Genomic DNA, 70,468 nt, shown 5'->3' with positions numbered 1-70,468 from the left:
TGCAAAAATTGAATTTCAAATTCAAATTTTGCATAATTGTCATTCATCTAATATTGATAGTGTGTACACTGTCAGTGTAAGAAAGATTAATCCAAACTTTAAACTTGTTTTACTCCTTAATTAAAGAAAATACATATGTCAAGCCAAACTCTAAGGGATAATTGATTAATCCCATTTTAAAATTATTCACCCTATTACATCTTTATGAAGATTGATTTGTCTAGCCAAATTCTCATGGATATTGTGAAGATTGATTTGTCTAGCCAAATTATTCACCCTATTACTTTTTCTAAGTTTTATATGTTTTATGTTGGACTTTTTTTATTAGGTTTGTTTTTTTAAAGTTCTAAATTTTTAATGTTGAAATTTATACTCTAACATTAAATTTGGAATATGTAAATAATAATTATGAAATTTTATTTGCACTTAGAATAAACTTAATATCAATATCATGCAAGCATCTAGATGATTCTTCATATAGCACATATACATCAAAAGTACATATAAAAAAAATATGTATGAATTCTAAATCAATAAATGTGTATTTAGATAGTTGTTTTTGGCATATTTTAGCTTAAAGTTTTGATAAATAGGTAGTGTTTTACCAAACTTACACACAAAAGCTTACTTTTCTTCAATGATTGCAATTATGGCTTTTTATTTAGCTAAAAACACTTTTAAAAAATGAGGTAACGAATCCCTAGATAGTGAGAGGAATGAAAAGATAATTCTAACTTTTCACATCCCTAGAACACTTAAAAAGTGAGGTAACAAATCCTATATAGTGAAAAGAATAGAAAGATAGGACTGTAGAGTTGGGAAGGGTAGAGTTTGGGGGAGAGCTATCAAACTGGATATTCATGTGAATTTGGACAAGTTATAATTAGGTTAACCTATATATACCTATTTAGTTAATGGTTCAAAATGCATGAATCATAAATAGATATAGTTTAAGATTGATTTCGGTTATCCAATTACCCATTTCCAGCCCACAACTAAATTTTATGTACTTTTTCTTCCACATTTTGTTTAACAACAAGATGGTATATCATTGTAAAAAAAAAAATAACAAGTTAGTAAATCAATTTTTACCCGTAGAAAGAGAAAAAAACATTAAAAATTTCACAAAGGAACCTAAAATGATGATCATAGTGACTACCAAATTTTGTCACTCACAAGATTCTAAAAATAATTGAGGTGTTAATATAAACAATCAATTAGCACGTTGGAAATTTATTAGACTTTTATGAAAGGAATGGAGAAAGTAGGATAAAATTTTAAAAAATAAAGAATAGAAATTGAAGAAAAGGAAAAAATTATTTATTTGTCTTTACAAAAATTAGAATATAATTATTACAGTGATTTAGATTTACCCACTAATGATTGAGTTTGAATCCACATCTAATTTAATTAGGTCAAAATAAGTGATCCAAATCTATCAATTTAATATCCACTAATTAATGAATTTAATTGGGTCATCCATTTGAATTCAATTGAATTACATACGCAAACCTATTTGTTAATGAGTGAGTCAAATAAATAGGTTACCATTTAGGGGTATAAATAGATCGATGGAAATAATAATAAGATAGGAGACAAGTGGGCTGCAAAATTAGGTAAAAGATAGGATAATTGGGTGAAATTCGGGTAGAGCAAAGAAAAAATAGGATTGAGAGTATTGAGGAGATGGGATTGTGAGGTGGGGAAAATGGCACGAAGAGGGAGAACATGTAAGAGAGAAATAATAATGTTGTCTTTAGTGTGCTTTTTCTTGGTGATATTTTTCTATGTTTTTTAGTATACTTTAAGGTTTTAGATAAGATATATAAATACAGGATAAATTATATACTCAAATAGTACTCTTTTGAATTTTTAATCTTTTTTTCATGTAACTATTATAATAATTCATTTATTATTATTATTATTATTATCTTAGCTATAAACCCGTGCATAGCACGGGACACACTCAAATGTGTCATACTGTTTTTTTTTTTTTTTTTTGAGGGATTTTGGTTGCATTAACTGTAACTTTTGAAATCACATACATATATAAAATTCTGCTAATCATTACTTTCTATAGCTTAGGATCTTAAATATTCGTGAAACTATCTTGGCGATATTTTTCTATGTTTTTTAGTATACTTTAAGGTTTTAGATAAGATATATAAATACAGGATAAATTAGATACTCAAATAGTACTCTTTTGAATTTTTAATCTTTTTTTCATGTAACTATTATAATAATTCATTTATTATTATTATTATTATTATTATCTTAGATATAAACCCGTGCATAGCACGGGACACACTCAAATGTGTCATACTGTTTTTTTTTTAGGGATTTTGGCTGCATTAACTGTAATGATAAAACATAAAGACAAGGAGATAGAATAATGATAAATTTAGGAATCTTGGATCAGTGGCCTCTTAAGTTGAACTTTTGTATAGTTCTATCTTACATAAGTTCTATTTCATTTGATGTGAAATAGTATAATTTTGGAGTAAGCATGAATTTTAGCAACTTATACAAATAAATTGGCGTAAAAATCACAACAAAAAACAAAGTTTATGGGAGTTTATACCAAAAGTAATAAGAATTATATCAACTGAAATAGTTTATCTAAAGCTATGCTGGCAGTCAAGTGTGTCGACTGGTATGACCGGTACACCCAATGATTCTCTCTTTTTTTCTTTTTTTTTTTGGTAGGAAAAAGTTTGAGTGATTTCATCTCTGATTACCATCATGGTTAGAACATGTTTCCAAAATCGTAAGTCACTTATAATCAGGGCATTGCCTACAAAGCCATAGATCACTTATAGGAATCATTATGATTCGTCAATCAATGCAATCTTTCTATCAGCAACAAAATTTAAATACATGATTTTTTATAAGTATTTCGTCCTTATCAACTGAACTAATTTGTGTTGGCACCAAATGATTCTCTTGAAGTTCATTAGTTCACTATTCGATGAATGAACTAATAAATTCCAAGGTACATGAATCTAGAAGTAAATGAAAGTAGAATGAATAGATATGAATCTTTAAGTTCATGTATATGCAAATACATGACTGAACCTCTAGGTAATATGAAAAGGCATCTCTCTAAATTTGAGGCAAAAATCTAAAAAATATTACTTGGCATGAGATAACTCCTCTGGTAAAACCATTTCAGAGAGTTAAGATACAAGTTTGTGCCTCACCCATTCCCTGAAAAAGGAAAAAAACAATAAAGAAAAAGGAAAGCTTGTACCATTTACGCTTGTTTCTTCCCAAACTGGTTTTTTTTTTTTTTTTGCTACTATTGCCAGTTACTACTGTTAGTATGGGATCTACGGAACTGGCAGCTATATAGCAAAGGTGGTTGCCAGATTCATATTTGAAAAGCTCGAACTTAAAGCTGTGTTTGAATCTTTAATTCTTGAATATTTGCCAATCTCCTACTTAAAGGGGTGTGTGTTTGAATTTTTAATTCTTCAAAAGCTGTGTGTTTAATCCTTAGCACTATTATAATGGGCTTTACTATTCTTTTCTACAATTTAGGGCAGGTCAAATAGATTCTGATAAACACATGCAAAACATCTTCAATACAAAATATGAGGAGTCTCTATCCATTTTCATTATTCGATTCCTCAATAAACATTTCAAGCACTAGCACTAGAGAACATTGGTTGAATCTTCCCATGCTGAGTTGCTAGTAAAGATGATGAGGTAGGCGCGGAGCAACAAGGAGTTGGAGCGGAGTGGCTTTCATGTTTGACAATCCGGCGCTCTCAGTCATGTCAACCGGTTCATTCGAAGGAGTTGACAGTTCAAAAGCATGCAGCAAATTAGGCAAGACAAGGTGTAATATCTGTAGCCCAAAATTAATGCCGGGGCAAATTCTTCTACCACCACCAAACGGGATCAACTCAAAGTGATATCCTTTTGCATCAATATGCTTATGAGTGGTGAGGAATCTCTCCGGCCTAAATTCCAATGGATCATCATGCCACACGTTGGGATCTCGCTGGATTTTCCTTATGTTCAGGATTACCCGTGTGCCTTTGGGGATATGATAACCACCTACAATACAGTCTTTCCTCAATTCTCTAGCGCCCCCCAATGGCTCAGGTGGATATAGTCGTAGTGCTTCTTTGATGATAGCTTGGAGGTAGACCAAATTACTAATGTCTGACTCTGAAACTCGCCTCCCCTTGCCAACCTGCAGATCTAGTTCTTCTTGAGCCTTCTTCAAGACTTGAGGGTTGTTCATTATCAAAGACAGTGTCCATATTAGCGCAACTAAAGTGGTGTCACTCCCACCAGAAATCAAAATCTGTCAAGCCCAAAAAGCAGCAAATTTTTTGAATTCTTTTGCAGTTTTCTTTTAAAAAAATTACTAATATTCTAGATATTGATAAGCTGTGAAAAAACAAAATAAGAATAAGAAAAATTAAAAAGTATAAATAATTCACTTACTGTGCAAGTGGCTTTGGTGATAGTATCAGCATCGTAACCACCAACCGCGGCAATAGCTGCAGCTTCCTTGAGTGACAGCATGACGTCCATGAAGTCCCGGTGATCACTAGTGGCCTCCCCTGACTGTTTCTTTTGACGATGTTCTTTCAACCATCGGTTGGCTAGCTGATCCATCTCTTGAGCATTTACTCTCATTTTCTTTTCATACCCTCCCCAATCCAACCATCTCAGATAAGGAACAGAGTCTGCCAGTACAAACAACCCAGTTAAATGAAAGAATTCCCTCATCACATTTTGGCACAACCTTGCTTCTTCCTCCTTGCTAACATCTACTGCCCCAAAGAACCTTTTCCCCACAACCATCCTAAGGATCACGTTTAGAGTTAAGTCCGCAAACCACTGCTTCATTTCCACCAGAACAGGGCCTGAGCCTGATGAAGAATTCCAGAGATTGTAAAGATTTCTTGTGGAAATCTCAGTTTCAGAAACTCTGAGGTGCTTGAGGAGCTCAAGGCGTTTAGTGGAGAGTAGTTCGGTGGCAGTTAGCTTACGTATTTCTCGCCAATAAGCACCGTAAGGAGCGAATCCCAAAGCGGCGTTGTCATAATTTAGGAGTTTACCTGCTAAATAATTCGGACGCCCTGCTGCAGCTAAGTCATGGGTGGTGAATATTTCCTTTGCTAGTTCCCAGCTGCTTATAATAAGGGTTTTATGCACTCCTAGCCTGATAGTGAATGCCGGTCCATATTTATCGGCCAGGGCTGCCAAGGTTATGTGGGGAAACTTTTCTGGACCTCTTCCTAAGAGGTGAAGGTGGCCAATAATAGGCCATGCACCGCCTGCTTCTGGTGGTACCAAACCATGTTTTTTGGCATCTTTCTTGAAGAAAAAGTGGACAACGAAGAAGGAGAAAGCAAGCAGTCCAACAATAGCAGCATTTAGGTACGGGAAAGTCCAGTCCGTCATGGTTCCTAGCATAAAAAGATTCAGATACAGCTTTCTGGGGACGTTGGATTAATTTGTTGGGGCGACTAGGCGCTTAATTTGTAATAATATATATACGCCATATCATAACAACACAAAAACGCGGACTGGACCAGTGGATCCAACCGGTCGAATCGAGAACCGATGAGATGTCTGGTCTGAGCAATATTTTAAATACACTTATTTAATATTCGGTCAAACCAATTAATAACCGGGTTCAACCAAAAAAAAACAGTAATTGGCTTTTTTTCATTTTTGATTCTTTGACATTTTTTTTCGTTTCCTCCCTTTTCTTTGACTACAACGAACCCTTTACTCGTCTAGACACAACCCTTTACTCGTCTAGACACAACTTCACTCATTTTGTTTTGTTAATCACAAGAAGCAAACTTAGGGTGCTCTTTCCTCCTATTTTTGTGCTGATTTTTTTTCTTTTTAACTTGATTTCATCCTCTATCATAAAACCAAACACCAGCCATGCTGTGAATTTGTCACCATGGCCTCCATCTTACAACGCCAGCATGACAAGTAAATCCTTAAAATCAATTAGTTAAAAAGCAAGCAAGCAAGAGAGAGAAGAGAGAGAGAGAGAGAGAGGAAGATATTAAGCAAGAGAGATAAGAATTCATACCTTTGAAAGGGATGTGTGTGCGAGTGTGTTTGATTTCAATCAAAGATGCTTCCTAGCGGCTTGGAGTTGCAAAGAAATAAGAAAACCATAAGATTAAGGTTTCCTTATTTAATAGATTTGAATGCCCAAATAATTTTTAATATTTTATTTTGGCCCTATTGAAGTTGTATTTCCTTCTACCAATCTAAACTGGAGAAGTAAAGAAAGAGTTCGACCACATGAAGGCAGAACTCTGTAAGAAACTTGCAAGGAAAGGACCAATCTATGAGGAGCCTAGGGGTCAAGTCCTCAAAGTCTAACTGAGCAGAAAAAATGAGTTTCTGAGTGGGTGTTATATATCTAAAAGAAATTCCTCACCTTTAGGGTTGTAGCTCTACATAAAAGATAATGAGATAGAAGATTTCTATATGGTTGGATAGACATTGGTTCAGATAATGGATTTCCATCCTTTTAAGATAAATTAGAATAGCCATTATTATTTACCAAGTAAGATCACCCTTATCTTTAAAAAGTTAGAAGCATATCCTATCTTTAAGGTTCAAGTTTGAGGTCAATTTAGTTTATATCAAGTTGGGACAGTTTCGATGACCACGTGGCATACATGCAATGTATACCTCTTTAGACCTCTTATGTTAGAAAACTATTACACCTAGAAATAATTGTAATTTATAACTATAGTCTTAAATTCTAGGATTACTTTTCAAATAAACCCACCAATTTAATTCTAAATTTGTTGAGTATGCAATAAATTGTATAGATTGCTACTTGATAAAATTATTTTATTTGTGTTTTTTTGTGAAATATTTTAGAAATATCAAACACATTAATGGCTCTATATGGATATCAATTTTTTTTTCCAAAAGTTATTTTTGTTTTTAAAATCTACAGTAACATTCCAAAAATAATTCCAAAATACACACAAACTCAAATACAACTATAAAAATAAATGAATGAATAAATAAAAAAATGTGTTCATTCTTTTTTCTTTCACCGACTACCACCTAACACTACCACCACCTACCATTGCCACCCATTACCAAACCACCCGTCCCTTCTTCTCTCTCATTGCTCTCCCTCTTTTTCCTCTTTCTTCCTCTTCTCTTCCTCCCTCCTTGCTCCTTGCTCCTTCCTTCCTTCTCTTCTCCTTTTTTCCCCCATCACCCTCTCCCCTCCCTTCCCTCCTCATCTAGGCCAATTCTTTTTGCTGTGTGGTTTATAGTTTCTTCCAATTCAAAGCAACAACTTTAATATTTCAAATGCAATCTTGGCGCTACCAAAAGAAACAAAATTGGAAAACTTAAAGCTTTAACCATTTCTTCCTGATTTTTCACACACAACACGCACTATCCCTTCAAATGGCACCGAAGAACAATTAGAACAAACATACATTATCCACTTTTGCTGCTTCTTCTACTTCAAGCTCCCTTAATAGTGTGTTAATTTTGTTATGAGATACTCTGGTTGAGTTTTCAAAACAAGTATATCATCGATGATGTGTCTGTAGAGAAGAAAAGAAAGATCACAAATACAAAAATGCTGCCAGCCACCATTAGTATGAGAGCAAACTGACAGGCATTGATGCAGCAAAATGCGGGTGGCGGCAATGGAAGAGGTAGGAGGGGAAGGATGATGGGTGGTGAAATTTTTTTCTTTAATTTTAAAAGATACCCCACTAAAATTTTAAATTCAAAAAATATCTCAAAATATATCTCCAAAAATATCTAATTCATACGGAGCCAATATGTTTTTAAAAATTTTACACAGTATATTAATTTTTAAAATCAAATATATTCATGCATCATGATGATTTCATCCGATTTTTAGATGGAGCCGATCACAATCAAACCCATTAACCCCTGAGTTTGGCCAAATCACCATCCAGTCTGAATTTCAAAACACATACCAAATGCAAGAATGAGGCTGTGAATGGTAAAAATGAGATGGTTATCACATAAATAAGATGAACTTTGGGGGGCACTTATATGGCCAATTGTATCTTAGCGGCGTTCTGTCTTTGCTGCATGCTTTTTTACAGCCCTATGACACATGAACACATATTCATTTTAAGTGTAACTATTGCTAGATTAGTTTCAGGAGAGACTAGGTATTGCATAAAACGGTTCGTGCTAATTTCGAGATAGTAAATATATGTGTCTTTATTCCAACTTATCTAGACATGCCAGCAAGCCTAGCACCATTTGATCATAATGTGTCAACAATTTTTTTTCAACAAAATCATGACTCTCTCTCACTTTCCTTAATCCTCATCCCCCTAATTGCATCACCTCTAGCGTTTTCTGGCAGCTGATGCCAGAAGTGTTGTTGCATTACTACGCTCGGCTACCTTTCTCCACACTCTCGGCTAATTGTCGACTCCTTCATCCTCAGATGGACTCCCTCAAGCCTAGGTCTAAAGTCACATATTGTTTGGTTCTCCCAAACTGGATCTGTGTCTTTCCTTCATTCTCACGCTTGCTGAAAATGAGGAAAAATGATAGGTGAAAAGAATGAATTGTGTTGCAAAGAACAATTTCTTCTAACCTTCATCCTCCTCCCCAGCACCACCACCTATTAAGAAAGTTAAGAAATTGCATTGGAAATATTCAGTAGATGAAGAGGTGATTTCTGGTTAGGTAGTCAAGCCGACCTAATTCAACTCCCTCTTTCGGTGTTGTGATGCGGAGATAAGGTTGATATTCCGGAGTGAGAGGTGGGGCTTCATCCCCTGGGATCACTCCGACGATCAAGTCAGTAAATTGAGAGAAAATGAAGAGTAATGAATAGTATGAGTGCAACAGTGTGCTTACTTGTGAGGAGCGAATAGGGGGTATTTATAGAGTGGGAATGGATAGTACAAGACGATGGGTTCATGCTAGCGGGTCCCATGTCCCAAATACTACGGTTCTGTTCTACACTTGGAGGTCTGTCTCTGACACAACAACAGTCTAGGCCTCCTGACAGGCGGCACTGTGCGGCCGCCATTAAGAGTATCAGTAGCTTTTCAAATAAAGCAACGGCTTTGAGTGTGGTGTCAGGTAGCCAGACATCACCCGCGTGGAACCTAGATGGGATGCCAGACACGTTCTCGGTTACGGTGACGGAGGAGGTGACATAACCTCGGATAAGACAAACCCCGAGGTGACATCCTCAATAAGTCCCCCAAGTCTCGGAAGCGCAGAGGCTTGTGAGATTCCGAGGCTTCCATGTGCCGGGATCGTTCAGATCCGGGGATTTGAACTTTTTCCGGATAATGATGGGGTATGACCCGTGGGCGAGTCGATTGAAGGGACGTGATAGATAAGACGGTTACGGGTAACTGGTGCGACGTGGTGTAGTGGGAGGTTACATGCGGGGGAATGCGTCAATGGAAAGGACGGATCATTAATGAGGAGAGAGGGGCACGTCTTTTTGAAATTTAATGTTGCCGTCCCTTTGGATTCTTGCCGCTTTTTCGCATTCCCACCAACCCCTATAAATAGGGGGGTCCTTTTCACATCACTATTCTTCACCATTTTCCTTCTTTGCAGCCAGACTCTTGCATACTTGAGAGCATTGCCGAGAGATAGCCGAGATCTCCTTTTCATTCGATCACATCTTCTTAACCAACAGTAAGTACTCTCCCTCTATCTCATCTTCGCCATGGCTAAAGTGGCTAAGACGCATAAGAAGACTGTGAAACCGAGCTTCCAAGCCGACGAGAGGCCCGACCTACCGGAGGATAGCACTTCATCCAGTTTCGAGGGAGAAACATCCAGCTCAGGGGGAGAATCCGCCGAGAACTCCCAAGTGAGCGAGTCTCCCGAGGCGAGCGAGGGGAGCTCGGAGGTTCTCTACAATGACGAACTCGGAACCGAAGTCCCTTGTGATGAGGAAATGGCGGAGCCAGTTGGTCTCAAGGATCTCTCTGCCATTGACTTCGGCCATCTTTCATCGTATCAAAGCCGGATCGGCATGGCGGAGGCTAATAGGATATTGCGGAAGTACCCCTTCAGAAAGGGGTACAATATTGAGACACTTGGACCGAACCACACAGCCGAGAGGCCCCTAGTGGGCTCCGTAGCCATCTACATGGAGCAGCAAGAGGCGAGGCTCAGGATGCCCACCACGAGGTTTTTTCGAGACGTACTTTGGTATTTCACAGTTCGGATAACTTAGTTCGTTGCAAACGCGATTCGAATATTGTTGGGGTTTGAAATGCTCTGCCGAGAACAAGAGGTGGCCCCTATGATCAACCTCTTCCGCCAATGCTACACCATCAAGAGGCACGGAAGCGAAAAGGGCAGTTCTATTTCTACCATTGGAACAACACCATCTCGAAACTTGTTGTCGGCGCCCCCATCTCGATAAAGAACTAGAAACGTGACTTCATGTTCGTCTCGGCCGGGGACTTCTCATGGGGCTTCTGATAGAGGCCCGTGAAGGCAAAAAATAATCCTTCCTCGGAGGACCTGGACGAGGAGAGCTTTCAGAGGATAATGGGGTCGGGCCTCAGAATCTATAGTTGGAACTATCCCGAGGCGGTGTTAGTTGACGGGGGAATCAGCCGAGCTATCATTGACCCTGAGAAGACACCATTCTTTTCTACTAGACTTCAGAAGTCTTGTAAATTTTCTTTCATAGTCTAGGTCTTTTCTTGGGCTATTCTAAATAATAATGTTTGTTTCTAGTGCAGTGGTGAAAGTTTCTGACATTATCACTTCCGGCTCAGCGGCCGTGGTCAAGAGGCCAAAAAGAAAGACTTCGAGGGAAACCTTGGCACCACCACCGAAAAAGAAGGCAATCCAAGCATCAACTGTCAAGACCTCAGTGGCAAAGAACGCTTCGGCTGCGGCGGCCACCAAATCCACCTCGTCTGTTCCACAGAAGGGGTGGCCACTCAAGGGGTCACAATCGCACTTCCTCCTCATGGCGGAGGCAAGCAACTGAGGTCCTCGGTCATGCCAATCATGGGGTCTTCGTTGTGGAACCATTTTTATAGCGCACCTCGGTTTCCCGGGAGGGACAAGATGCACTCCGGTGAGCACTGGTGTCCGAACTAGCAGCTCTCAATCAATAATCGGTGTACCCACCCTCGTGCGGCACAGGAGCTAGTTATGTTCTCCCACTTTCCGAGGGATGTAGAGTTTACGGAGAAGCTGACTTCTCACGAAGTGATCCAGAGCCTCATGGTGGCAACAGTTTCTTCTACGGCCTTTGTGGCCGAGATGGCACCTCGGTACAGCGACGCACTTGAGGGGCAGAACTCCAGCAAGCTGCAAGATAAAATCTCCAAGCTGGAGAAGCAGCTTGCTATTGCCACATAAATCCAACAAGTGGTTTCTAAAAATAGAGCTGGTAGCTCCTCTCATGTTCCATGAGATAATTTTCATCTGGCTAAATTTCATCCAGTAATTTAACCTGGGTAGGTACACTGCCTGTCTCCTCATTATCCTTCCTATTTTCCTGTGGTTCAAGGAATTTGTCAAATTCTACTTGTGTCTAGATGCATCTAATATTGGCTACATTCTCATTATGTATCCCATATGTAGGCTCCCTTTCTCCCGTTCTGTGAGTATCTTGAATTCTACTCCTATGACCCCTAGCATTGGAAAGATACACGTTCCTACTTCCTCTCGCCAATATATGCTAATGGTTAAATGTAGTTGGGATAGACTTTCTCCTGACCATCTTGAGAAGCTCAGTGTTGATTCCCACTTCTGTGTCTTTCTTCTAGTTATGCTATATGAGCCAAATGGGTCCTAAGTCGATGGAGATGTCTATGCATGTCCCTCTGGTCTACAAGTTGAGAGATCCCAGGTTGTTGATTGGGCCTTCCAATGTTTGGTAAGCATGACCAAGAGGTCATCCTCTTTGATGGGAGGTATGGGTTAGACATTGCTTGTTGATGCTGAAGGAGCTCACCAAATTCCAGTTCTTCTTGCTCGATTCTCTAGCCACTCTTCTCATCCTTCCTTCTCGGGATTTGTAGGGGTTTTTGGTTCAGCTCTTGGTTTCTCAGTAACCCTCTTAATCGACTGCGGAGGTTTGTTTGTTCTTCTCTGTAGAGGGCTGCTTCCATGTATGATTGGTATCGGTGTAGATAAGACATTGTGATTAAACTTTGGAGAATTGGAAGGATATGGCTCAGTAAGTTTCTCCTTTCATTTATCCTTGCAATTCTGAGTAAAGGAGTTTTTATTCCTCGATAAAAAGTTGAAATCCATTCTTCCTTGGTTTTTTTGCACTGTATTTCCCTGTTGATGTATCCTTCTGAATCCCCTTATGAACCTCTATTTTCGATCCTTCTTTAATTTGTGAATCCTCTATTTGTAGGATTTGGAAAGAGTTCATGTTCTCTACATCAAGAAGGCAACCTTGTTTCTCTTGAGGTTGAGGTCATATGTCTACTACATCTGTCTTTACACATGAAAGCACAGCAATATTTGACTTTAGACCCCATGGTCCCTCAGTCTCCCAAATCTTCTTTTTTGGGCTTAATTTTTTATTTCCCATTTGCTTTTCAAAGTTTTTTTGAGCCTATTTTGGTTGAAAATCCTTCTTACCATTGAGACCGTTTCCACGTGGTTTTTGAGCTACTTGCCAAGCTTGTTTCTTGATGAAAGAACAGAAATGTTTCTCTTGAGACTGATTCCACATGGCAACCTTATTTCTCTTAAGGTTGGAGTCGTGTGTCTACTACATCTATCTTTGCATGTGAAAACATAGTAACGTTTGACTTTAGACCCCATGGTCCCTCGGTCTCCCAAGTCTTCCTTTTTGGGCTTGATTTTTGAATTCCCATCTGCTTTTCAAAGTTTTTTTGAGCTCATTTTGGTTGAAAATCCTTCTTACCATTGAGACCAATTCCACATGGCTTTTGAGCTACTTGCCCCAAGCTCCAGGGTCCTAGACACCTCTGACTTGGGTGAGGTGACTTAGTTGGTTATTCCTTCTGAGTTCATGACCATGTTCTCTTGGTCTTTTTCATTGATTATAGACAGAACAATCCTTCTCCATGTGGCCTGCTCTTCCACATATGTTGAGGATATTCATTCCCTCGTACTGTAAAACGTAGATTAAATCATCTATTTCATTGGCTTGGATCACTGGTTTGTTGAGGTCTATTTGAATGCATATTCAAGCAAAACGTCTTTTGGCGAAGGCAACTGTTACTACATCTATCTTCAGTAAGGTGCGTATGGAATCTTCTACCCTTCTGAGGAAGTTGAAGACAAAGTATTCAATAGGTAATCTCGGGAGTCGTATCCATACTGCCGTGAGAGATATGTTATCTTTCTTCGGGAGAAAATTTGGTTGCCTCAATCTTACCGTAAGTAATGACTATTGATAAACCATGGACCCCGATTTACTACTTTCTAGAAGTCCTGATGATTTGCAAATCGATCAATGAAGTAGTCTAGTCCAAGATCCAATATATCTATTTTTCCGTAGGGTTTCCATAGGTTTCTTACTTTTTGATATACAAATTTGAACCCAAAGCTTCTCCCGATGGTCTTGATGATAATAGCCTATTTCCATGGCAATCTCATACTTTCTTCCTCTGTAAGCGCAATCTTTGACATCCTGTTGAAGGAAAGGGCTTGCTGACCAGTCCTAACTTTATCTAGATTCTTTTCAACAAGTTTAGTTTGTAGTGCTAAATTTGCTTCTGAGATGGGTAGGGCTTGGAGATATTGAGTTTGAGTGAATTCTACATTGATCAGTTGGTTTTTTAGGAGGGTTTGTTTGTAAGAAGGCTTATTTTCTTACTGGCTCTTCATGGGAGAATTTGGTTACGAGATAATGGAGGGTTTTGGTAGTGTAGGAATGTTGGTTGGAGGGAAAGCGATTCCCGGTGATGGGAGGTTTCGGAGTTCCGGTTGATCACTCTTTTCACGAGTCATGACTTCTCCCCCAATTCGTCATAGATTTATGGAGGGAAACTTGAGGAAGGGAGTTTAGCAACAGCAGCAGCAACCGCCCTTAATAACATCTTTTTTCCAAACACATCCTTATACAAGATGATGATGGTATGTTGCCAAGCTAGTGTGTGGGGAAGACATGGGCTCAGATTCAAATTAGTTTAGTATTGCTAACGGGTCATTTTTCTACTTCTTTTTTGCCTTTGAGTTTTTAACAATTTTGCTATCAATTCCTATTTACGAAATTAGCAATAGTTGAACTTTTCTTTTGAATAATCAATCTTTGGGTTCCATCATCCAAAATTTTCCAAAAACTTTCTCACAAAAGTGGGAAGAAATGGAAGGAAAACTCCACTAAACCTTTGTAAACTTAGTCAAAATGTCAGATTTACTGATGACATGTGAAATAATAAAATCATAATGCTCAATGTCTAAAATAGTTTCTCTTTTTTTTCTTAAACTATCAGTCAACTTGAGAAGAAAATCATATATTTTCTCTCACTTTCTCCTCTTTCATAACTTATCCTTTCATTATTTTTCCCTCTTATCTCTTAAATCCCAAACTAAGCCTTAATATTTCCTTCATTCCCTCGAAAGCAAATCTCCAAAAGGGCAAAGGCCAATCATACACCCACAACAACACAAAGTCACGAACTACTTGATTCTTAATTGGTAAGATTTTGAAACCCATCTTACTCATTAAGTCGAAAAAGTTATTGGATGAAAGGTTAATGGTTTGATCTTTGTACTAATCATTATTGACCCATAATGTCATAATTATTCAAAAAAAATTAAATCATGAAAAAAATAAGAAAAAAAGAAAATAAAAAAGAATACACTAACAATTCAAGAAGAGTATGAACAATATGTGGATATATTTTTTGACAAAAAAAGTTAGAGAAATTGACAAATAAACTATTAGATGGTAAAAAAAGTAGAAAAAAAAAGAAAGTATGTGTGAGTAATAAATGTACAAATTTTTATTGTGAAATAATTAAAAACAATGTTGCATTGGTAATTCGTTGTCACTTAATCCAAATTGTCATTTGCTATGAAAAATTAACCAAATTTGAAAGCTGTGATATTAATAACATCAAAAAGTAATGAACCACCTGACTCACCTAAAACCATTCTGATTCAATAGTCAGTCATTGAAGGGATGGAGAACAATTTAGGGTAGTCTACCGCATCCTAACAATTCGAAGGGGGAAGAGATCTGGCTGGACCGAATAGCAAACCGTCGATGGTTCAATAATTGAACCGAAGAATACAATTAAGTCTGAATGGCATATCGTCTCTTATCAATTCAAGGGGGATCCGACTGGACCGAACAGCAAACCGTCAACGATCATCCGTCCGGTCCGAGTTCTAAAACGCGGGTTGGTCCTGCGAAGCTCCACCACCTCTAAACCCCCACACCCCACTTTCGATCTCAGTACTCTCTCTCCCTTAAACCCTAAAACCCTAAAGCCCTGTCCCGATTTTCGTTTTCTCATTTTCTCTTTAATTTTCCAGTGAGAACATGACTAGCATCCTTGTACTTAGGAAATCCTCCGTTTCTTCCTCAGCCAGACTCGCCCTTTCTGCCGTATCCCATCTCTTCTCCTCCTCCTCCCCCTCTCCAATAATCAATGGTGATCGGACTCGAATTTCCAGAGATGCCCTCCTTCACGTTCACCACTTTACCACTACCGCAGTGGGTGGTGGTAGTAGCGGAATACGGCCGCCGTTTTCGACAGCAATAAGGGGGTTTCATGCGGGTCGGCCTTTGCGGGCTGCCGGGTTCGCGGCCACGGCGGATTTCTCTGATGATGAGAAGAAATCGGCCGGTCGTCTTGGGGGTAGTAGTGCTGATGCTGATGGGCTTGAGATTTCGAAGCTTGGGATTGCCAATGACATCGTCTCTGCTCTGGCCGGAAAGGGCATCACTAAACTCTTTCCTATTCAGGTAGACCACAGTTTCTTGCAGGAGGGTCTTACTTTTGCAGCTCAACAATCATTTGGTTGATGATTAGACAATTTTTTTCTTATAATGATATTAATCATTTGCTTGATTTCCTAATAATCATTTGGAAAGACAAACAAGATTAACCAATATAAAAAGGAGCCCTTTTAGTTAATTTGCTGACAAAAATGTAACTTTTGATGTTCGTTACAGAGAGCTGTTCTGGAACCAGCAATGCAAGGCCGTGATATGATAGGCCGTGCTAGGACAGGGACCGGGAAGACCCTTGCTTTTGGCATCCCTATTTTGGATAAGATAATCCGTTTCAATGAAAAGCATGGGTGAGTTGTAAAAATGCTCCTTTTTTCCTTTATACCGTGATTTACCAACAAGCAACATTCACAATTGTATTCCTCACTTCTTGTAAATGTACAGACGTGGGAGGAATCCTTTGGCAATAGCCCTTGCCCCTACTCGAGAACTTGCTCGCCAGGTGGATAAGGAGTTTTATGAGTCTGCACCTAGCCTGGATACGCTTTGTGTTTATGGTGGTACGCCCATTTCCCGCCAAATGAGCACCCTTGATCGCGGTGTTGATGTTGTGGTGGGCACCCCTGGGAGGGTGATTGATTTGATTAAAAGGGGTGCTTTGAATTTATCCGAAATTCAGTTTGTTGTTCTTGATGAGGCTGATCAGATGCTTAACGTGGGATTTGCTGAAGATGTTGAGACAATCTTGGAAAATATTCGGCAAGAGCATCAAACCATGATGTTCTCAGCTACAATGCCGGGTTGGATTATGAAAATAACTCGGAAATTTCTGAAAAATCCAGTGGAAATTGATCTTGTTAGTATGCTGATTAAATTTGTGTTTTCGTTTGTTTTGGTTTGTTCTGTGAATGCCACTTGTAATTCCTGCTCAAGATTGTGATGAAAAAAATACATGTTGCAGGTTGGAGACTCTGACCAGAAATTAGCTGAAGGAATTTCTTTGTTTGCAATTGCATCAGAGATGCATCAGAAACCTTCTATTCTTGGACCTCTAATAACCGTATTAACCGATACTCTCATACTTCTGTCATTATGATTTTGGTCTTCTTTCTTGTTATTCCGTTTGTTTTCCGTTCTTCTGATCTTTAGCTGTTCCAGCATGGAAGAATCTGGGCAAAGTCCTGAATTTGATAGCTTTGACCTTTGCTGATGATGGTGTTATTTTTTGTTTTCAGGAGCATGCTAAAGGCGGTAAATGCATCGTTTTTACTCAAACTAAACGTGATGCAGACCGTTTGGCATATTCTATGCAAAGAAACTTAAGATGTGAAGCTTTGCATGGAGATATTTCTCAGAATCAGAGGGAAAGAACTTTGTCCGGGTTCCGAGATGGCCGCTTCAATGTTCTTGTGGCCACTGATGTTGCAGCACGGGGCCTTGATGTGCCTAACGTAGATTTGGTCAGTCCTCTTTCCTTTTGTTTTCCTTCCCCATAAAAAATATTTTCCAAAAATGGTGTGTTTTATGCATCGGGATTTTAACTTCCAGAAATATGACAAGGAGCAGAAAGTATTGTTCGCAGAAAATTGGAGACCATCACCAACTAAATTATATTCTTTGTAAAAGATTGTAACTACTTTTTTTTGTCATGCTTCTGCATTTCAATTTAGGTTATGATGGGAGGGCTTTAGTAAGCAAGTGCTAACAAGGAAATACAAATTGCTCCTGTTTTGTTTTTACTTTGGAAAGTAGCATAAGGAAGAACTTTGAATTAAGAGTCAAAAACTTTCGAAAGACCGCCTAAGAAGGGGAACAAGGACTTTGTAAAGGTCAGAGCCTTGGAAGAAAGGGAGCAAGAGCTTAGGAAAAGGGGCAAAAACTGAAGAGATTGTGTGGGTAATTTGAGTACTTAGAAAGAGTTACAAACATACCAGTTACACAAAAGACAGAACACAATGTATGGTACCTCTGTTAGAGACAAGATAAGACTTGAGGAGTAAGATCACCTTCTACTTCCCGAAGTCATTTACAAGTTTGCTGTTCCCAGTCTATATATTTTTCAATGAGTTAAACATGAGTACCCAAAGTGAGTCTTACAGGCTGATTAAAGTCTGTCAATGTTATCCTTGGTTATAGCCATGATAAACTACCAAGGTTGTTTGGCTATCCTGTAGCAGTCTGGAGGGAATACGCCACAAATAGCACAAGGCAAATATCCTGGCATGGCCCTTCCCAGAGGTTTGACATGTCTGTGTGCCTTATTACATTCCATACATTCCAACAGCTCAGGAGGGCAGCAGGGAAGGGTTGGTGTGCGTGTTAGCTGCTATCATGATAGCAAAGGGTATAAATATCGATGAAGTTTCTTGATTTTGCCCTTCTCTTGTCCATCCTTGAGTCATTCTAGTGGCATGTTATTCATGCGATATACTTCTGGTTGTTCAGTGGGCTGCCAATGAACATTAAAAATGGGTGTTGTTTTTAAATGTTTGGCTAGATAGCATATTGTTCTCAAACTCATTCTTGAGGTAATAGAATTTGTTTAGTTATGAAAGAAATGTGGGCATGATGGCATGATGCTTTTTCTATGCCTTTTTCGCCCTCTTTTTTTCATTTTTCTCTGTGGGCATTGTCTTCTAGATGGATGATTACAATGCTATTTGTTCTGTCTCTGCAGCTCTAATGATATTTCAAATTTACCTATTTCTGGAATTGTATTTGTAAGGAAGCATTACGATCTGTTTAACATTCCTTGGACTATCATAGTAATTGAAGGCTTCTACTTGGATTCAAGCATTCGTTTGCCTTCCAAGCTCCTAACATCAAGTTTTGGTGGGTCTATTTCATTAGAACTTACTAGGAAAGCTGTTAATGCAGTGCTTGGTAGAACTTTCTGTTTTGGTATGTATACAAAACTGATTTTGGATGATCAGGTATTTTACTTTGTCCGTCTTGGTTTGTGTTTAGTGTGCTGTACATGACATTAACTTTGGTATGTCGTTGCTGCTACTGTGAGCAGTTTGAAGTCCCTTCTATACAATCTTGGGATGTTTCCCCCAATTGCTGCTTAATCATATCTCAAGTGTGTCATCCTAGTTTTCTTGTGTACCAATCTACCTAAGGTCACAAATAGTTTTTGCTCTGCAGGTGATTCATTATGAGCTCCCAAATTCTTCAGAGATCTTCGTGCATAGGTCTGGTCGAACAGGACGTGCAGGGAAGAAAGGAACTGCTATTCTCATTTACTCTTCAAACCAGTATAGAGATGTTAAGACTATTGAGCGGGACATAGGGTGCAGATTCACAGAGGTACTTGTTGTGTTTTTTGGTTATGTTGCAATTAAGTTTCCAGTTTGTTGAAGTTTACTGCCTGGATATTGCAGTTGTACGCAAAAGCAACATTGGATGTGAATTGGCGAGTCTCCTAACTAGTTTCATTCAGTTTATAGTTCATATCTTAAGAGAGAATTTGTATTTGGCTAATAAATATGAACCCTGTTTTCTTATTTGTAGTCAAAGTTACTTCCAGAATTCAAATTACAAATTGGCTGCAAGTTTTTTAAGTTTGTTGATAGAGTGACTTCCTACAATTAGATGTAGTTCTGTATAAAAGTATTGTTAATAGTACCGTGATTATTGCTAATGGCACTCCATCTGCTATTAATTTTTTGCAATTACACATTAAGAAAATGGAGTGCCATTAGCATTAACACTCTTTAAAATTGCCGCAAACTTATTTGAATTCGTTGGATGAGAACTTTATTATTATTTTTTTTAATTTGGAATTGGAATGAGAACTTCTTAGTGGACTCAAATAAAAATGGGTTAAGACTAATACTGTGTAGGATTGCTTGTGTTGGTATACCTGGATAGTGTTAAACATGTGTGTGATGTTGAAGAGCTCAAACCTCATTGAACTGGCTAATGACATTCAACTTCTTGTCATACCAGTAAACTTATATGTGATTGCTCTGACAATTAACTGCTCAAACAAGATTACAATGCTATTGATTCATGTGTTTTGTGAAACTCTTTTTTTCATTTTGTAACTAAGACGGGGAATCATTAAATATGTTGGCAGTAGGAAGAAGGTATATAGGATGTTGTATATGGTGTTTTCAATATGTGGATTTCCTTTCTTCCTACCATCATCCCAATGGCATAAAATGTTTACATCTAAGTGCAAATATAATTAGCACTAACAAGGTTTGGTTGTTTATGTTGCTATTGCAAAGCTTCCAAGAATTGTTACTGAGGGTGGGTCATCGGACATGTTTGATGGCTCCTTCGGAAGCATGGGCGGTGGTCGTGGTTCAAGTTTTGGTCGATCTGGGAGCTTTGGTAATTCTGGGAGTGGCCGTTTTGGTGGATATGGTGGGTCCTCCTCTGGTAGACCAGGTGGTTTTAGCGGATATGGTTCACGTGGTGGATTTGGTGGTCGTAATTCCGGTCAGTCAGGCAATTTTGGCGGGCTTGGATCTAGCCGTCCAGGTGGTTTCGGCAATCAGAGAGGTTCAGATCGCACAGGTAGCTTTGGAGGTCTGGGTGGCCCAAGTCGTTCAACTGGCTTTGGGGATTTTGGTTCTGGTCTTAATAGCAGCAGATTTGGTGATACAAGTTCTGGTCAGGGTCGTTCAGCAGGCTCTGATCCTTCTGGTGATGACATGAATTTTGATAATCAGAAGTCTGGGAGAAAATTTTTCTAACTTCAGTATGAGGTAATTTTGGTTCTCCCTTCCTGCCAGCCTTTATCCTCTGTGTTCAGTTGTATCTGACCCAGAAGATGTATTTACCTCTAAGAAACCGAATATTAGCTGTTCAGTTAGTTAGTTGTCACACCTACTATCTGGACATCCAAATGAAATGACAATGTACAAGACAAGTAATATTTTGATCGTGCATTGTTATGGTTGACAAACTGCTGATTTCTTTTCTAGTGCTGTCTGGCTCTAGCATCATGAAACTAAGTTTTAACCAATATACACATTACAGGCATGTAGTTAAAGCAAAGAGTGCAGGCAAAAGGGCATCCCTTCTTAGCCTGTTTAGTGCATTAAAGCAGTGATAGACAATATTACAGCTGAAGTGCTGAAATTGTTGGTTGCAGTCTAGTGCCACCTTGTGTGGATTTCTGACAAGTTGTTCAGTTTTCATTGCTTGTATTTGATGCACCCTCCTTTTATTTTATTGCTATAGGGTTTTATTTGTTGCTCTCTCATGGATGAGAAGATTAGAGAAGATAGCTACGGTGGATTGACTGTCAGGTGGGCCGAAGGTTTAAAGTCCATTTTGTGGCACATTGGCATTACCTCTCAGCCCAGGTTTACAGTACCAATTTTACTATACTAGTATTTATTGTGCTTGAATATCATTAGATAATTAACCCACCACCTTTTATTATTATTGCATAGAAAAGTTCCCATGTGTAATATATTTTAGCCAATCGAAGGTCGTTCTTTTTCCTTTTTCAAAGATCGCATTGTTAGCCTTGTTTATATTTTTTTTTATTAGTCACGATTCCTGTCAAAAGTAAGTCAAAGTGCTTGAAATATTTGCTTTCCATTTCCTTGCAAAAATTATTGCCTACTGCAGCTGCTAACGCATACATAATGCCATTGCGCTGACTTCTATTTGAAGTTGATTTTTTTTCTTTTTTTGGTTTTCTAATAAAAGCTTGAAGTTGCTATTTTGATACATGTTTCACTCAGTTCATATTTTTGCAACTGCTACCCCCCCCCCCCTCTCCCAGAAAAAGAAAAAAGAAAGTGTCTTTGTCACTGCTGCTCCTTAATAGGAAATTGCACACTCCGGAACCCCACTTCAAAGTAATCTGGGTGGATTTGAAGGAATATATTTCAATTCCGGTGGGTCAAGGTGTTTGACCTCTTGAATCATGGTTGCCAATTGTTAGCAAAAATGATTTTCAAGTGCACTTTGTCTTTAAGCATGAGTTTGTATCAGGATGGAGATACTGGTGTTCTACTTTCACTAAGCATAGCAGGAAGAAATTCGCTTGCAAACAATAGTGCGTTAACCTAGGGGTCAAGCAAACAATATATATGTATTTGTCACCATCACATGTATATTTGTTAGGCCAAAGCTTACGCCTGAACCCCCTAACAATGTTAAATTTTTCCTGCAAAATTCTATTCGAAATAGTATACCAATCCCACAGCCCACAGGCGTTGTAGATAATAATAATAAAAAAAAAGGATAATTGCAAGGGCAAACTGCAAAGAAACACAAGGAATCAGTTGGGACCTTGTGTGATTTTCTATTAGAGGATCGTTTGGCCTACCGTCGTGTCTAGCTGTTAAATTTATTTGGTTTTTAGTGGTAGGAGCCAACTGCATGGTTTTATTGTCCAAATGTTATTGTTTGTGGATTTCAACATAATTTACTCCATGTTTGTTTCTTCTTCTTCTTCTTCTTCTTCTTTTAAAAAGCTTAATTTAGTTAAAATGGTTGTCTTGCGTATCATTTATTTAAGGAAATTTTGTCTTGCTATGGATACCTAAACGCAAAGAATGAAAGAAATAGATACAAAAGAATAAGAAGTAAATGGTAGAGAGACATATGTTGACACCTTGCGAAATGGATTAAGAGTGTATTTGGTGAGAGGATCAACGCAAAGATCCTCTTAGCATTCTAAATCTTGTGTGTTCGGACAATTATTTCATTGGGTTTGAAGTCCCTCTCTCATTCTTCTCTTAGCCGGTTGAGAATATCCTATTTTTTTTGGTAAAAGATGAATTTAAACTATTCAATATTCGAATCGAACTCGATTTGATAAAAGTTGGCTCGAGTTTGGTTCATCAACTAATCAAATCAAACTTGAGCAGCATTTTGTGTTTAATAAAATTCAATTTCAATAAAATGTTCGTTCAAAGTCGGTTTAACAAACTTGAATAAAATTTCAAATTCTTTAAAATAATTAAACAAGTTTGAACATTAGAATATTTGACTTGATTAGTCTCATTTTAAATTCCTATTATCTTCTTTTTTTTTTTTAATTAAAACGATATATTTTATTCTACATTTAATTCTACTCCATACAAGAGGGATCTAAAGAGTTTAAAAGGGAATTTGGAGAAAATTGAACCATCATCATTCCAAACGGGTGTCTATGCACCTACTGGTAAAATTTTCAAGAAAGTTTAGATATTTAAAATGCATACGTCCAAGTAGAACTTTAAAACTCTTTTGATAATCAAACAGTTGGTTTTATGCCCTTTCGTCTAATTACTTTAGAAGTAGTTAATTTTAAAAAACAAATTGTTAAAATCAGCACTTAGCCCGATAACAATACTAATAAAGTTGACCAAACCAGTCCGACCATAATACTTGAACCAAAACAAACATAAAGTTCGTAGAAGAATTACCTAAAAATAAAAATTACTCGTGACCAAGAAGGAAAAAAAAATGCTAAACTCAACAAGATCATCATTTTTGCGTCTGCAGCAAGAACCCCAATTCCGTCTTTCTTGCACAAGAGTTGATTTACACTTTCTACAAATAGAGCATCCTTTTGACGGCGAGAAATATGGTGGGTGTTGTGGTGGTAAGCCAAAAGGCGGCAGTTCATCCTGGTCTTGGTTGTCGTCTGAGAAATTTTTTCCCAATACTATAATCAACGTGCATTTGTTTTCTTGTTCTAAACCAAATGATGATGATGAACAGTAATTTAATCAGCTCAGTAGATACATTAATAGTATGACAAAAATCCATCCAATTATGGTTTTTTTCTAATCAAATTTTAACACAGTCGTCAATTTCACACCTATCCAAATCAACCTGTAGCCTTCGTCCCCTTGTTGCCGTCCCAATATTCTATCATCCAATTCCCTCCCGAATATTCAATCCTCATAAATTCATCACCAAAAACCCTTCTCTATAAATTCACGTTCACACCAGAAAACCCAAGAAACTGCTGCCAATGCAACTCATTTTGACAGTAGTTTTATCGGTTTGAAGTGTTTTTCTTTGTTTGGACTGGAAAAGGAGGAAAACCCAGCTGGGGAAAAATGAGGAAGAGGCCGTATAGGAATGGGGAGATATGGGATTTTGAAGCTGAAATGGAGCTGAGTAATAATGATAGTCGTTATAGGCAACAGGCTGTTATACTGGGTTTGGATGGTGGAACCACCTCCACTGTGTGTGTTTGCATACCCTTCAATTACACTTGCACTGATAATAATGTTAATAGTGAGGATGGCCCTTTGCCGGAGCCTCCTTCAGTCCTCGCCCGGGCTGTAGCCGGCTGCTCGAACCACAATAGTGTTGGCGGTAATAAACCAACTTCCCCTTCTTTCAAAAAATACTGAGTAGCTTGCTCATTTTTTTTGTCTGGGTGGTCTAATGCATTGGTACAGAACTCCTATGATAGTCTGAAGCGTAGTTTACTAAGGCACAGGTTAAACAGGTAGAGATTTTAGCATTTCTTTTTCGATTTTTGGGTTGTATTGTTCGTCACTATTGGGGTTTCAATGTTGTAATTTGGCTGATCATTAGTCTGTGTTGTTCTCGATTTACGTTAATTTGTTTCAGAAGGAGGAGCTTTTTGTCTATTTGACATATTTAAGTGGTGGAAATACGGAAAGATTTGGAACATGTGTTGAAGTGACGGAACAGGGGAAGTTTGAATTTTTGCTGTGGATTTAGGTAGTGGAGTGTTTTGAAGCCAAAAGTTGTAGAATTTCCATTGAATGTTGATTCTATTTGTGCCATTCAAAGTTGAATTGCTAGGTAGCTGATCATCGGGGTGCATTCTAGTTAAGTACTGCTCTCAAGCCTCACATGAATCATGACTGCGTAATGGAATGTAGCCTAAGTAAGAGGTTCATTGAGCGCCTTTCAAATGTTTACGGTTTGGTGTCATACCAGTCTGATCAAGCCATTTTGTGTGTCCTAACTTTGTCAAATTGATGAAAGATGTGTATATCCCATTTTGTTTAAAATTTCCCTTTTGAATACAAATTCTGTGACTCCTATACAAGATAATTAAGGTTGTAGACTTGCCCATTTGGTTCTCAATCTGGTTGCAAAAAGTTCAACGCTATTGGTGTATGAGCCTATCTGAGGCAGTGACAACTTGGCTGCTATGAAGTATCATGAGAGGCCTTTCCTTAGGTTTTTCTTTCTGACTCTCATCTTATCAGTCCACTTTTCCTTATAGGAGTGATCTTTATGAATATGAAAAAGTGTCCATGCCACAATTCTTGACCTTTTGAGGTGGAAAGAGTAGATGTGAAGGTTTCATTCGAAGCTTGAATTGTTGACAGATTACTAGTAGCATGAACTTCAATGGGAAAGCAAATAACAGAAGCTCAAGAAGTTTGCTTGTGTGCTTTGTAGAAGTTAAATAAATCTTGCGCAAACAGTTGTATTACCAACTTTCCTCGAGTGCAGCATGAGGTTTCTGGTGAGATAAATATCTCTAGTTGGACTGGCAGTATATGTCCATGCGCAGTTCAGTATATGTCCATGTGCAGTTACAGTGTATGCTATAATCTGACGGTGATTTATATATGATGATCAATGGACTATGGCCTAGTTAGGCTCCCAGCAAAGAAAGAGGGGTGGCAGAGTCAACTCGATGACTTCTACTTTTGGTTTTGTTGAATATGATTGAAATGATTGCTCTCAGATCTGAAATTACAATCCATTACCCTTCTAATATAGTTATATTTTTCATTATCATTTCTTGCTGTTGGCTTCTTCATTATTATTATATTTCTCAAACCGTTGTTTTTTAATAGAAACTGCTGCAAGGGAGACATTAGAGAGAGTTATGGCAGAAGCTCTTCTAAGATCAGGTTCAACTCGTTCTGCTGTCTTAGCTGTTTGTCTTGCAGTATCTGGTGTTAACCATCCAACGGATGAGTACCGAATATTAAGTTGGCTCAGGTCCTTCTTTTTCTTGCATCTATTTACTGGTTTATAGTGTTGCAAAATGTTTTGAGACTTCTACGTTACTTTTAATTTGTTTAACCAACTTAGTTTTTCCTCAAGGGGCTAATCTACCTTTATGCCAACTTCTGTGGTACCTAAGACATAATTGTGGAATAAGAAACTTCAGTTGCAAACAACTCAAAAGGACATAATAAATAGTTTACTTAGGGTAGCAGCAAGTGCGAACAGTGGATACATCAGATATGGGTATTCAGGAATGGCCAACTCAATAGGATACCTGTTTATAGAAATTTATTTTGAATAAAAGCTTAACATGTTGATGACACATCTTTTGCATCTCCCGATAATGATATTATCTTTTTCCATTTGTCTGTGCAGACAAATATTCCCCAGCCATGTAAGGTTGTTTGTCCAGAATGATTCGGTGGCAGCTCTGGCAAGTGGCACAATGGGAAAGCTTCATGGATGTGTCCTAATTGCTGGTACTGGAACCATTGCTTATGGCTATACAGAAGATGGGAGGAAGGCTCGGGCAGCTGGTGCAGGACCTGTCCTTGGTGATTGGGGAAGGTATATCATTTCGAGTTTTATACTTGATTTGAAACCTATAGGAGAGTTAGTGATACCCAGTCAAGAGGAAGTATTAGGGAGTGTGACTATTTAGTGGCAAGCAGCTCAATTACATATCCTCAAAAATACCATTTGATTACCCGATGAGTATCTTTACTAAATCAGCTTGATTCTTCTTTTCTATCTTAATGAATAAGTCACAGCGTGTAGAAACCCCTGTAGGAGGAAATACTTTCCCACCTTCATCCATTTCTATGTTATTATTCCTAGCCTAAGAGAACATCGACAGGTCTTGTTGCATTGTGCACTATTTCTGGTCATAGTCTTGTAGTGTTATAAAATTTGGCAGATATGTTTTATGAACAGACAAAAGACGATGCACTGTGCATAATATATAAGAATCAGATTAATCTGATTATCTTGAGGAAGAGAAGACTAAAATTTAGATTAATTGAGATTGTAATTATATGGATTTCATGTGGTAGATTGAGACACAATGTGGCCCTAAATACATTTCATATAAGAATCAGGTTAATCTGATTATCTTCTTTGTAAAACGAGATTATAAAGATTTTCAAGCCAAGTCCTTGATGTATAAATTGGTTCAATTCTCTCTTTCTTGTAATTACCAGATTGCAAGGACTAAAATATCAAATCGAATTTCAAACGGATACCATTTTAAAGCTTTGAATTGATCTTTTCCCATCTTTGGCTGCCTAAGTTCTATCTCCTCTACACTTTCAGCGGCTATGGTATTGCTGCACAAGCATTGACAGCAATTGTAAGGGCTCATGATGGCCGTGGTCCACATACAGCACTGACAAATTGTATTCTACATGCCCTTGATCTATCTTCACCAGATGAACTTATTGGGTAAGTATCTCAAACACAACTCATCTGCAGAATATCTATACCTGTAGTGACTGTTTTGCTTTTTGGAACTGATTAAGTTTTGTACCTAATCATGATAGTAAGCACAATCATTTCCATTCCTAATTAATACTTGCATATCTGGACAATTTGCTTTGCCCTCAGATAAGGGGACCTCAGTCTGAATCAAATAGACAGCAAAAATGTGGTTCCCACAATTAATTCAGCATGTTCATCCAGGAAGGGTATTCAAGTTACTTAAATTGATGATTTACAAGCAGCATATGGTTAATTGTGGTAGTATATAATCAACTTACTGTTTGCATGTAGTCAGACTACTGTTGAGTTCCAGTTTGATCTCATCAATGTGCCCCCTGGATTTGCAGTTTCCCTCACTTTACTCAATGTGACAGCCAGCTGTCTAAGCTTTTGGTTGTTAAAGTTGTATGTTTCTCACAGCCAAATATAATGACTTGTTTAACCCACATAAAAATGATTTGCTTTCATCTGGATAGACTTCCGACATGTGAATAAATTGTGTATTTGTCGTTGTATGTATCCCAATCCTCACTATCATGGACACTTTCCTTTCCCTGCCGGAGTGCAGCATTCTTCATCTTCCAAATAAGAAGAAAATAGTGAGAGATATAAGGAAAAGCTTGAATAAACAATTCCAACTGCTTGCTATATTATATTGACCTTACCATGCTTAGGGAGCAAACCTAAACTACCATACATGCATTTCATGTAGCCCAAACTGCTTTGAATCACTACCCTTCCTCAGAGTGTTGAATTTACGTTACTCCTTTGCATGATTGGTTAGTTCAGCCAACTACTATTTGACAACAATTAAAATTGCTGATGAGGTATTATTGCATTATGCTTTTAGGTGGACATATGAAGATCCATCTTGGGCTCGAATTGCTGCTCTTGTTCCATATGTGGTCTCTTGTGCAGAGGCAGGTGATCAAGTGGCAAATAGAATCCTACTGGATGCAGTTCAAGAGTTGGCCTCAAGTGTCAAAGCAGTTGTTCGGAGACTGGGGCTCTGTGGTGAAGGTATGCTCTCACTCTCAAGAGTTGGAAGTACGTTCTCTCCCTCTTGTGTGACTAGTAGTTTTTTGCTAGAGAGAGAGGGTTTCTATATGGGAGTTATGTCCAACTTTGCTTGAAAGTCCATCAAGAGATGGATGTTCTAACAAGTTAAATTGACTTTCCAGTCGTATTTCTCTTTATTTAAAAGACTTTTATTTCTCACAACATGGTTTACCCAAGATTTGTTACTTCTCTTAAAATTTTAATCAAGCATTTATTTTAAAAATTTAATCTTGTCTCTGCAATTTGCAATTTCTTTTAATTTTTCTGAATAAGTATAAATTTTATGACTACAGATGGAACAGATCATTTTCCTCTTGTTATGGTTGGTGGTGTTCTTGAAGCAAATAAAAGATGGGATATTGGAAAAGAAGTAATAAATTGTATATCTAAAGACTTTCCTGGTGCTGTTCCCATCCATCCAAAGGTACAGATAAGTGTATCCGAATGTTTTTTTTTCAACTTTCAAATTCACTGCTTTTATTACAACTCCAGTGACAAGGATTTTGCTTATTCTTATACTTCAGATGTTAATTAGAAAGAAATAGTACCAGAGTTTATGAAATATTGTCATGAGGGGAAACGTCAATTAAAAGTAATGACTTGTTCCATATATTATAAGTGTATATATCGTGCACTGTTAAGCAACACAAGATATTAAATATGCTACTGATCTTAGTTTGTGTTTACTTGTGGTTCTGATATTGATACCTAGAATATATTCCAATAATATGCTTGGTTGATATGGTAAATATGTCAAAAATGAAGCTATTGATGCAATAACCAAGGTTTCTGATTTAGTCGGACTTGTTAGTTTACTAAACCTTTCTATTACTTCCAGTTAGCTATTTCTGAAGGGGGATGTTTTATTCTTGTTCTTTAAATGTGTTCTTGTAAAAACAAACTTCTAAGTTTGATACATAAGCCCATAAATCTTTTTGGAAATATATCACTTTCTGCTGTGTGTGGGATAATAGAAGTTGAAAGCAAATTTTCATCTGGGAAACATAGGTTTCTGCTGCGAAATTCTTCAATTTAAACTGGTTCAATCACCTTTTTGTCTCCCCTAATAAGTCAAATAATATCCTCATTAGAAGACCTTGCCATCAAGAAAGAAGGGTTAATTAAGCAAGGCTAATGACCTGGTTTAAATTTTGCAATTTATTTGAGCATTAGTTGTACTAAACGTGATCATCTAATGATTTTATTGACAGTGAATAATGAACTCTGATGCCTTACATCTGTTTGAAGGAAGAGGATAAGAAATGCTTCTCTTTAGCTTTTATAATTTATCTTTTGTATAGACAAAACTGAAGTAGTTTTTTCTTCAGATCATTTATTTGTAGTTCTAGCTTCAGGCTTGTTCTTGAATCTAGTTGTCCTTTGGTTTGGTTTTGAAATTTGATGCACAGTCCATTTGGAATTGATTTCTAATTTAGGTGGAACCAGCAGTTGGTGCTGCATTGCTTGCTTGGAATTTTTTGATAAGACAAAGTCGAAAGGATGCTATCAGAAGTTGATTACTGAAGATTTCAAGTTGTACAGTAGCAAGGATAAATGGGGGAAAAAAAAAAGAGGAAAAGCACCCCCCCCAAACAAAAAATGCACAGTAGTGACTTATTGCTTTCATTTTTCACACTGTCATATTGTGAAATTGTGTTATCATAGTTGTCATACTAATTTGGTTTTCGAATTTTTTTTTGGGATCTTTAGTCTCGTTTTTGTGTGTTATCCACTATAGGGTTCTATTGTTATTAGCCGGGTTCTCATGTCAGAAGTTGTGAAGATTGAGATTCTTGGAATAAGCATATTTCCTTTCTGGCTGGTGTTTCCTACTCTTATCCTCTTGATTTTTTTTTTTCTCGTTACAGAACATTTATTGAACTGAGTTTTATATTGTTGTATTGCAATTAAACACCAATTTGTCAAACCACATAATGCAGCGCTGCCCCTAAGTTTAGATAATCTGCCTAAAACATGATAGTGTAACATAATAAGTTAGCATATATGTCTTGAAAGAAAAAGGAGAAACTTGTGGAGATTGAATGCAGGAAGGGGTTCCAGAGACATGAAACTATCACTTGTCAGAAATGAAAATATGACAGACAGCATAAGTTTGTACTTCTTGGGGCTCAACACTTCCACCAGAATCCCAGGTTTGCAGGAGGCAGGGTTTGGGGATTCTGATTCCTTTTTACTCATGTTTTTATGACAATATAAAAGTAGTGTGGATTTTCCACTTCACCAATGTATTTTATGCTTTTGCACACAAAAAATTGGCAAAAGTCACCCATTTTATGTTTGTGCTATGATTTTACATTGTTTGTAGTAATTAATCCACTGAAAATCCTGCATATGTAACTAATGTTTCATCTAATTGATCTTTTATTATCTCCCTCAGGTTAATAGTTAAATGTGCAAACTAATTGTTGGAAGCCAAAACCATGTTGGATCTTCTAACATAAGCAGCTGGAAAAAGTTCTAATAGCACAACTTTTAGTCGTTAATGGGGATAAACACACATCCATCAAACCTGTGATTGGTTAAACACTTGCTTAATTCCTCATTGCAAGATTGATCCTGGCAGAATGTTAAGAAAAACAGGAACATGGAAAATGGTTGATATGCTGAAATGATCTTTAAAATATTCACATACTTCCCTTTCTGTTTCCACAGCGTGTTTGAATTTGCTCATCCCTGCAAACTAACCAAATTATATTGAGTTCTTTTGACCATATTGCAACAAAGGATTGATCTATTATGGCATGTTTTTTTGATTGGTTAAATTTTCCTGAAGCTGACTAAAAAGGGCAGGAATGGATATTCAAGTCCTTTAAGCCAAACGAAAAAAAAAAAGGAACTGCTTGGAAGTAGCAAGTGCCAACATCAGCTCATTTCTTGTTACTAGTCCGTGAATTCAACTCGCGGGAGTTTCACAACAAATTAACTGTGGGAATCTATCTCATGTTGGGTTGCATACTTTGGCACGTCGGATGGTCTGAAATGGAGAAATTCGGGCTCAACACTATCGCAAGTGAAGTAATGATAATAAGAGCAGGCCACTCTAAGCCGAATTATGTGCATCTTGCACACACGGTGTAAGTTACTTTCAATAACACGTAACTCTAGAACAAAATTTTGTGAGTTCCATACATATTAAAATCTAAATCTTACGATTTTTTTTGGCCAAATCTTGGCCATAAACTACCATGGACGTTAACCGTCCCTGCCCCTCCTCCACCACGGAATCATATCACCTGCCACATCTGAAGGATGGTACAGCTCATGGAACCCAAAAAAAAAAAAAAAAAACGGATAAATCCCAGGAGCACATTGAGTGTAACTCCCATTTAGGTCGAGGGTACAAATTCCGCCAACTCCTACTACATATTTCCTCGTTGGAGCACATTGTGTTTCCCTATGTTCAAAAAATTCAAAGAGTGCAGTAGTACACTTGTCTGATCTAAAGTTTCACCTTTCAATTCATATACAAGTCCAGTTGAGTTCTCCTTTCTCGTAGTGTAGGAGTATTGTAGATTGTTGCGATTATTGAAAAAACAATTATGTGTAAAATGACAGTCTTTTTACTGGACGGGTGAATGAAATAAAAGAGGTATGTGCACCTGATACAGGGTCCTCAAATGTTCTGGAGAAATGGTCAAAAGCCCCAAGTTTGTAGCTACTTCGTCCGTGAAGGAAAAAAGAAGTCCACTCTGAACCAATTCGATATTTAACTCTTCTCCCAATCACTGGAAAGTTACTAACAGGAGAATAAGAGATTGCATTGCTCAAGATCATGATATCAGGGTGCTAGAAATTTTGACAAATGTAATTTACTTAGACAACAGCAGTTTGCCAGAAAACAAAATCATCAGGTTTTTATCCCCTAGCAGAAACGGAAATTTCCAGTATCACCTTTCACCTTGAAGATAAGCCATATCAGCCATCCTCATATTTTAGTCGAACTAGTAATAGTTTGCGTACTTTGCACGTAATTATATTAACCCAAATATAACATCAACTTTGATTTTTTTTTTGGTGAAATTTAATTATTTACCTCATAATAGAATATTTTATATTCTCAATTTCGTTAACCAATTGTTGTTACAGAGACTATCTTAATTCAAACTCTTTGATTTTTGGTTTTGAATTTATTTTGAGCGTTTTGGTAAATTATGGATTCAACTTTGATAAACAATTCTTGATACGGTCATGTTTTCACCAAAGTTGTTGTACACTCATAATACTTTTACCATTAAATCATAATATTGTATTTTTAATGTAGCACAAAAGATGTTGTTAAACAAAACATATATGTACACTTGTCAAGTGTGAACCTAATAAATAGAATTCATAATTATTAGTAAAGACTTAAACCATAAGATCAATTTTTGGAGGGTATTTGAGTAATTGAATTGGCTTGTTAGATTTTGTTATCCTAACTGTTTACATTAGACTCACCCCTTCCTTTACTTCTTCACAAGCTTGGTTACTAGCTAGAGTCTAGCTTCACCTTTGAAAAGAAAACCCATGCTTAAATTTTTGATGAAATCATCAAAAATTAACGAATAAAAAATCTTCTATCAACATTTCGAATGTTATTGCGATAACATTTTGAATATTATTTTTTTTCTTATTAAGACAAACAACATGCAATTGTACAATTAGAATGAATTAATTATTTAAGAATAAAATATGTGAACCCTGCTCATATCCAACTTTGCATGAATATTTAATTATTCTACTTTATATCTTTTTAATTAAACTTTTAAATTTTTTATGGATTTGAATTGAATAATGTTAGGTGCATTTGTTGAATTTGGATTATTTATTTTTTTATAAGTGTTATTGAGATTAATAAAGAATGCAAATGATTTATATTGCTCAATTTTCTTAGATTGGATATTTAGTTGTCAATTGAAATTCAATTGATAGAAATGGTTGGATTCTTTTGTTTTTGTATTTATTCATATTGATTAAAAAGCATGTAATTACACATCTATCTCGTGATATTCATACAAAGATTCTCTAAATGAATATCGACTCTTTTCTTTCTATATATTTCTCTTTTGTTCTAAAGCACCTATTCTTTTATACTGATATATTTTACAATTTTAAAATTATGGCTAATGCAGTTGGCCACACAATTTCTAGTAAGAAATTGCTTTGGGTAAGAAACTTTGACACACATAAGAATTGGAAATGGAGTGTAATGGTCGCTAAATCGTTTTAATTGGAGATTTTCATTTTAATTACCAATATTATTGAGATTTAATCATTTGGAATGTTTTATATTTGTAATTACTGCCACAAATTGAAATAAAATCACTCTAATTGAAAGACACAAGAGGGTAATATAGGTAAAACAAAAATGAAGACAAACAAGTTTCATTTCTCTTTTTGGGAAACCAGAAAGTGACTTCATACCACTCTTTTTGCTTAAGACCAGTTTGCATTAATGTATAAACATCAAACTGAAATATCTGTACCAAAACAAGGAAAAAAAAAAAAAACAGATAAAAGATAAGATAGGCAACCTCAAGTGATCACCCAAATAAATGTAATAGGTATCTAATAGTTCGAAGGACTTGACTTGTGGTATCATTATTATATACCAATCCTTTCTTCAAAAGTACAAGAATGTCATCTCTGAGTTCCAGCAGCAAGTTTTAGTCCATTGTAGAACTTGACCCTTGGAAATGTACCAGATCCTTCACAACTTTGACAGAAGCTAAGAACTTCTTCCTTCTTCAGCCGTTTTTCGCGCACCGTTATTTATTGACACAAACACTAAAATAACAAATAAACAATCAAAAATACTAATAAAATGATAAAAACTACCCCAACTAAGAACCCTAAACAAGTTCTCGGGCAACGTTATCGATACAGATGAGGGATTCTGAACCCTGAGTTCCTGGTTCTGTATCAACCTAGAGCACATTGAGTATAACTTCCATTCATTAAGGAATATAGAAAGTGTAAAATGAGAAAAGTTTCCAATCACAGCACTCATTCTTTCTTTGCAATCTTAATGTAGACACCATCTCCAAAGCTGAGAAGTGGGTTTCTTCCAATATTTCCAGTCTTCACTACACTCCACCTTTATGTTTGAACAGCAAAACACCAACTAGTTAGTCACCTCGGCATTGATACAAAAGTATGCATCAGAAAATATTGAATGGTCACAAGTCCTTAGTTAGCTAGTCATGTCACAATATTGAAGTTACCTGTACTTGGTGACCAACACATGGAGAAAAGTTGATAGTAGCACCTTGCTGTAATCAGCACCAGCACACTGTCTCATTCCTGCTCCAAAGGGCATAAAATTTTGTTCTATGGCAGCTTTATCGATGTCCTGTACTCATAACAAGTACAAAGAATTGATAAAATAAATCCATCACTAAGTGGTAATGCATCTACTACTAGAAAGCAGCAGATATGTACAGAATCCTAGCTACAATTCAATTTCCACGTAACTATCCTGGAACTTGTAAAATGATAGAACTCAATGGATCACATTACATTGCTTAAAAATAGCTGGTATGACAAATTTGCAACATGTTGAAAGCATCAAGCAAAAGCAAGCAGTTAATGATGTAAAAGAAGCTAAACATATCAAATCATACACCTCAGAAACAAATGTATATTAAAAAAGCACCTTCCAACGTGAGGGGTTGAATTCAAGTGCATCATCAAAGACGCTAGGATTTAACTGCTGAGCAGAGGCAGCAACCAAAATTGTCCACCCTGCTGGAATTGTGTAACCTATAAAGAGATTCTAGGATGTTAAAGAAGAAAGTTCTTCAACTTGGTTATTTAATCCAAAGATTGGTAGCATAATTACCATTAACTTGAATATCTTTAAGCGCTTTACGTAGTAATCCTGGAGAAACATTTGCCAACCTCAGAGTTTCATGGATTACCTATCATTCACACTCATCATTAAGACATTTTGATAGTTGCTATTTATGCATATTTAAACAATAATTTTTGAACATAGTAGAGACTGACTTGAAGAGTGAAGGTCATTGACTTGTACTCATCCCATGTGGGTGAAGATTTCACTCTTTTCCTGTTCCTTAGTATAGTCTCATGCTCAGACTGGTAACCACAAGAAGTCAGGGTTAGGATGCCATTAAATACAAATATGCATGTATTATCAGTCTGAAACACAAAAAGTATGGAAATTAGAGTACTGTAAGCATCTCTAATGCAGAAGGGTGTTGAGAGAGCTTGAGCAAAGCAAGCGTAAGCGTTGATGAATTTGACTCAAAGCTGGCAAATAAAAGGCCAAACATCACTTGCACTATAAGGTCTTCTCCCAGGAACTTCTCTGTAGCCATGTCATCAATGGCCTGATCGAGGAAGTCTTCTTTAGATGTTCTAAGGCCAGCACGCTTCTCATTTAATTTGCTTTTGATGAATCCCGTTATTTTCTTCTTTGACTAACAAAAAATAAGAGAATCAGATTTACAACTACATCATTAGTGTAAGGTTTAAGGAAATGAAACATATGTTGGAAGATATATGTATACTTCTTTATCTACCATAAGAGAATCAGATTTACATCGGTATCATTCGTGTAAGGTTTAACGAAATGAAACATATGTTGGAAGATATTTGTATACTTCTTTATCTACCATTACCTTCATGCAGTCGTGGAATGCAGTTCTGGGAATGTTTAAAGGAAGAGACATAAGGCCTTCAAGTATCTTGTTGAACTTCTCACTCAAGTCATCTGATGACTTGTCAGAGTCATAACCAAGAAAAACTTTTGCAGTGAAATTGAATACCATCTGCAGTAAGATTTTTGGTAATTTAGAAGATAAAATTCCATAAGCTATTGAGTAAGTACTTGTAATTTGTAAGAGAAAAGGTGAGCTTGTTTAATTAGCTAATATACAGCTCCAAATGCACGTTTCACTTCAACAGACTCCTGATTTGACCAACTGTCTAGAGTTCTGCATGCCATTTCTTCCAGCTGGGGAAGCAACTTCTCCTTCAGTGCCTCCACACCCAAGTAATTCAACGTTCTACTTCTTATGTATTTGTGAATATCACCAACTGCAGTTGTCCTAGAGTCCCCTTCTTGATTAAAAAGCTTAGAAAACGTATCCAAATACCATAACTCTACTAACTTCCCTTCTTGTGAAAGTATGAAATGGTTGACTTTGGGATCAGCTGATACTACAATAGGCCTGCCTGCTAAACTAGTTCGGAAAATTGGACCAAATCTGAAAGACAAGAAAACAGAATAACATTATAATCTGGTGGTATTAGTACAGCACTTTAATTTATTGGATCCAAGATGTAAGTAGGTTGGAAGCATGGTATGGAACAATGGGATGCAACCAAATAGGCGACTTTTTAGAGACAATTTTGGTTAGTTACCTCTTTGCTAAACCACTTATGCACCATATCCTTAGGAATTTTAAAATTTTAAAAATTATTATCCCTTACTGGAATATTAAGGAATCAGATAACTCATAGAAATATTAGTGCGTTAATTATGCTTTCATAAAGTTAAATCAGCTTATATCAACTTTCAAGAATATTTCATATTCTGTTATTTTTAGCTTCCCCTTTACTTTCCCTGAGCAAGAAACCTCCAAAGATTTGCAGAGGGAAGAAATGTTGTGTATCAAAGTTGTTCCATATTACCTATCACTTGTTGCAGAAAATTGAAAAAGAGGAAGAAAAGAATGTAGTAAAGTTGAGAACTGCTGAACATACAATTGTAATAGTAGCATTCAAGTGCTGACTTTTGAACAGTTAATTTTTCCCGGTTCACTAAATGAAGATCTAGCAGAAGGCTTTTATCTTGACATTGCAAGTTTCAATGGTTGAGATCCGTAGTGCATATATAGCTTGATTATCAGAGGAATGAAAAGGATCAATTACACAATACAAGACCCCATCTTTTTCTGTAGCAGGCAAACCAACAAGCCAAGTGATCTATAGCTATCATTGTAATAATTTCTAGTCTTTAAAGCATTCTCTGTTCCACATGGTGCAGTTTTATCATTACAGTTTTCCATAACACCACGTAATTAAGTCATATTTGAAAAGGCCATGGAATGGAAAAATAAGACCATACTTTGAAAGTCTCTTCTTGATGAAGGGATGGAGGTCCAATGAGCGGCTAGGAATGAGTAACTGTAGAGTCTCTCCAATGAGAGGCAATCCCATGGAACCTGGGGGCAGAACTCCATTCTCGCATCTTGGATGCATCCGTCTCCATAACCACTGAGTTGTTAAGATCGTCAAGACTGCTATTACAAACACAACAACTGACAACATCTTCTTTTTCAAGTTGTGTGATCAAGAAACAGTCTATTGTTATACTGCCCAGCTTCCACGCCCTCTCAGGTAGTAAATGTTCAGAAGAAAGTCAGATTATCATATGTTCGACCTATCTTTAAAGTCCAAGCTAAGTAAAGCTGTTTGTCCAGAAACTTGGTTCAAATATTACTTGATAATTGTTCTTGACTAAACATTGGTCAATTAAGAGATGGTAATGATCTAATTGACTAATTCTTGAAGAGACAGAGGAGTCCATGTCCACGTATATTTTCCTTTTTCCTGTTTTCTTTCTTTCGGAAACCAGAAAATGACTTCATCTCACTCATTCTTTCAACCAGTTTTAGTTAATTGGTTTTTTAACCTTACAGTCAAAATATGTGTACCAAGAAGAGCGGATAAAGTCAAGATAGGGAACCTGGAGTTATCATCCAAATTAATGTGGCAGGTATCTGGGACTGGGAGTTCAAAGGACTTCAGTTATGGTATTACAGTATCGAATGTACAGTGGTTTAGTCCTGAGAAATTGAAAATGACAAATCCATTGTTTAAAGTAACAAAATAAATGCTGCATCTGGGCACAACATATCGTCTTGAAATCAAGCATTAATTCGCACTCCATAGTCCATACTAAAACGCTGAAAGGAACCCGCCAGTTCAAATTGAACCAATTCCAATCTATAAGACTATAAGTACATCCCAGAAGATTCATTGGAGGCCACGGCAGTGCAAAACTGGCCTTGGAGACGTACCAGATTCTGAACACAAATGTACATACAATGTATCAGTAACTGTGATCTTTTGGTGCTAAAAAATAAAACTAATAGGACAGAACCCTACTTAAGCACTTTATCTCAAGCAAACTAATTATGCCAATACCAAGCCAAAAAGCCCAATGCATGCCATGGAGTTACACCAGACAATATTAGACCTCAGAATGAGCCTAGGATTGGTGCAGCTCATAGAACTAAATGCAGCTCATTACCTGAAGCAGATTAGGGATAACTCCCATTCAGGTGAATATTAAGTGCAACATGGAGGACTTTCCCAGGACAAACCAATGCAATAATATAGGTACGTCTAGCTTGAACAGAGTCCCTGAAAGTATCAGAGAAGTCTTCAAGAGCCTTGAGTTTGTAGATATTTCATCCTTCAAGAAAATAAGAAGCCCACTTGGAAACATATCAAAATTTAACTTCTCTCCAAAATTTAATTGCTCAAGATCATGACATCAGGACATCAGAAAACTTACCTTAATGTAAGTAACTTAGACAACAGCAATTTGCAGGCAAACATAATCATCAGGTTTTCACCCCCGCCCAGAAACAGAAATTTCCAACATCACATTCCAGCTTGAAGGTACGCCATATCATCAATTGTCATAAATTAGTTGAATAGCTTTCTTTTCAGAAGCATCTGATGCACACCTGACTTTCGGTAGAACCTTGGTCATTCATCCACTGTGAAAAGAAACTCAGTATAGTATAACCCTTTGGCATTGGCCGAAAAATGAGGGCAGAAAGCTGTGGTTGTAGTTTCATACAAAATCAGTAGCCAATATCTAAATTTATATGAGTGAGCAACGATGTGGTGAGATAAGCAATAAGTTGGTAAGAGAGCATTCATTTTGGAACTTGCCTATACAACACGCAAAACAAAGTGATCAACCATCAATCCGATCACATTCTTTAGCAAACTTCCGAAGTTGATATCAATCATTAAAGGTTAACAAATCCAACATTCTTTTTCATTGGATATCTCATCATCAATTAAACTGCCATTTTCTGCATGTATACTGCCAACTTTCTTCATTTCTGAATTCTCAATGAAGAATTCCAATCAGGAGAATGATTGAGTTTACTTGTAATACCATAATTTGTTCCCAGTGACAAATCGTCTATCCTTCTATAACTATGTTGTTTTTTCAGCACATGGCCCTGCAGTGTCATCCTTGGCTGTGCAGCTTCATCCATTTTGACAACAAGAATACAAGTTATATAGCAGCATTAAATCCCTATACCTCTTATCCCATCATCCAACATTTCAAAGCTTTCATCAACTCCACACATTTAAAAGTACACAGTTGTAATTGCATTTATACAAAATATCTCTTCTGGAAACTGCCATACTAACTATTGGTGACCTTATCTTCCTCACCAAGACAAGCTAAGCCAGTACAAGTAACAAAAAAAGTTCTTAGAGTAGGCCTTGCATGATTTTAACACCTGCAAAGAAATTCCTCAAATCCTTATCACTTTGACCACCTTGCACAAGCCCATTGTTCATTGTGGTCCAAAATCCAGCATTCTTCTCTGGTATTTCTTTGAACAACAACATTTCTCTCCTTAAATCTCCATTCAAGCCTTCAATCACTCCTGTCCATGATGAAACATCCTTCTATGGCATCTTCTCAACAAACTGAAAGCTTCATCAACCTTCAATCCTTTGATAGTTAAACCTAACATAACACAACATACACAGGAAAATTGAAAATCATTACATCAACCATTCTTTCTTCAACTCCATGCAGTATATACCTACATGAACCATTAATACTCCAAAATTTCCATTAATAGATACACTGTCTTCTATTATACTAAGATTTCTGAAATTGTACCATCTTTCTTCATTTTTGAATGAAGATTTCCAATTAAAGTATATACTTGCTCAGTTTCACTATGAGATTTATCGCCTACAACAAAAAGATGTATTCCGTTGCCAACTTGAATCCAGCTGCAACCAGGCTGTTTTTTGAGCCCCCGATCCTTCATAATTATCCTGAGCTCTGCAGCTTCTCTCCATCTCCCGCTGCCAGCATATATGTTAGATAGCAGTGCAAAAGAACCAGCATTTTCTGGTTCTGCCTCTAAAAGTTTTTGTGCAGCCAGTTTTCCTATAACTGCATCCCCATGAACATTACATGCAGCAAGAAAAGATCCCCAAGCATATTGGGATGCCTTGCTAGGAAGCTGCTTGATGAAGTTAGAGGCCTCCTTGAACCTCCCATCTCGAACACACAGATCAATGAAGCATGTATAATGATCTTCTCTCAATTTTATGGACCTGTCATTCACAAGCATATCAAGATATCTGAAACCCTCCTCCACTAGACCAGCATGGCTGCAAGCAGTAAGCAATCCCACATACGTCACATCATTTGGATTCAGTCCCATATTTTGCATTTCGTGAAACAATTTTATTACCTCTTTACCGTGTCCATGGTGAGCATAGGCTGCGATGATACCATTCCAAGAGACCAAATCCCTCTGCCCTCTTATCCCATCATTAAAGACCTTCCTAGCTGTTAATAAATCTCCACATTTGGAGTACATACTTATAAGTGCTGAAATGATAAAATCGCACTTCTGATAAACAGTCTTGCTAATTAGCTGGTGAATTTGCCTTCCCTCAGCAAGAGAAGCCAAGTCACCACAAGCAACCAAGACACTTACAAAAGTTCCTTCATTAGGCCTAACCCCACTATGTGCAAGCATATCAGTGAAAATCCTCAATGCCTCCTCACTTTGACCACCTTGCACATGTGCATTGATCATCACAGTCCATGATACAACATTCTTTTCGGGTATTTCATTAAACAGCCTATTTGCCATTGCCAAATCTCCATTTTGGATAAAGCCTGTTGTCATTGTATTCCATGATGTGACATCCTTCACTGGCATCCTCTCAAACAAATCAAAAGCTTCATTCAACCTTGAATTCTGTGCATAACCAGTAATCATTGCATTCCATGAAACAACATTCCTCTCAGGCATCCTCTCAAACAACAACTTAGCTTCATCCACTCTCCCATTCCTTGACAAACCTGCAACCATAGAAGTCCAAGAAATCAAATTCCTTTCTGGCATCCTATTAAAAATCTCCCTGGCCTCCTCAATTCTACCATACTGAATTAACCCCGCAATGACTATATTCCAAGAAACCACATTCCGCTCGTCCATCCTCTCAAACAACCCCAAAGCTCTATCAAGTCTACCACATTTCACATAGCCATCGATCATAGTATTCCAAGAAACAACATTTTTTTCAGGCATTTCATTAAATAGCCTCTCTGCCTCCATAATCCTCCTCGTTTTCACAAAGCCATTAATCATCGCTGTCCAAGTTACCACATTTTTCTTAACATCAACTCTGTCAAACAAATCTCTTGCTTCATCAATCATGCCACATTTCACATACCCAGTAATCAAAGCCGTCCACGAAATAACATCTGGGTCAGGCATTTTATCAAACAGTTCCTGTGCTTCAAGAATTCGACCCTTTTTGCTCAGCCTACTGATCATGGAGTTGGCCCTCGCTACATCTTGATCAACTGTGTAATCTATCTTAGGTATTGAAAATAATTCTGAACTGCATTTGCGTCCTCTAATTGAGTGAAATGGTTTACATGGCCTGAAAAATATGACATTTTCAAGTAAAACCAACAGGTTTGGGTCTGAAAGGCTAAGAAAACATTGTCTTAAAGTGATTATTTTTTTTACTGCAAAAAAGGGTATCATCATTTGAGCTGAACTTTGAAACTGCTAACTAGTAGAAGCAAGCAATAAGAAAAGTTTTTATTTTGCAATGAATAATTAGAAAAGTTAGTTTGCAATTGGAAAGAAAACTTTGCAAGAATTCAAATAAGTATTCATCCGAACTCATCTAATTTTTAGCACAATTCACAGTACAATTTATAAGATTGTTCTCTTTGGATATGTCTAATGAGTGATATAAACTCTAGAGACCATAGCGGGGATGAAAATATACATTTTTTAAAAAGTAAAGCTAAATTTGGAAGAATGGATAAATATAAGGGACAGGACAAGAAATATATTATATGTTTGGATAGAGTTTTATTTAAAACATATTATTTGGAATAATTACTGTAGCACTTTTTGTGATATGATATATGTGAGATAAAAAGGTGGTTGAGAATATAAAAAAGTAGATCAGAAAATGTGTTTATGATGCAAGCGAAATATTATTTGAAAAAATCTGCTATCCAAACATGCTAATAATTTGGACAATGCTTGTTAAAATTTTCTTTTTAAAAAATATATCTTTCATTTAAGATTAGCTACAAATTTACAATATGTTCCTTGATGCGTCACGTGTTATAAAGCCATTCTTTAAAAAACTTCAGTGTAGTGTCACTCTTTAAAAAATCCATATTTCATTTAAGATTAGCTACAAATTATGTGGTTTTACGAGTACTTTTAAAAAAATTTACTGTAATTTTGTAAATCAAAAAAACTTTTACCATAGATGTATTTTGGAAGTGTTTTCAAAATTAAAAGTTTATTGGGGTGATTTTAAATATTTTTACCATAACAACCAACCACCACTAGCCACATTCGCTGCCACCCTCCTCCTCCTCTCTCTTACCTCTTTTACTTTCGTATCATTTCTCTTTCGTATCATTTCTTTTTCCTGCTTCTCCCTCTTCTCTTTCCTCCTCCTCCTTCCTTTTCTTCCTTCCTTTTCCCGACAATCCTCTTCCTCTCCCTTTTTACCGTGATCAAATTTCGTCGTGACCAAATGAGAAGGAAGGAAAGGAAGAGGGCTTGCGAGAGAAGGAGGGAAAGAGAGGATGGGGAGGGGGAAGGAGAGGGAAAGGAAGAGGGAGGGAAGAGAAGCGGCGGCGGTGGTGCAGGAGGGGAAGGATGGTGGCAATGGCGGTATGTGTAGATGGTGGTGATAGGTGGGAGAAGAAATAAGTGGTAAGGTTTATTTTATTTTTATATATTGTTTTATATTTTTGTTATGTGTACTTGAAATTATGTGTATTTAGAATATTTTTGAAGATGTTTTTGGAATATATAAAAAAATTGTGTGTCCATATGAATTAGGTTGCATTTCAAAAACTTTCCACTACACTTTAGGCATTTTGGCCCTGAACCATAATTTGCTTATTTTTCCAAAAAAAGATATATTTGACTTTGCATTATACATGTGAATCTCACTTTTAACTTTTCTCATCATATTATTAATGCTACTAAGAGTATATATCTCATCTTTATGTAATATGTTTATTTAACATGATGAGTCAAATTCGATATGGGGTTGGCTAAGTTTATTGTATCATATTAGGAAAAATAAATGAAAAATTAGGGGATAGATTTATTCACATAGACAATGAAGAGTGAAAAGTGAAAACTTTGCATATTTTCGAGAATACACTTTTTCTACATACAATTTATGCTTATCCACCTACAATTAAAAGTGCATAGGTGAGACCAAAAATTTAGAAAACCATTACATAAACTTGAAGAGGCAGGCTTACAAAAATTGTACATATCATATGGTGTACTTATTTTAGCTGCGATTGGCTGATTGCACAACTTCAATACTTAAAAAAAAAAAGTTCAATATCAAATTGATTGAAATTTCTAAAGTCAAGGACAAAGTTAAGTTTTTTTTTTGGTAAGAAAACATTGCAATTTTATTTTGATATGGAGACCAAAATGATGATCTTCGTGATAATCATTATTGCGAGAGCATTATTATACATCCTCACGAGCATTACCATATTTTGAGCACTCTGTGCACTTGCAATTGTGATATTCAAATTGGACTAAGGTGATGTAGTACAATTTAAATTGAACACTCAGTGTCCTTGCAATTGCAAAGACATTGGATTCGATTTTAATGTCACCCAATAATAAATTCGTCATAGTTATCAAACAAAATTTGATATGGGCAAATGAGAAGAGAAAATTCGTGTATGAAAACCATTGTGAATTTCTTTTTCCAAAAAAAAAAAAAACTTGAAAAAAATTTAGGATTAATCTTAACCTAGCATTGAGAAGTTAAATACAGTCAACTGTAATTCAACAAAAGATGTTGGATGTAAAATCCTTAAAAAAAAAACTAGTTTGATGGACTTAATTCAGATATAACAAATTTTTATTTACTTTCAAATATTTATAATAATTAAATAGGTCTATAAACACAAAAAGTAGTAGCTTTTTAAAGTATTGTCATTGATCACTCATTAATACACTTTAACATATGAAACTTAACATGTGAATATATGGATTTACAATTACTATTCTCTCTTATATTTACACACTTTCCAAACTCGGTGTTATTTTTTTTTTCTAAAAATTAATACTACTTGAATTTCATGACTGACCACTCGTTAGATGAACTCATTAATAATTAGTAAACTAAATTAAAGAAAAAAAATACATCAACTAGATGCACTACTTGGAAGCTCACAAGTGTTAAATGCTCTTCACCTGGATAATCATACAATTAAAGCAATCTTACTTTCTTTTTTTTTTATTAAAGAAATCTTACTTGAATATGCTTCCCTTATTAATCACTTGAATAACTCACTAGATTACTAGTCCCAACTGTATTAAAAAATATAAAGGAGTACTACTACTCTTCTACTACTACTACAAAAATACACTACTAAGTACTAACAACCCAACATATAATACAACAAAAAATTTTATTAGTACTAAAATAAAGGCAAAACCAGCTAGCAGGGGGAGCTAGGGATCTACTGCTACTGCTACTGCTACTGCTACTGCTACTGCTACAGCTACAATCCGGTAGTATTCCACTATTACTCCCAAGAAAGCTCAGAAAAAGCTACTACTCATTACTCATTAGTTAGTGGTAGGAAAGTAGTAGTAGTATTTAGTACTGCTACCGCAAAAGTACTGCTGGACTACTATTTTTTTTCATCTGCTTGCGCTTCTTCTACCCTGTCTTGGTTTCTGTTTCTCTCTTTGTGAAATCTATTTAGGGTTTCAAACTGTAGCAGGGAAGCTTTGAGATCTGCTGGATTTGTGAACCAGAAAGTTCCCATTTTTGGGTTTGTGCTAAAAGGGTTGGAGAGTAGATTTGGGGGTTTTCTTTTACTTTTTGGGGTAAAATAATTTCTGGGTTTTCATTGTTTTGGCATTTTGGAAGATCTGGAAGCTTGTGGGATGAGCTTAAGGGAGCTGGAAATGGGAGTGATTGGTTGCTGGAGTGGGTTTGGATGAGTGATTAGTACTGGTTGTTGTAATACTATGTATATCTTGTGTTTGGTTGGGTGTTTCTCTGGAGGGTGGGGGGGGGTGGGAGGTAAAAGGAGTATTTTTTAGCTTCTGTTGCTAGTACCTCGGTTTTCTTATTATTATTATTTTTGGAACTTTTTTTGGGGGGTTTTTTTTTCTGGAAAAGGGTAGTGTTTTTATTAGGTGGGTTTTGGTTATTCTGCAATGAGGTTATCTACTCCAGGGTTGAGTACTCCTCCTCAGCCAGAGGAAGGTAATGGTTCCATATCATTTCCTTTGTTTGGTTTGCAATTTTGCATACATATTCTCTGAGTTAAAATAGTTAATTCTGTTTAAGAAAATTCTGGTTTGAGTTGTTGTTTGGCAAATTTTTGACTCTTTGGTGAACCATGATTTCATGGGCTACAGGGGAGAAGAAGTGCTTGAATTCAGAGCTATGGCATGCTTGTGCTGGCCCGTTGGTGTCCCTTCCAGCTGTGGGAAGCCGAGTAGTGTATTTTCCTCAAGGTCATAGTGAGCAGGTAAATCTGCCGTACCCTGGCTTTTGTGAATGCATTTTAGGTGTTAGCGCATTATGAATTGGTAACCTCTTTTTGTGGAATTGTATGAAGAAATCGATTTTCTGTTGTAAATTGCGATATACATGAATTTCGTATACTTGCACTTCCATTCTAGTAGGCCTCTTCAATGGTGCTAAGTTAACATATTACTTTCCTCAAAGACTGGATGCAGATGACTTTGTTTGACTGCGTCTTGTTTTGGTCCGATGAAGTCAGCCGGATGTCTTGCTCTTCTACTCCTTTTAAGATGCCATTATTGAATGTTAGTTCTTTTGAAATTTATGACTTGTTGCAGTTTCCTCCTTCACCAAGAGAACAAACATGTTTTCAGCTAAGAGATAAAAGTAAATTAGTTAATTGCATAAGGAAAAGTACAATTGCTGGTCACCAGTGTTTGAGATGAATTTTATCAACTGACTCTGTTCAATATTGTCTGCTTGGTCAAGAACTTCAGTGGCATTTCTTGAACAAAATGTTTTTCATAATTGATAAAGTAGTAGGGTGAGAAGTTGTCCCTCTAGCAAATTTGTAGTGAAGCATTTAGAATTTTTTTGTCCAGATTAATTTTGTGGTAAATCTTGTCTTGTTTTATTTTATTTTAATTTTGGTCCTCATTCTTTTATTTTAACAGGTTGCTGCCTCAACCAACAAGGAGGTAGATGCTCACATCCCTAACTATCCTGGCTTGCCAGCACAGCTCATATGTCAGCTTCACAATCTGACCATGCATGTATGTATGCTTACTTAATCTCTGTCTTTTTGAATTTGATTGTTTTTCCTGACCTTATATTTAGGCCAAAGTTATTATAATTGGAATATTTGTACTTTCAGGCTGATGTGGAAACTGATGAAGTATATGCTCAGATGACCCTGCAGCCGCTAAGTGCAGTATGTCCATTTGCCATATTTTTGTTTGCCTCCTTTTGCCTGTTGAACCATGTATTTCATTTTAAGGTTCCTTGCAATTGTATTTGTAGCAAGAGCAAAAAGATGTTTGTCTACTACCTGCTGAACTTGGCACTGCAAGCAAGCAGCCAACTAACTACTTCTGTAAAACACTGACTGCAAGTGACACGAGTACTCATGGTGGATTTTCTGTTCCTCGTCGAGCTGCAGAAAAAGTTTTTCCTACTCTTGTAGGTCACATTAGTATAACTCCACTGCCTGTTCTTGGTTTATTAGTTATGACACGTGGCTAGTTGTGGCTTTGGTTCACTTCATCCTTTTATGAATATATACTTCAGGATTATACTCTGCAGCCTCCAGCTCAAGAGTTGATTGCAAAAGATCTTCATGGCAATGAATGGAAATTTCGGCATATCTTTCGTGGTGAGTTTTTTTTTCCAACAAACCCTGATAAAGAGTAAATTTCATGGCATACTTATACGTGCTTGCAATGACTGAGAATTGTGAGACACTTTCACTTAGTGATGTAGGACATAGTCAAACTAGGTCAAAGCCTACTTTTTGTCAGGGCTTTGAATTTCTTGTATTGACTTGTGCATGAATGTTTTTGAACATGATGATTTCCATTTTTGTTTCCTGCAACATAAATTGTTTGATTATCTTACATACATGCAGTAATGCTTAGTCTTGTGAATAATTGAGTTATATTTTGGCAAAGCTGAAGTTAGATCTAAAGTTCATAGACATTGACATAGATAATTCATAATTGCTGCAACCGTTGCCTTGCCTTTCAGTTTACATTATAATTCCGAACTATTGTCTTCTTTCTTTCACAAAACAAAAGAGAAACTTGGTTAAAAGAAGGAAACTGAACAGTTAGCACTCATCTATAGCAAACTTTCCTTGTCTAGTTTAAGGCCATCTGCATCTTAAATTTTTCTTTGACATTCCTTTGCTTGTCTCCTTCCAGATTTCTGAGGCTATCTGGTCTCATACTTAATTTGTTTGCTTTTTTATCCGCTTCTCTTCCCTGCTCTGGATTTGCTGCATCGTACACATATGCCATTTAGCTCGACTTTTTGCTTTTTGTTACAAGCTAAGATGTTCTCATAATACCGCATCTTCATTGCCGTTCCCTAATGTGTCATTCTGGTTATGATTTGATCCTTAGTGGCTGCTTGACCAATATGCTGCTAGTTGCTTGTGAGTTATATTACTGCACGTGTTAGTGCTTGATTAACATTTGGAACCTTGAAAGCTTTCTTATCCTGATAATTTTGCTATAATACCTATATCCATCTCCAGTCCCTTAGCCATACCAATATTCAGTCATCAGTAAATTTTGAAGTCTGGATTGATTATTCATCCAGTTGAGTTAATATAGAATTCTAAGTTGGAACCTGAAAGTTTGGTGAAGCTTCCAACTCTCAGTGACTATCTGTATAGCTGATGAATCAAAATACTTCTCTTTCTTTGACTGCGTGGAAATGTATCTAAAAGTTGAGTCTGAATATGATGAGGTCCACCATTAGCCTTTTCAATGTTGTGAATTGTGCACCACCATTGGGCCTTTAATCATGGTTAAAATTCCTCCATGGATTAAAAAGCTGAAAGTTGTTCTTCTCTTCCATTGCTTTCATCTTTTATGATGAGAAGTTTCCAAGATAAACTCCTTGCTTTCAAGGTCTTTGTATCCAGAAGCATTGTACTTCCTTTTGGTTTACATATTTCATGTGTACTATTCATTAGGTGAAAATATCTCAATGCCATGTATGCCTTGTAGAGACTTGAAGTCTGATCAATTTACAGCTGTGAACTGTGATAAACAAATTGTGACTACTGGAAGTGGCAGGACCTTGGAGTCTTCATCTTACATATGTATTTAATAACTCCTCTCAATAGAAGTGCTCTCATGTATATATTATGAAATACAAAGAATAAGTTAGGATGCAGCGACCTTATTCATTTAATTTTAGTTTAATTCCCAGGTTGATAAACTTTCAAACATTATCTCACTGTCTATGAGTGACAGTTATGTGGGTTGACTATGGATGTCTCTCCAAGCTAAGTTCTATAGATTTGTTTCCCACTATTGGTGATGAGCTGGATCATGTAGTCTGATCTAAAATAAAACAGTGCATGTTACAGTCATTACATGGATATGCAGGAATCATAGTTACACTTCAATGTTACTAGTCATGAACACTTGTGGAATTGCTTTGGATAGGGCGATTTAAATGCTGAATATTTTTCAGTTGCTCACTCCCGTTTTCTGATTTGCAGGCCAGCCAAAGAGGCATCTGCTTACAACAGGTTGGAGTGTGTTTGTAAGTGCAAAGAGGCTTATTGCTGGTGACTCTGTAATTTTTATCTGGTAAGTCAATCTACAATCTGCTGGTTAACGTCAAAGTTGTGTTTTTCATCTGACTCTCTTAATCTATGAAATGTGTATCTTGTACCCCTGTATAATTCATTCAGCTGGTGAATACTTGGTGTTGGGGAGGGAAGTGGTGTTTTTCCTCTTTCATTTCCTAGCATGTAGCCAACTTTGTATTTGAACTTTTGTGCATTGACTATGCTTATCAAGGATCTTTGGGTCATTGACAAAGGCCTTACGTCTTTTTTGGGACCTGGGTTTTGCATTAATGTTTAGATAAGCAACTAGGGCTGCTATGAAATATGCTTAAGCTGTACAAATTATGCTCTGGATTAAATCCAGCTGAAGTTCTGCAGGAAGTTAAGTTTAATAGCGATTTTGATTTGACAGTATACTTGCTTGGGAACAAATCTCATTTTTTACAAGATATACTTTCGTAAAGTTACAGTTAAATTCTTAAGATATGGTCCATACAGGAACATAATCCTTATTTGCAGTATTATCCTTATTAGTTGCTATTTTTACATAGAACAATCTGATTCGTTTAAGCTACAGAAACAGAACCTAAACTTTGATCCTAGGTCTCCGCTTGAGATGGTTCATAAGTAAATCCATCTCAAGGCTTGTTGAATTCAAGCCTAAAGCATGCATTTTCTTTGCCTTTTTGAGGAAACTGTTTGTCTTAACAGGTGCTTAACTGGGAAAAATAATGCAGCAATTTCTGCCATTCCTTTTCTGGATTTGTGATGCATTATCAACTTGATGATCAAGTTTTAATCTTTTTCCCAGGAATGAAAATAATCAGTTGCTTCTGGGGATTAGGCGTGCTAGCCGCCCACAAACTGTCATGCCTTCGTCAGTATTATCAAGTGATAGCATGCACATAGGTCTTCTTGCTGCTGCAGCTCATGCTGCTGCAACCAATACCCGCTTTACTATATTCTACAATCCTAGGTAAGATTCTGTGCATACTTGCCCCCTTCTGTGCTCCCCGCATATACATTTTATGTTAATGGAGAGGGAAAGTATCTGACAATCTTGTTGTATATTCAGGGCTAGTCCATCAGAATTCGTTATACCTTTAGCCAAATATGCTAAGGCTGTATATCATACAAGGGTTTCAGTTGGCATGCGCTTTCGGATGCTATTTGAAACAGAAGAATCAAGTGTTCGTAGGTAGGCCTTCATTCTATGTGGGAAATAGTGCTTTTACCTTTCACATGCTAAGGAAGCGCAGGAACATGATAGGTGCTACAATTATTACAATCATGTAGAGAGAAGGATAAATTGGGAATTGGAGTTTGGCAAGTGATTTGTTTTAACTCAAATTTCAATGACCATCTTCCATTAATTTGCTTGTTCAAGTTGCTTTTGTGCTTACTTTTTGAATGTATAAAACAAGCTACTGGGGAATCAAAAGTTAGTATTGATATTTGCTACATGATTAGGGGAAATGGATGTCATGCAACCTGTTTTGGTTAATGGAATCGCAAAATTTAGGGCAGCTCAAACTGTACCATGCTTTGGAAACATCCAGTGCCTGTGATTTCAAATTTTCTTCTGGGGTTGAATCCATGACAACATATTAGTGTTCTCTCTCTTGGTTCCACCTTCCTATTGAAATGGCAAAGTGTGGAAAATTTTCTTTGCTTAAGCCCTGACCATCTTAGCTGCTTTTTAACTTTCAAAGGAAGGGAATTTGGCAGCATTGACTTTTTTTTTTCCCTCTCTGCAATTGAGTAGGGTTGATGGAGATTGTATGAGCAGTATGGTTGTTGTCGAAATGATGGTTTTCCTGAGTAGAACATCATGCAGGACAGTCTTTTGTTGGTTCTAATGAGTGTTTTGTGCTGCTTTTATGTTGCTAATTTGCTTTGCTTTTGAAGTCTTGTTGTAGACCAAGATTGTGATCTCTTCTAAATTTAAGCTTTTTTTTTCTTTTTAAATATCCAGGCTTGAGAAAGGATGGATTTACATACAGTTTTTGTTTAAAAAATATAAGATCTTTTGGGCACATGTTTGTGACTGAATATGGTCACCATGTAATTAATTTTGATAAAGGATGGGGTACTCATAAACTCCCATTGTCAGGCAAATTAACTTGCATGCCGCAGCATATGATATGAACTGTTCTAACATGTTATATCCTGTTCAATGCAGATACATGGGAACAATTACTGGCATTAGTGATCTAGATCCTGTTCGCTGGCCAAATTCACATTGGCGATCTGTGAAGGTTTGTAACGAGTTATTAAGAGTGATCATGGAGAGGGATGCCTGTGTAAATTAGACTTATACTGGTGTTTATATATGCTCAAGTAACTAATGTTCAAAACATTGTCTCTCTTTGTTATTTTAGCTTTTTTGTTCTGATCTTTCGTCTTTGGGGTAGGAGAGGGACAGCTGGGGCTTGTGTCTGGTTGGTAATAGATAACTGTTGTAGTGTGGTCATGATGTCTAAGTGCACTTTCTCTCCAAAAACTTTATTGGTTTTGCACTATAATTAGCCAAAAGGTTCCCAGGTTTGGAAGGGTGACTTCAAGTAAACAGTGCTTCCCCTCTACCAACAGCCCAAACTTTTGTTCCTTTCACCAGCTATCAAAGGGGATTCTGTTAGACAATCACGCAAGACATTCAACTCATTTGTCTGATTAATCTGTCATCATCTTCTATATTTGCTAAGCAAGAAATAATGTTTGTCCCTTCAATATGTGTTTTGTATAAAAGTTAAAGCAAACTTTACTAGTTTATAACTTGCTTTGTCAGTTCCATATGAAATTGGCAAAATCACAGATTCTCTAAGCAATTGTTATTAAGCTTGAAGAATGGTCCTGATGATCGCATGAATACAATTTCCATTAATTTCAACCATATACAGTATAATACATAACTCCTTTGTCTAGCTGCCTCTTCTGTGGCTTGTACGTCAGTGTCTTTAATGTCGGAGTCAATCTCCCTTGATGTGGCATAAGTCAATCAGACAGCAGCTCATTCTTATTTCTACACAATATGTAAAGCAAACAATTTCTTTTCCTTTATCTAGAGCAGCATTTTTGTATATTGTGATGAATAATGTTGAACCTGATATCTGACATGTTCTTCTGCTTATGCAGGTTGGATGGGATGAATCAACAGCAGGGGAGAGGCAGCCTAGAGTTTCCTTGTGGGAGATTGAACCATTGACTACTTTCCCTATGTATCCTTCTCCATTCTCCCTTAGACTAAAACGACCATGGCCGTCAGGATTACCCTCCTTACCAGGTTGGCTTTAGTTCCTAACATGTAGTTTGACATAATCTAGTTTTGCAATATATGCAGATTCATTTTGGGCATAAGTCTTTGATTCTGATCCTTTTGATATTTCATTATCAGGCCTCAACAGCAGTGATATGAACATAAATGCCCAACTTTCATGGCTTCGAGGTGATATTGGTGGTCAGGGGATTCAGTCACTAAATTTTCAAGGATTTGGTGCTACGCCCTGGATGCAGCCACGGCTTGATGCTTCTGTGCTTGGTTTGCAGCCGGATATCTATCAAGCAATGACAGCTGCTGCACTCCAAGAAACAAGAAATTTTGATCCTTCCAAGGTTGCAAATCAGTCCCTTCTGCCATTTTCACAGAATACCTCCAGTGGATCTGCTTCACTTGTTCAGAGTCAGATGTTGCAGCAATCTCAGTCTCAGCAAAATTTTATCCAAAGCTTTCCAGAAGACCAGGTAATTGCTCAGGCTCAGCTTTTACAGCAACAGTTGCAGCGTCATCTCTCTTGTGATTTGCAGCAGCAAGTTCAGCCCTCACAACAATTGCATGCACAAATTCAGCAGCAGCAACAAATCTCGAAGAACGTCTCAAACTTCTCTACAATAGAGTCTGTTACCCAATCCCAATTTTCACCTTTGCAGGCCTTGGGTTCAACATGCCAGCAGCAGACCTTCTCTGATATCAATCATGTAACAAGCACTAATAGTTCTTCAATGCAGAGTCTTCTTAATTCATTTTCCAGTGATGGAGCATCTCACCTACTCAACGTGCATGGCGTCTACTCTCTAGCCTCTCCTTGCTCTTCATCAAAGAGAATTGCACTGGACTCTCAGCTCTCTTCTCGAGCTACTCAGTCCGTGGCAGCCCGGGCAGACAACATGTCAACACCTGATTCTAAGGTCTCTGACCTTTCCACTTTATTGCCTCCTGTTTCAGGTAGAGAATTTGCGCAATTTAAAGGAATGACTGATTCTCAGAACAATGGTTTGTTTGGAATTAATAGTGACTCCTCCCTTATGCTGCAAAATGGGATTTCACATCTTATAAATGGTAGTGGTGAAAGCGAATCATTTTCTGTACCATTTGCTACCTCTACATATACAAGTGCTTTGGGCACTGATTTGCCACTTAGTTCAGACATGACCACCTCAAGTTGTATGGATGAATCAGTCTTCATGCAGTCCGCTGAAAACGTGGACCAAGCAAACCCACCAACTAAAACCTTTGTGAAGGTAAGCTTGTTAAGCCGGCAAGTATATTGGTCCAAATTTTCGTATGTCTTGCATTTTAATCTGTCAGTTATCAGGAGCATAAGCTGAAAACTTGACTTCTTTGATTCTGTGTTTGAGATCCTGCACTTGTGACTTGGTAGATGATCCTTTGAATTTGGTTCATTATATCCATAAATTCTTTTATGAGTGGAGCAGTAAGATATTCTTTTTACTGTTGAGTATTTTGTGATGGTAGTCTACTTCGACAGGTTCACAAATCAGGGTCCTTCGGACGATCGCTTGATATCTCCAAATTTAGCAGCTACCATGAGCTGCGGAGTGAACTGGCTCGCATGTTTGGCCTTGAAGGCCTGTTGGAGGACCCTCAGAGATCAGGCTGGCAGCTTGTATTTGTTGACCGAGAGAACGATGTTCTTCTCCTCGGTGATGACCCTTGGCAGTAAGCACTCATTAGTTTCTAGCAATTTTTCTTTTTTTTGCTGAAATAATGTTGCCTTGTGTACACATGAGCATCTTAATTATTTTGTACTTGTATTGGTGATTCTCTAATGTTGTAGTCTTTGAAAAATGGTCTACATGCTTGTGATACCTTTAGAGGGACCCCATTTTAGCATTCTGCCAATTTGAAATGTTAGATTTGTTATGAATACTGTTTTATCTATAGTAATTTAGTACTTAGGCATTTAGGTTGGTATGCAAGCAGAACATAGTTGCCTAGCAAGAAAAGAGGGACTAACTAGCCTTTACTAACTTTGACATGAATTGAATTGAATGAAACCAGCACTAGCAGTTTTGGTTTCTTTCAGAAAACAGGAGAAGAATTTAACCAATGGGATGGTGGTTATGTGTGAGCCATGTTTGAGAACTGTCTTTTGTATAAAGTTTCTTGTTATTTGATTTAATGAGGCTCACCAAGTTTCAACCATGAATTTAGGAGCTTCTTATGTATGGGGATATATTCTGTAGTTTCATTGGTGCCATGTACTTTCTTGCTTCTTATCTTCTTTGTAGAATTGTCCATTCCAAGTTTGTGAAATTCGCGGTGGATGTTACTAGAATCTATTTTTTGTCAACTTCCTGATTCCCTGGACTATTTTTTGTCTGTCGGTCTCTCTCTCTCTCTCTCACACGCACACACACAAAAACAAACACACGCACATGCATGGATATATGAGATGGGTATACTTTGTTTAGTTAGCTGAATGGCTCAAAGTGCATAAACTGTTAAAGAAATGCACCACACAGATATGTTCTATTTTATCCTTTTTCCAAATTGATGTGAATGGTTTGGCTCACAAAATGATTAAACCAAACTAAAGGAAGCATGATATCCCCTCCTCCTGGTTCCATCTGTTCTGTTTCTGTCTCAATTATACAAATTTGAATGTATTCAATATATCCAAATTTCGTGGGAATATTTTAGTAAGATGCTTCACTCATTAAGAGGTCTACTGATTTGATCTTGCTGTTCTCCTGAACCCAAAACGGGTATTATTATGCAACCTATTAGCACAATCAGTGCACTAGTACTCGTCTGTGTTCACATTTTCAGTGGCTTATAGTTAATTAATTGGAATACCTGCATGCAATACGAGAAAAGTTCCAGGGCTTTTCCAGAATTTTACTGGTTGGTAATCCTTGTTAATTGCTATGCAGCATGTTTAACTTGGCAATATGAACTGTTCTCATCCAACGATATAAACCACAACCGTATATGTTTGACAAGCTGGTATTTTTTTGTTGCTTTCTGCAGGGAGTTTGTAAACAATGTCTGGTATATCAAGATACTGTCTCCCCTTGAAGTGCAGCAGATGGGAAAGGAGGGCATTGACCTTCCTAATTCTGCTCCACTGCATAGGCTTCCCAGCAGCGGCAATAGCTGCGATGATTATATGAGCCAGAAGGAAACCAGAAATAGCATGAATGGGATCCCATCCGTGGGATCACTGCACTACTGATGACTTGCAATTCCTAGTGGGTCAGTAATTTTCTACAGGTTATTTGTACAATATCAGTTGTACCATTGACCTCGCTTTGCATCAGTATATTTCTTTTGTACTCCTTAGGTCAGTGGGGATGTAATGTAACTTGACCATCCAATTAGTCGAAGTGCATCGGAAGCTTGTATTCTTAGAGAATGACCGTGTAAATGATAATCTGATACTCCATTTGTATTTGCCTTCGATTATATAGGGCGATCAAACCGCGTGATGATGCCAACATGGTCAGTTTCCAGAACGAAATTAGCGAACTTCTCTAGGATCGCAAAGCATGAATGATGTCGTTTTAGCTCATTAAGCATGGACTGAGAGTGTAGAAAATGTGTGGAAGCCAAAAGGCTTGAGCAGAGCACACTTCCAAGTATCTCTTGAGCACTTTAAGCTGAAGTATTTCTGGAAAAGCGTGGGTGAAAATTGAAGGCTTTCATCCGCTTACGTTTATTAGCTTTCTTCAGAACCTTGAGTTTCTTGTACGTGTAGTTTTCATTGTTCTTATTCTGAAGTCTTTTTTTTTCTTTTAATCTTTTCCAATTTACGGTTGACCTTTGCAATTGAACGTTGATGATTAACAGGCTTCTTGAATACTGGTTTATGGTGATTTCCATAATAACATGGTGATTATCCGTGCTGAAATGTTAACTAGGAAAATAAATTGCCACTGAAAACGCTAGTTGCTGCTTTGAACTCGTTCCCAGGATGTTGGAGTTGGACAACTTTTTCAGTGATGCACTAGTTATTTCTCCTGGATTTATTGCTAACAAGTCAAATACCCAAGTTCATATGAATGAGGCTAATTCCTTGAAGCCGAATAAAGTTGGGAGTTCTGATGATTTGCTTCATAAGGTAGTGAAATGTGTACATGTTCTTTCTGCTTCTACATATTGAAGAATAGAAGATAAAGGGCAAAGAGAAAGGAATAAAACTTGCGTGGGCAACATTTGTGGTTGAAACTTGGAAAGGTAGATTTGATTTCTGGTACACAGCAATTTTCGCCATTGCTTTTGGTATTAATGGATAGTGCTATCATTAGTGTTGACCGTACAACTGTCTTCTGTCCTTTGCCTGCCTTTCACTTCGTTTGCAGTCAAATTTTAGTGCCATAAGAATGGGTGTTTGAAGTTTTTGAAGCTTGAAGCCTTCGACTGGTAGTTGAGACTTGAGACCTGAGACATCTTCCTTTTACATCTGGAAGGTACCTTGGCGACAATGACCTCCTATTCATCCAGGAATGATTTTTGTACACTCAACTACCTACGACTCTTGGAATAGGATCAAGTATCCACCTTAACATTCTCTAACAATGTAAACTTAATTAGTTGCAGATAAACTCGTGTACCAACCAGTCAATCCTCTGATTATTAATACTCATATAAAGGACTGGCTGTAGGAAACCTCCGATTATACCTGTGAGATGAGTATATGTATGCTTCATCAACATTTTTTGGTTTTATGCTATTAATAATCTTGCTGATTAATGTCCACACTTCTATATGAATTTGTGTAGCATAGGAAAAAAACTTAAAAAGTGAAAAAACAATTGATAATACAGCTCAGAATTAACAATATGAATTAACAATATGGTTTGTGGCCAAGCTTATGGGGCAAAACGCTATTCAGCCTTGGGGATGATTCGCCAGAGGGCAATTGTCTTGTACATAGCTGCAGCTTTTGTCCTGACATTCCTACACTGGTACTCTGGTGCATTCCTCAGAGCAATAGGGGCAATCAAATGATATAGCAGAACAAGGCCAAATTTTTGTTTGAGGGCTGATTCTCCAACTTCATGCATTTGCCATAAATTCCCTGATGCAAAGATTTCTCCAGGTAGCTTATATTGCAGTTGGGTGTGTTCCTCGTGGCTTTCGAAGGCATTTGCCTTACTTCAAGTTAACCATTGCTTCTGATGTTATGTTATGTATGTTCATTGCATTCTTTCTTTTTCACATGCATAAATGAGTTTTAAAACTCCTAGCAAAATTGATTTGCGAGGCTCTGCTGATGGTGCAGCTTTGGATATATGGTACTTCCAAGGTCTTGTTCCCACATGAGGTCTCCTTTCCAAATTCCAATCCTACAATTGCACTAGACTCCATTTCTATATGGTAAATTTGACTACAACTCTCTACTTTCTTCTTCAGGTTTTGTAATGCTCACATTTTAAGTGAAACGACAGCATGAGTTACCGGAACTGGGATATGATGTTTATGCTTGGGATATCAGCTGCAGCAAGGTATGAGATTCACTGAATAACTACCTTCTTACATTCTGCTGGATGCTTTACATTTTCAGGATTAAAGAGCAAATGTTCATATGGACAATAAATTGATTAATTTTGGTACACTAATGCAGCGTTCGAGTCAGTAACGAACCTGGATCAGGCCATCCAATGGTTGCAAAGTTCTCAGTCATTGTTGTAACCACAACCAGCACTTTAATAAATATAATTTTGGCAGCAATAATGCTGATATTTAGGGTTGGACTGAGTGAAACTTTTCACCGGCGACGCTCATCTCATTAAGGCTGTGCCAGAGTTGAAACCATTGCTTGCCATCTCTGTCTTCTCAAATGGCATTCAACCCATACTGTCTGGTGAGGTTCCTTGAGCAGCTTAGTGCTTGTTCAAGTTGAGACATCAAATGCATACTCAGTAACATATTGTATAAATTTCAGGGGTGGCCATTGGGAGTGGATGGCAAACTGTTGATGGCTATCTTAACTTGGTTACCTACTATATATCATTGGTCTTCCAATTGGATGTGTTCTATGCTTCAAGACCAGCTCAGGAGTTGTAGTAAGTTATCTATTTCTCCTGTTTAACAATCAGCATTTGTTTATCAGATGAATGTCCTGAAAAACAGTATGTCCTCTTTACCCAATTCATTCAGGGAATTTGGTGGGGAATGATTGTCCGAGTTTTTCTGCAATCACTCACACTGTTTATCCTTGCTGCAAGAACAAACTGGGTCTCTGAGGGATGTAAATGTTTGTTTAAAGTACTTAATCATCCAAGTTCTTCAAGCTAATCATGCAATGTTCTGCGCCATATATTTCAGGTAGCTAAAGCTGTCAACCACAAAATTTCAAAACTTAAAATACAATTTAAACATGATAATTGTTTTCTTTAAAAGTGTGTATTGTTATAGAATTCCATTAGTGAGTGAACCATCATGAAGTGAAGATGTAACAATATTTCATATTGGGTAAATTGTGCTCAAATCTGGCTAATCTACTTTTCAAATTTGAATTCACATGAGCCTTTATTATTATTGAGCTAAAGTTGAATTAAAGTCAAGTAAATTGATTTTACGTGCAAAATTTCAAACTTATGCTTTTGGAGTCGAGCATGAAATTTTCATAAATTCGCTTGGTTAGGTTCTGGAATTGGAATTGTAAATGGTATCATTTACAAAATTTTAGTGTGGGTATAAGCCTATGGCATCATTACAATATCTATTGCTTGGTAAAAACTTCTTAGTTTGGGTATCAAAATGAAATTTTGTATTTGTTTTTGAGGAGCTTTTCATTTCTTACCTTCCATACATCTCAGGGTAGCCACCACCAATCAACTTCAAAATGAAGAAAATTCACAGCTAGTTCTACTAATTTGAAGCTGCTAAGCTTTGTTGAGTTTAGGATTTCCAAGATTTTCGAATCAAAGATCTAAACTAAAAATGGAAATCCAAGATGCGGAATGGTCATCTTTCTATGCTTCCAAGATGCAGAATGGCCATCTTCCTATGTAATTCAAGTACAGGTAAAGTTCATGCTCTTTTGCTGTAGAAATCACCCCTCAACTTCATCATCACGCAAGGCTTGTAAGCTGTTGTGTTTAGATGGAAAACTTTGCCAAGTTTTTTAAAATAATTTGCTGTTAGAGAGATTTAACCATAGGAAAATTTTTCAGGATGAGAGAGATGAGCGAGGAAGGAGAGCGGAGGCCGATGGCAAGCAAGAAAGTAGAGAAAGAAGGTTTGGTTGTTAGGGAGGCATGGTGGTGGAGATGCTTGGGAAGGGGAGAGAGATGTACGAGAGGGAAGAGATTTGGAAAAGATGGAAATTGCTTTTTTTTTTGAATTTTCATTTTCCATTTAGGAATCAAATTTGGTAATCAACCAAAACCCCCCAAATTGATTGGGAATTGAGAATCACCAAATTTTGAGAATTTATTCCAACGTTTCAATACTCATACCTATACCTGGGGGTGGGAGGGAAAAAAAAATTTCCGATCCGAAAAACTGACTGATACGATCCATCTTACTATGGAAAATAGGATATCCGATCCGATTTTCTTAGCGGAGCAGATGAGAGTCGAGTATCTGCAAAATTCAGATATAGATATGAATCAGGAAACAAAAACCTGCGAGTATTGGATCCGTAGGGTATATTATATAAATATTTTAAAAAAGGGACCATCTTGTAATTTATAAATATTATTAATTCCTAATCAGTATATTGAATCTATTCTTTCCTCTCCTCTGCCTTCACCCTTGGGGCTTGGCCAAACTACTGGGGCTTGGCTCTGTCTCTAATGATTTTAGGTGGACTGGTTATTTAGCTTGAAGGAGGAGTATAGAAAATCGGGAACCATTTTGGCTGGTGATAGAAGTAATTTTTAGGGAATAAGATACTTATTTCTGTCATTGTTTGGTATGCAATTCAAATTGCAACTAGTAACTTTTCTCAACTAAAGATATGTTACAGTTGCTTGTGTGCATTGGTTTTCTTGCAGGAATATGCTGAAATTTCTGTTTTTTTGGTCACGTTCTTTGCCTAATGATGAAGTCTGCATTTTTTTTTACTCGATATAGTTTTCAAGGTCTGCATTCTTAGTTTTACTCAATATAATTTTCAAGATTGTATATGTATGTGTGTGTGATTGGGAATTGGCCTCCTTGAAAGAAGATAACATTCCAGAAGCAAAACTAACCAAGGACATGGGATCATTATCCTTACAATCAAACAGTTTGGCTTTCCAAGAGTTCCAGATGTAATAAGTTCAGACTGCAAATAATTCGTATTCCTCCTTTGCCATTGAACAAACTCTCTCTTTTACCCAAAGATTAACCGTTTCATGTACGAAAATCATGTTGAGGAAGACCTAAAGTTTACATATTCTGTCGAATTTACAGGGTCCATAATTTGTCAATGAAAAAAGGAAAAATCGTTCAAAATGTCTTTCACGTTTCACTTAATGAATTTTTCCGTCTCTCATTTCTAGCGAAACTAATTTTATTTCCCTTACAAAATCAAGTGGGCCAAAATTGGTCTCAACCTAAGTTTCTAACCATGGGTATTTTATTAGGTTACAATTGAAATGTCTTACCAATTACCACCAAAGTTGCGCTTCATTGTCAAACTTTGAGATACGTAATTGTGTGTTTGAAGCACTTATTTATCATCTAAGTTCCTTAATTATGCAATATTCTGCACCATCATCTATTTCAGCAGGCTGCAAGAGCTGTTGATCGATCGGATTCTGTTGATGGGGGCAGTCACGATGTTTCAGAAACCACATGTCTAGTAACAGAACTTTTTAGCTACAACGATGGATTGGAGGAATTTTTTTATCTTGGAACTAAGTCTCCTTGAGGAAAAAGTAAATAAAACTTGTAGTCAGAGTTACTATGTGCTGCTTGGCATAGATTTAGTTGATATGAATTGTTTAGCTGGACCCAGTAAAGTGGATGGAACATATTTGAAAGAGATAAAATGTGCAAAAAAAAAAAAAAAAAAAAAACAAATGCGTTTCTTAAAGAAAGAAATAAAAACAAATATGAAATATGATTATCGAACAACGTAGTTGAGGATCATAATTCATTGAAGGAAATTCAATCAAGCTAATTTAGTAATTTAATTAGGTGTCGTTTAGTTATTTAGTTTGGATGATTGTAAAAGTTTTGGTTATGTAAGTTGCATGGGATCATAGCCCATGCTAAGTTAACAAGTCTTTCTCGAATTCTTTGTAGGTCGTCCGGAGTCCCAACCCGAAGCTTATTTGGCTGGTAACTGCAGTTTTTTTTTTTTTTTTTTTTCACACAGTGGGTATCTGGGCCCATGGACTGGTTACCGTACGGCCCAACTAATCCCACTGCGGATTGGGAGCGGCTCGCCCCAAGCATCACCAGCCGCGGTAGAACGGAGACTCGATCCCGAGACGTGGCTCTCCCCCAACTGGGACTACAACCACTGAACCGAACCCCGAGGGGCTGGTAAGTGCAGCTTCCTTATTAGTGTAGATTGTGTCTAGCCCTGTTAGTATTTGGTTTTGCGTATTTCCTTTTACTAGTGGTTTGAATCCGTTTAGTACTATATAAATTGGGTGCTAGCGTTTTAATGTTTCTTTGAAGAGTTGAGTAGAGTCTTGAAGAATAGATTTGAGGGAAAGTCTTATAGTTGAGAGTTGCTAATTGTCGTGAACAAAAGGTTACGACTTGATATTTGTTATTGTTGAGTTTTGAGTTAATAAATAGTTGAGTATTTGTTTGTACATTTATTGTCCTTCTCTTCCAAAATATTTTTATGTGTTAAAATTGCTTCCGCTATGCATGTGTTTTTTTTTTTTTGTGCCAACATTCCTTCAGTGCCTGTACTTTTTCGTTCCCTAGTGAACAAATTGGGTTCTCAAACATAGAATGATGAAGTTGTATGTGTATTAAGTAATAGAATCAGTTGAAATCCGTTTGCATAATCAAATACTCCAAATTTTGTGTATGTTTTGGCTTCTTTTACATCTTAACCAAGGATAAATTTTTTAAACTGTCAATATAAATGATTTTTTATCTTAATCATCATACATATTCTCTATTGATGTGCAAAAACCTCCATTTTTTCACTTGTGCCATGAATCTAGACTAACTCATGCAAAGAATTTTTTACACTGTTAGTGTCGAAAACATTAGTATATATGAAATCTTTTTTACCGACAAATAGTTTCATGGATCTCGTGGGTAAATTTTAGTACTCTAAAGGAAAAAAAATCCACCAAGTGATACTATAAGATTGAAGAAATTAGTATATGAAGCAAATAACAATTAGCACATGACATGCATATTATATATTCAATGCATAATTATGCACAAATTCACATTTTATTATTCTTTAATTATAATCCGTGGAACCTTCCTTTTCTTTTCATTTTGCCTTTAGCTAAAGAATGTGCTATGACCACTATTATATCCCGTGGCAAAACCATTAAATATGACTATTCTTTCACATAATAGGGCCATATATCAATTAAAATGTAGTTCTGGATAATTACTATGGTCACTATTGTTTCCTGTGACAGGGTAATTTGTTCACTATTATATCCCATGGGAGGGATGTATCGGTATTCAAAAGTGGCAATTCTATAACCTTTTCCTGTCCTTTACTTATTTAACAAGTCCAACATATCCAAATATCGCATAGCAATCACTTGTAAACATAAAGCATAATCATGATAGGCACATAGTCATCAAATAATTACATATACTCAATCCATTTTAATATAGCAAAATATATTTTTGCATAACAATTAGCTAATAAAGTCTTTTATGAAGACATTTTAAAAAACCATAGAGGTATAAAAGAGCCACTTACCCACTATGAGAAAACCCTAATTCTGGTCAAAAGTTATTGAAATGCCTCCTTAGTCTTCCCCTACAATAACAATTTAGAGGTACTTTTAGTATATCTAATGAATAATTGGATGCTAAATAATTAAGCAAATAAGCTACTCCAAATAAAGATGTGATAAGTGCATATTTTGTGTGTTTCATTAGTTAATTTTGATGTGTTTTAACTATTTTTATAGCTAATTAGTTAAGATTCTAGTGAAAATATACATTTTGTGGTTTAAGTGGTAAAAATTACATTTCTATGGATTTTAATGGTGAAAACTTCATGTTTTTGTAGGTTTAAGAATTCAATCATCAAATGCAGTGAGTTGAGAAGATAATTGGATGATTGATGATGATTTGAAATGATAAAAAGAGAATATAAAGTGCAAGAGATGAAATGTAACTTAGTCTACAAGAAGGAAGTTTTACAGTTTTGGCATATTTTAGTATTTCGCCTATATCTTGAATTACAAGTATTGGATTGACGTGATTCCTATACCATTTTGAAGCCAAGATATAGATCTACATTTGGCATGAGACATTGAAGTCCAGTTCAGTAGTTTTTATTGTCAAAAAGTCGAAATACAGCAGTACATTTTTATGGTCAAAAGCTGAAACGGAGTTTTGACCATTAGAGAGTATTTTGGTCATTTCTTAGTCAACAGAGCTCCAAATTGGATGATTCTTGAGGCATTGAAAATCTAACTCAAAAAGCTATAACTTTCATGTTTTGTAAAAGAGTTAGTTTAGCCTCTATCATCAAGAAAATGTTATTTAAATTTGGACAAAAAATAGAGCAAGGATGAATTCTGTCCAAAAAGTGCAAACTTGCAAAGGAGAAAACGTGGGGTGCAATACGCGACCTGAGGTCGCATTTTCGAGGTCACGTATTCTCCAAGGGTGACTTCTCTCCTATCTCTTTCACTTTTGTATTTTAGTTCATGTTTAGTTATAATACAAGTTTGGATCTTGTTCTTCAAGTTTAGTTAAAGTATATGTCTAGAGTTATGGATGAATTTGCCATATCTTGTTAGTGATGTTTACTTGGTTATTTGATGATATTATTTTGAGCAGGTTATTTATCACTTTTTTTTTTCTAATCATGATTAACCAGCCATTAATTGTGATAGTCTTAAGGTGTTAAGTTTGTAATGAGAATTGGAATTTAACTCTAGTTCAAGGAAGTGATAAACATAGGGAGTTTATTCACGAGAGTAGAGGTGCACCTATGTGACTTTGGTGGCTTGTTTCATATAACTTTATTGAAGAAATGAATTTATACTTAATTTCATGACCACGAGAGTAGATATGGCTTAGTTACAAGTATAGTTGATTCACTACGAGAGTAGGTTTCACACACATTAGGAAATTACGCCATAATTAGCCAAGATAATAGCATTCACTTAACCGGTAATGTCATTTGCAAGAATAGTAAGGAATTCCATACCTCTAGGAGTTTTCTATTGTATATTTATTACTTTTATAGCATAGATTTAATTTCTTGTACGTGTGATAGTCTAAATAATAAATAAGTTTGAAAATCACCGGCAATTGACAATCTTCTTTGTGGGTTCGATCCTTAATACCTTATGCTCAATCGCAACTCGTATAGTTGGGAAAAATCACGTGTGAGGTATTTAGAATGTTATAAATGTAAAACTTGATTGTGAATGAACTAATTTGCCATATATATACCCCGCGTTCATCAGGATGCTGGCTTGAGATTTTCAGCAGCGATAGCGTTCAATTAAACCCGCATAACTCAAGTTATACTCATCGAAAAACTATGAAATTGGTGCCATTAGAAAATAGAATTGAGGGCTAAAAATATGTAGAGACATCTCTCAGAGATTCAGATCATAAGCTAGCCTAAATTTAGTCACAAGCCACTGCAATTCTTCAATTCTGAGTTATGCAGGTTCTAATTTTCAATCAGATTTGTAGATTTTCTAGTACTTATAGAAAATGAATCAGAGCTTGAATTTTATACCATTGGAAAGATCTTTGAATCTAGTTTCAAACACAACCAAGGAAAATCCTATTTGTATGAGTTTAGGAATTATGAGTTATTTCCTATTCTAAACCAGTTTAGGAATTAGCAATTATTTCCTGTTATTACTTGGGTATTGATCAAGTAATGTGGTTTATAAATAGGTGAGGATAGACATACTACAAAGTAGCACACAAGGGCGACATGTAATCTTAACATGGGTTGGAGATGAGAAATGATATACAAGGGTTTGGACTTAGGATTTGGACGTAGGCACAATGACGGAGTCGGTCCACATTAAATCTTGTGTGTTGTTTATCTTTCATGCTTGTGGCTTGTGGCTTGTTTATGTGAAATTGTTGTGCATTTAATATTTCAATAGTCGTTTATTCTGTGCTTGGATCCCAACAATTAACATCTAAAATCTTTTTAATTTCACAAATATGTTCATACCAGATGATTAACTGCAGGTCAGTAGCAACATACACACCAAAATTACTCCCACGAAATTGACTAATGGCTGTGACCTTTTGACTCCATACTTGATCGATTCAGATGCATGTGTATGAATTTAGGGCTGTCCATTAGAGCCCGCCATGACTTTGATACGCACCTATATCGCATCAGAGAACGTGGCAGTAACCTCGTCAGATGTTCAAGGCGTATATCCTGCGGGATGTTTAAGTTTACCATTGTGTTCTCTCTTGCAGAGCAGAATGCAAAATCGAAAAATCTGATTAATCTAATAAATCAAAACAAACTAGTAGAAGAAGCAACCTAGACATCGTATTATACTAGTTGGGAACCAGTTCTATACTGTCTTAAATTGTTAGTACCAATCCTGATTAAGATTTGCTTCTATGCTATATGACTTTGATTGTACAAGGGTCAGTATTTTTCCAGCACTGTTCAGCCTTATGGTGGTGGTGAAACTCGGAAGGGGATCGGGATCAAGCGCAGCAGAATGAGTCTAGAAATTTGGTTGATTGTTTTAACTACGTTCGGGGATGACTATGGGATCAAATGACTCCTACTTATTGCTTTTTTTTTTTTTTTTTTTTTTTAAGGGATACCATTCCTTAATATATTAAAAACCGAGAAAAAATTACATCAAATTAGAGGCGGGCCAAACCTGACCTCTGTTAAAGAAAAGGAAACATGTAAGACTCCTACTTATTGCTTAAGAACTGACGAGGCAAATAATTTTGGATGTATTTGTTTTATCCAAGGAAATTCTAAGATCAGCAGTTTGCAATTAGAAATCAGATTGTCAATAGGATGTGTAAAAGTAATAGTTAAGCGCCGTATAACAATCTTGCCACCATCAACACAATTCCTACATATGCCATTGGTTGTTCTTGCACTACTTCCTTCTGATTAATTGATTTCTTGAAATTCTGGTAGAAAAGCATAACGGCAATCTCAAGCTTTCCAGAGGATAAGCTGCTGGAAGTTCTTATGGGGTTATCACCACATTCTCTAATGAGATTTAGATGCGTATCCAAATGATGGTGTGCTCTAATTGACAGTCCCTAATTCGTACAGATGCATCTGAGTCGATCAACTACGAACTCAAAAGCTCACACCGATGTGTTTTGGCCCTATTTTCATGAAGATTTTACGGACTCCAAAATTTTCAATGTTGATTATATCACTTTCATGGTTAATAGAAGTATGAAAGCACCAAAGCATAGTGTATAGGCAGTATAGCCTCTGCAGCAGTAATTATTCATTTTTGCTGTGTCAATACAATTGTGGCTAATCATCTGTAGGCTGATTTTCTTGATGATTACACATCCAACAAATGTGATTGCCGAAATATTGATTGGGTATAAGACTCCAAAGAATAGTCAGTGTCGAATATGACAGAGGATAACACATACCAAAATATAACATATATCATCACACACCACTTGTCTCTAAAAAATAACTTTAACTGTATCTCTTATTGTGAAACTAGTCATGGATCACGTGATTTGCACGTGAACAAAATGTTTTCGGGTTTCTTTTTTCTTTTTTTTTTTTAAAAGAGAAACTGGATGGGTTTAATAGAATTACTCTAATTCAAACAATAAGAAAACATAATATTCAATACTCGAATTGTTTCTTTTTTTTTTTTTTTTGTTAAATTGGTCTTCTCTCACCAACACAAATTAAGCACAAGAAACAAGACTTCCTTCGTTCTACGAGTAACTTTAATTTCTACTACTATTAATATTTTTTTTTTGTTTTTCTCTTAGGTTTATATGATTTGACTGTACTTTTCATATCATTTGAGTTTAATTTTTCAGTTATTTGAGTAATTTGTTGTTCTCCTTTATGTCATTCTACGATATATATTTTTAAAAGTTTTAGTAATTCAAATTTTCTATTTTCTATTAATAAGGATTATAAATGGTTCAGTGATTCAACTTTCACTATTTTTCAATATGATTGGATGCTGAATAAATTAATTACGTTTAATTTGATTTTCTAATAAAGGGGGCACATTGGGATAGCGTCAGCAAATAGGTATGTTTGATGAATTTGAGCTCAAAATTTTGTTGCAGGGGATTTGGGGAAGATGCATGGTACCATTGTAAATTATAAATTGATATACAATTTTAAATTTCAAACTTAGAATAAAATAAATCATTTAAATAAACTATAATTAAAATGTAAACTATAAAAGAAAGATATTTTGCGAGGAAAAAGAATTGCCTTAAAAAAGTGGAATTTAGCGAAGAGTTAATGCTTGAAATAAGCTCAATGGAGTTGGGAAAGATCGATGCTTGGTTACAGAGACAAAAGTCAAAAGTCAAAGCTTTTTTTTTTTTTTTTTTCTTTTTTGTGTTCATTTCTTTATTGATACTCCATGATTTTTTTTTTTTTTGTCTACGTTCAAGTAAATTTATTATCAAGGTATCATAATCATATGTAATAAAGAATTTAGACGAAATTAAGTTCTAGTGAACAGAGCTAATTTATATTTCTTTAATTGTCATGTAAGAGTTATGCTAATTAAGCACTTATCATATACTAACATCAAAGTGATATTGATTTGCATATTAATATAAGGAAACTAAGAGTCGGAATGTTATAGAATATTTTACAAAGAGAAATTAAAAGAGACTCCTTGTTTGTTATTCAAAAGTTACATCAACTACTAATAGTATATTGAGCTTAATTTAATACTAATTTTATATCGCATGCAACTATAAGGAAAGTAAGCTTGCTATAGGATGTTGTCACAAAGGGACATTAAAGGAGATTCTTTAATTGATAGTTAAAAGTGAAATTGAGAAAAACATATTGGGAAATTAAGGAGCAAAGTGATAAAATTTGCATTAAAAAATTAAGACTCCATACATAGATTTTAGTGAATTTTAGAGGCCTATTTAGATTTTACAAAATTTTGCCCTTTCTCCCCCTCCCTTTTAATCTCTCTCTCTACCTTAATGTGTATTACTCTCCCTATATATAATGTACTTGTCACAAGTAGCAATACTCAAAGAAGCAAAGAATTACAAAATTTTCTCTTACACTGCGGAAAAATGGAAAACAGTCAAAACTCCAGTCGAAGTTGCAAATCTAGAGGCAGTAGAGGATGACATTCCGGTAATGAGATAACTTACATTTCTTATCACCAAAAAACTATTCCCTTCTTCTTTTATGCTTGTTTAGAGCTACGTGATGTTTGCGTGCGAAATTTATTCTTAGTTAGATATCATTAATTCTTGTAAATCTCTTAGATTTTGTTGTTATCTACATCTCAAAATTTTTTTTCTCTTAAGTTGGTAGCCAATCCTTTTATGTGCTTATATGGTGATATATCCATATAAAACAAATATGTTTTTCTTTTAGTTTGTTTGCTACATTTAGGGTCTGTTTGGTTGGAAGTAAAATGTTTTCCTTGGGAAAATATTTTCCGTGGAAGTAATTTTCCATGAAAATCATTTCCTTTCCATCATTTTCAGGTGTTTGGTTAGCTTATTGAAAATATTTTCTTACTTCATTTTTCTGGTGTTTGTTTAACTTTTGAAATATTTTCACTTTTATCTCTATCTTTACTTTCTACACATTATAACTACATACTTCTTCCTATGCAAGAAAATTTATCTCATTGTTTAACTTTAAAAAATCTTGGAGAAATGTATATATGAATAAAAAAATCTCCTTAAGCAATAAACAAATTGCTGGTCATTTAGTGTCAAATATCAATCACATGCAATGCTTATTGTGACATATATCTTGCACTCTCACTGCTGAAAGTTTCTCTAGAAAAGAATGTCCCTATTATACATAATTAATTACTAGCATAGGATGAGCAGGACGAGGTTTTTTTCTTTTATTTTGAATATACTAGGTGGAGGGTTGGGTGGTACAGGGGAGGGAGTGTAAGGAAGAGGTCTTGGGTTCCAGTTCTCCTGTTTACACTAAAAAAAAAAAAAAAAAGAACATACTACAAGATGTTTTCAGTAAATTTGGAACATGCTACGGTGGGATGCATGCATTTCGAAAAACAACTTCAGTAAGTTTGGAAGGGAAGTTGTTTTCCATAAGATGAGTGAAAATATTTTACATAGGAAAATGTTTTCAGTAACTTTTGTGCAACCAAACACGGGAAATTAGGAAAATATTTTTCTGGAAAACATTTTCACCCGAAACAAACGGACCCTTAAGATGTTCAATTTTATAGGGATGAATTTTTGGAAATGACATTGGTCAAAATTGAATGAGAGAATTTATTTCTCCATATCTTATCTATTTAGTCAAGTTATGCCTATATAAAAATGTAATTAGCCTAGTTATTTTACTCTAATTTGCTATAATCATTACCTTTTCAATCATTTTTCATGTTGGTTTTTCTAATGCATTCTGCTCTAGGGA

At 36.4% G+C, this 70,468-nt stretch overlaps 5 protein-coding genes and 1 pseudogene across 17 annotated transcripts; 4 read left to right on the top strand and 2 right to left on the bottom strand.

Annotated features, from left to right (window-relative positions):
- Positions 1-3,580: 3,580 nt before the first annotated feature.
- Positions 3,581-6,378, bottom strand: LOC113688872 (strychnine-10-hydroxylase). 2 transcript variants are annotated; one of them, XM_027206682.2, is made up of 3 exons: positions 6,074-6,378; positions 4,459-5,429; positions 3,581-4,315 (listed from the first exon to the last, which is right to left on the bottom strand). In XM_027206682.2, the coding sequence occupies exons 2-3, from the start codon at positions 5,422-5,424 to the stop codon at positions 3,692-3,694; spliced, it is 1,590 nt and encodes a 529-aa protein (XP_027062483.1). In that variant the 5' UTR covers positions 5,425-5,429; positions 6,074-6,378; the 3' UTR covers positions 3,581-3,691. The 2 variants fall into 2 exon arrangements, with proteins under 2 accessions (XP_027062483.1, XP_027062484.1); XM_027206683.2 differs by having other exon boundaries at positions 4,459-6,377.
- An 8,762-nt stretch (positions 6,379-15,140) lies between these two features.
- Positions 15,141-21,382, top strand: LOC140007610 (DEAD-box ATP-dependent RNA helicase 53, mitochondrial-like). The gene is made up of 8 exons (XM_072050401.1): positions 15,141-15,922; positions 16,133-16,260; positions 16,355-16,766; positions 16,872-16,970; positions 17,146-17,370; positions 19,058-19,219; positions 20,146-20,628; positions 21,107-21,382. Exons 1-7 carry the CDS (start codon positions 15,497-15,499, stop codon positions 20,614-20,616), a joined length of 1,923 nt encoding a protein of 640 aa, XP_071906502.1. The 5' UTR covers positions 15,141-15,496; the 3' UTR covers positions 20,617-20,628; positions 21,107-21,382.
- A 1,935-nt stretch (positions 21,383-23,317) lies between these two features.
- Positions 23,318-30,192, top strand: LOC140007611 (uncharacterized). 4 transcript variants are annotated; one of them, XM_072050404.1, is made up of 7 exons: positions 23,318-23,456; positions 25,669-25,816; positions 26,201-26,392; positions 27,137-27,265; positions 28,152-28,321; positions 28,654-28,784; positions 29,797-30,192. In XM_072050404.1, exons 1-7 carry the CDS (start codon positions 23,333-23,335, stop codon positions 29,875-29,877), a joined length of 975 nt encoding a protein of 324 aa, XP_071906505.1. In that variant the 5' UTR covers positions 23,318-23,332; the 3' UTR covers positions 29,878-30,192. The 4 variants fall into 4 exon arrangements, with proteins under 4 accessions (XP_071906505.1, XP_071906504.1, XP_071906503.1 ...); XM_072050403.1 differs by having other exon boundaries at positions 23,318-23,471; XM_072050402.1 differs by having other exon boundaries at positions 23,361-24,196.
- Positions 30,193-33,881: 3,689 nt separating this feature from the next.
- Positions 33,882-42,474, bottom strand: LOC113689781 (beta-amyrin 16-alpha-hydroxylase CYP87D16). Of its 4 annotated transcripts, XM_027207559.2 has the most exons (10): positions 38,643-40,252; positions 37,455-38,415; positions 36,261-36,591; positions 36,004-36,153; positions 35,554-35,802; positions 35,369-35,458; positions 35,202-35,280; positions 35,016-35,122; positions 34,585-34,712; positions 33,882-34,457 (listed from the first exon to the last, which is right to left on the bottom strand). In XM_027207559.2, exons 2-10 carry the CDS (start codon positions 37,655-37,657, stop codon positions 34,367-34,369), a joined length of 1,428 nt encoding a protein of 475 aa, XP_027063360.1. In that variant the 5' UTR covers positions 37,658-38,415; positions 38,643-40,252; the 3' UTR covers positions 33,882-34,366. The 4 variants fall into 4 exon arrangements, 1 of the variants encoding a protein (XP_027063360.1); XR_011814896.1 differs by lacking the exons at positions 33,882-34,457; positions 34,585-34,712; positions 35,016-35,122; ... (3 more) ...; positions 36,004-36,153; positions 36,261-36,591 and having other exon boundaries at positions 38,117-38,415; positions 38,643-38,807; positions 38,910-42,474; XR_011814897.1 differs by lacking the exons at positions 33,882-34,457; positions 34,585-34,712; positions 35,016-35,122; ... (3 more) ...; positions 36,004-36,153; positions 36,261-36,591 and having other exon boundaries at positions 38,117-38,415; positions 38,643-38,755; positions 38,910-42,474.
- Positions 42,475-43,022: 548 nt separating this feature from the next.
- On the top strand, positions 43,023-56,231 carry LOC113691068 (auxin response factor 6). 6 transcript variants are annotated; one of them, XM_072050398.1, is made up of 15 exons: positions 43,023-43,377; positions 45,435-45,925; positions 46,081-46,193; positions 46,864-46,962; positions 47,064-47,120; positions 47,210-47,368; positions 47,477-47,561; positions 49,422-49,512; positions 50,305-50,469; positions 50,569-50,691; positions 51,676-51,751; positions 52,629-52,776; positions 52,888-54,011; positions 54,260-54,450; positions 55,765-56,231. In XM_072050398.1, the coding sequence occupies exons 2-15, from the start codon at positions 45,877-45,879 to the stop codon at positions 55,967-55,969; spliced, it is 2,685 nt and encodes an 894-aa protein (XP_071906499.1). In that variant the 5' UTR covers positions 43,023-43,377; positions 45,435-45,876; the 3' UTR covers positions 55,970-56,231. The 6 variants fall into 6 exon arrangements, with proteins under 6 accessions (XP_071906499.1, XP_071906498.1, XP_071906500.1 ...); XM_072050397.1 differs by having other exon boundaries at positions 45,432-45,925; XM_027209254.2 differs by lacking the exon at positions 43,023-43,377 and having other exon boundaries at positions 44,577-45,925; positions 55,765-55,989; positions 56,205-56,231.
- Positions 56,232-56,371: 140 nt separating this feature from the next.
- LOC113691069 (protein DETOXIFICATION 41-like) lies at positions 56,372-64,589 on the top strand (annotated as a pseudogene).
- Positions 64,590-70,468: the final 5,879 nt, after the last annotated feature.

The sequence above is a fragment of the Coffea arabica genome, chromosome 5c (assembly GCF_036785885.1).
Source record: "Coffea arabica cultivar ET-39 chromosome 5c, Coffea Arabica ET-39 HiFi, whole genome shotgun sequence".
NCBI classification, from domain to species: Eukaryota; Viridiplantae; Streptophyta; class Magnoliopsida; order Gentianales; family Rubiaceae; genus Coffea; species Coffea arabica.
Note: the sequence above shows the minus strand (reverse complement) of the source record. Positions and strands in the feature narration are given on the sequence as shown.

Coding starts and splice junctions, on each gene's coding strand:
- LOC140007610 (XM_072050401.1), top strand. CDS start 15,497: ATGACTAGCATCCTTGTACTTAGGAAATCCTCCGTTTCTTCCTCAGCC. Junction 15,923..16,132: donor CTAAACTCTTTCCTATTCAG/GTAGACCACAGT, acceptor TGTTCGTTACAG/AGAGCTGTTCTGGAACCAGC. Junction 16,971..17,145: donor TTCTTGGACCTCTAATAACC/GTATTAACCGAT, acceptor TTTTGTTTTCAG/GAGCATGCTAAAGGCGGTAA.
- LOC113691068 (XM_072050398.1), top strand. CDS start 45,877: ATGAGGTTATCTACTCCAGGGTTGAGTACTCCTCCTCAGCCAGAGGAA. Junction 47,369..47,476: donor AAAAAGTTTTTCCTACTCTT/GTAGGTCACATT, acceptor TATATACTTCAG/GATTATACTCTGCAGCCTCC. Junction 50,470..50,568: donor ACTATATTCTACAATCCTAG/GTAAGATTCTGT, acceptor TTGTATATTCAG/GGCTAGTCCATCAGAATTCG.
- LOC113689781 (XM_027207559.2), bottom strand. CDS start 37,657: ATGTTGTCAGTTGTTGTGTTTGTAATAGCAGTCTTGACGATCTTAACA. Junction 36,154..36,260: donor TGAAACGTGCATTTGGAGCT/GTATATTAGCTA, acceptor ATCTTACTGCAG/ATGGTATTCAATTTCACTGC. Junction 35,281..35,368: donor CAATGACCTTCACTCTTCAA/GTCAGTCTCTAC, acceptor TGTGAATGATAG/GTAATCCATGAAACTCTGAG.
- LOC113688872 (XM_027206683.2), bottom strand. CDS start 5,436: ATGCTAGGAACCATGACGGACTGGACTTTCCCGTACCTAAATGCTGCT. Junction 4,316..4,458: donor TCACCAAAGCCACTTGCACA/GTAAGTGAATTA, acceptor TGGGCTTGACAG/ATTTTGATTTCTGGTGGGAG.
- LOC140007611 (XM_072050402.1), top strand. CDS start 23,935: ATGAGGAAGAGGCCGTATAGGAATGGGGAGATATGGGATTTTGAAGCT. Junction 24,197..25,668: donor GAACCACAATAGTGTTGGCG/GTAATAAACCAA, acceptor GTTTTTTAATAG/AAACTGCTGCAAGGGAGACA. Junction 25,817..26,200: donor CGAATATTAAGTTGGCTCAG/GTCCTTCTTTTT, acceptor TTGTCTGTGCAG/ACAAATATTCCCCAGCCATG.